We start from the raw sequence: 72089 nt of genomic DNA on the forward strand, positions 1-72089 counted from the left end.
AGCACAAGCGTATAAACATAGTGTGTGAATATGTCTCCCCCTAAGATTAACAATCTCCCCCTGAAATAAATACTGGAAAAATTTATAACTAAAAGACTTCTCTGAGTATTTTCCATTTCAGTCGAGACGTTCACATTTGCCTAGAACTTCAGAATATTCAGAGTTTCTGCTTCTTGCTTCCTTAGGACAGCTTCAGAGCTTTGAATTTCTTCTTGAATCATTGCATGCTTGATTGTATCAGAACATTCTTGAATGTACCAGAGCATCATCAGAGCATCTTTACATCCTGAAATGTTTCAGAATAAACTAGACGACAAAAGTCAGAGCATGAATGAATCAGAACATTCTTTTAAGAAAGAACGTATATCAGAGCAATGCTAAACAATATCAGAGCACACTTTGATAAGTTCTTAAAATAAATATGTATCAGAACATATAAGGGATAAGAATGTGTTAGAGCATATTCTGCCACGAGAATATCAGACATTCTTCCTTCTTGCTTCTGATCTTGAAGCTTCACAGCACTAAGCTTGCTTCAATTCCAAAAGCATGTTTCTTTATAGAATTGATTTTCCCCATGTATTTGCTTCTCATGTTGAGCTTTTTCAGAATATCTTCAATCCTGCAAAAAATCTCAAAGACATAGAACTTGCAAATATTGTTAGGAATGTTGAGACTTACTCCTAGCAACTGATATAATAAATCAAATCAATTATCACGTTTTCTCCCCCTTTTTGTCATAACATCAAAAAGCATGTAAAAGATTCAGATGAAAAACAAACAATATGAGAGAAGATAATGTTTCATTGATTCATCAAAACATATCAGAAGAGACAGAAGGAGAGAAGCAGATGCAAGAAACAGATGCAAGAAACAAGAAACAACTAAGACCAAAGTACTACGACTAGCCTAGCTTAGAAACTAACTTGGCCAGAAGGTTTTGAATCTCAGAAGTGCTTTCAATTTGCTTCTTCATAAAGGATCTGAATTCTTCGTGAGTTTCCTCATGCTTATCCAGACGAGAGGCAAGATCAGCTTGGTTCTGTTGAAGAGCCTTTATAGTGTTCACCAGAACAGAAGGTTCAGAAGAAGAAGCTTCACAGCTATCGTTCAAAGGAACAGCATGCTCAACAGCAGCATCTATCATGAGAACATCATCTTGATTTTCCTGAACAGGAAGTTTCTTAGCAGGATGATTCTCAGCACTTTGCTTCTCAGCATCAGCTTCTGACATAGAAGCATCTTCAGCATAATCTGGAACAGGAAGATCCGTTTCTTCATTCTCAAGAGCCTGAAGAATCTCAGCCAGATTCCTTGGAGGTGTAAGAGCAGCAACTTCTGATGGATATTCAACAGCAGGATATACCATATCTTGTGCTTTCTTAGAGGGATTCTCCCTTAGCCAGTTGAAGAACGACTGAAAATCTCCAGTCAGAATGAGAAATTTAGGCTTCCATACAATCATTGTTAGGCATGGTTCATCTTCCAGCTCATCTACAAACTTCTTCTCCTCAAGAGATCTCCAATTTTTGATAGGATGATAGTACTTACCATCATCAAGCTCTAAGCAGTAACCAGAAGAACCAGATGCCTCAACAACACATCTCTTCTGGATGTTCATAGCATCAAACTGAAAATCCTTCCCAAAGATTCTCCATAAGCCTCGAATAGCAGCATGATCCAACTTGGAGTCATGAGCAGCTCTCAAAGTTTCCATCCTTGTTCTGAACTTAAGCATGAAAAGGTCAAAACAGACATCAATAGATGGTTCAGGAGGGTTAAAGGTGAATTGATAATCAGGGTCCATAAGGCAGTAGGGTTTGGATTTTCTGGAAGGTAAAGAATGGGTTAGAGAAGGTGTAGAATCTGTGGTGAAAGTGGATGAAGATGAAATTGCTGAAGGTGTTGGGGGAATGGCATTTAGTGGTTCAGGGTTCAGAATATAAGTAGAAGGAGGTGGTTGGAAACTGTTTGGAATGGTGAAAGAATTTTGGGGTTCAGAAGGAGGAGGCTTTTTCTGAGAGGAACATGCAGCAGCATCTGCACGAAAAGCTTTCTTGATGCGCTTCTCACGGTATTCATCAGATTGTACTTTGAGAGGATCATAGGTTTGCTTCTGCTTCTTAGCTGGCTTAGGTCCTGCTTCTGAGAACTTTCTCTTTAATCTCTTTTCTTTCTTCTTATGCTCTTTCTTCTTCAACTCAGCCAGAGATGGAAGAATTCTTCCTCGAATCCACGCAGGATCAACAGAAGATTGAGCTTTGACACAAGACTTCAAATAACGCTTAACAGATTTGTCAAGCTCTTCTTTGAACAATTGAGAGAAACTTTCAACAGGGATTCTTCTAGTCATAATATCTAGAAATATTCTTGGAGTAGAAGTTACCTTCTCAATCAGAAGCATCCTTTGTAGATCAAAGGCATTCAAAATGTGTCCTTGAATGACAGTTAAGAACTTGGGCGTACCAACAGTTCTCAGAATATCCAACAAGTTACTTTCTATCAGAATGTCTGAGATCATTCTGGCAAGAGGAATGGTGTTCTTCTTGAAATCTGGATACTTCTTGCGTTCTTCATCTCGTGATTCTTCAATATTTGTCTTCAAATGTTGAAATAGAATGTTTGAGAGATTAACCTTAGTACCTTTTCCAATGCAGAAAAGTACATACTTCTGATCCTGATTTACATACGTAGAGGCAAGAGATCGCTTTCTATGATAAAGAGATCCCAGAATAATCTCAGCCCAAACTCTGTAGAAAGGCTTCAACGAAGTAGTTTGATGAGATGCAGATCCAGAAGAAGTAGACAATTCTTTATCAACTTTTTCCCAATCAACTCTACCAGGAAGAGCACCTGTGATTCCTTCAGAGTCATCAAGACTATAAAGCTTCCTTATCATCTTCTCAGTCACAACAACTTCATGCCCTAATATGAAGGAGATGATAGCAGTTGGAGTAACTGTTGCATGAGTCCAGAAATCCATCACCAAGAGGGGATAAACTGGTCCAACCAATCTTTCAAAGTAGTTTGACCACCCTTGTACCAGCATTGTAGCCTTGGTTTTGAAATCATGTTCCAACAGATTGTCAAAATCCACCATAGTTTCACAAAGAACTTCCAGTTCCTCATTAGGAATAGAACAGGTCTTCAGGGGATGATAGCCATATTTGTGTTGAACAAGATGTGCTGAAGACATTTTTTGTTGAGTACTTGAGGATGAAAGCATGAATTCACTCTGAGATTCGGTTTAGAAACTAGGGTTTATGCAACAATGAGAAAGAGAGATGAACGAAAGAGACAATGAATGAAGAAAGAGAATGTAAAGAGATAAATTGTTATGGAGATGAGTTTATATAGAGACGGATTTGAAATGAAATGCAATATGCGTTTGAATGAATATGATTACACAAAAATATAGAATCAAATGCATTTAATGAGAAATGACGTTAGGAGAGATAACGTAGTATTTGAAAAGATTTGCACAGTTACCTAGGGCGGCGTCTCCTCAACTGTACGCGTGTCTGTCCAAATAGAGTGAACACGTGTTCATCTTCTGGAACAGTTGGTGACAACTGTTTTGCTTTAACTTTGATTCTGACAGAGTTAGAACTTCTTATCTTCTCATTCTGATCATAAGTTCTTACTGACATCCTTTAGAAAAGATCTTGTTCTAATAGGATCTTCTTTCTTTCCAAGAATGACATCTTCTGAGTGAGCAGAGGTGAGTCTGGAAGATCTTCTGATAGTTGGTTCTTCAAAAATTCTGACATTCTCTAAAGAAGCAGCAACTTGATCTTCTGATCCATTGCTTCTGGGTTCTCCAGCTTCTGAGTCACAGACTTCAATATCTGCAAAATTCTCAAACTGCTTTGGCTTTTCAAGACCAAGCTTATCATCAAATCTGATATTGATTGATTCTTCAACAATCAATGTTTCAGTATTGTATACTCTGTAGCCTTTTGAGCATTCAGAATATCCAAGAAGGAAACACTTCTGTGCCTTAGAATCAAACTTACCTAGATGATCTTTAGTATTCAGAATAAAACAAACACATCCAAAAGGATGAAAATATGAAATGTTGGGCTTTCTGTTCTTCCATAATTCATAAGGAGTCTTATTAAGAATAGGTCTTATAGAGATTCTATTCTGAATATAACATGCAGTATTTATTGCTTCTGCCCAGAAATGCTTAGCCATATTGGTTTCGTTGATCATGGTTCTGGCCATTTCTTGTAGACTCCTATTCTTTAGCTCTACAACTCCATTTTGCTGTGGAGTTCTAGGGCAAGAGAAATCATGGGAAATACAATTTTCTTTGAAGTACATCTCAAAGAATCTGTTCTCAAATTCGCCACCATGATCACTTCTGACCTTTATGATTTTACACTCTTTCTCAGATTGAATTTGAGTGGAGAATTCAAAGAACACTGAATGAGACTCATCCTTGTGTTTCAAGAACTTTACCCATGTCCAGCGACTATAATCATCTACGATGACTAATCCATATTTCTTCCCTCTGACAGAAGCTATTTTGACTGGGCCAAACAGATCAATGTGCAGAAGTTCTAGCGGCCTAGAGGAAGAAACCACATTCTTAGAGTTGAATGCAGGTTTGGAGAACTTTCCCTTCTGACATGCTTCGCAAAGAGCATCTGATTTATATTTCAGATTTAGGAGTCCTCTGACCAGATTTAGTTTGTTAATCTGAGAAATCTTTCTCAAATTAGCATGGCCTAATCTTCTGTGCCAGACCCATTGCTTTTCGCTAACAGACATAAGACAAGTTACCTTCTGATTCTTAAGATCTTGAAGATCAATCTTGTAAATGTTGTTCTTTCTATTGCCTGTAAATAGGATTGAGCCATCCTTCTAACTTACAGCCTTGCAAAACTTTTGATTGAAGATTATGTCATAACCATTGTCACTTAATTGACTTATGGATAATAAGTTATGAGCTAATCCTTCTACAAGAAATACATTAGATATGGAAGGAGAGTTACCAGTATTTATGGTTCCAGAGCCAATAATCTTGCCCTTCTGATCTCCTCCAAACTTTACTTCTCCAGCGGACTTAAGCACCAGGTCTTGGAACATAGACCTTCTTCCCGTCATGTGCCACGAGCACCCAGAGTCCAGGTACCATGACATGCTTTGCTTTTTCTTCTTTGCTGCCAAGGATATTTGCAACAGAAATTATCTTCTCCTTAGGTACCCACAACTTCTTAGGTCCTTTCTTGTTAGTTTTCCTCAAGTTCTGATTGAACTTGGGTTTAGCATGATAAACAACAAGAGGTACATCATGATATTCCTTAGGTTTAGCAACATGATATTTTTTAGGTTGTGTCACATGCTTCTTAGTGTGTGTAACATGAAAGCTTTTGGCATGTGAGGTGAACTTAATATCATGGGAGTGGTCATACTTGAACTGATCATACAACGGCTTGTATGTGATTTTCATATCATCTATAGGTTCAAGTTTGTATGGGGTATCACCCTCATAGCCAATGCCAACTCTCTTGTTTCCAGAAACACCATATATCATAGAAGCAAGATGACTTCTACCAATACTTCTAGATAAGAATTTCCTGAAACTCAAGTCATATTCTTTAAGAATATGGTTCAGACTAGGAATAGAATTTTCTGAGTCAGAAGGAAATCCAACATTTTTGGATAATTTTAAAACTTTTTCCTTCAGTTCAGAATTTTCTAATTCCAGCTTCTTAGTTTCAGAATCAAATAGCCTTTTCAGCTTTTTGTATTTGATACTAAGATGAGCCTTGAGTTCCAGAAGTTCTGTTAAGCTGGAAACTAACTCTTCTCTAGATAGTTCAAAAAATACCTCTTCAGAATCTGATTCTGATGTAGATTCTGATCCATCATCAACTGTGGCCATTAGCGTAATGTTTGCCTGCTCGGCTTCAGAGTCTGATTCTGATGAATCTGAATCATCCCAAGTTGCCATAAGACCTTTCTTCTTATGAAACTTCTTCTTGGGCTTCTCCTTATGAAGCTTTGGACACTCACTCTTGAAGTGGCCTGGCTCATTGCATTCAAAACACGTGACCTTTTTCTTGTCATTTCTTCTGCTTCCAGAAGATTCTCCTCTTTCAGGCTTTTTAGAACTTCTGAAGTTCTTGAATTTCCTTTGCTTACTCTTCCAGAGTTGGTTTACCCTTCTGGAGATCATGGACAATTCATCTTCTTCTTCTTCTTCTTCTGATTCTGATTCTGATTCTTCAGAACATTCTTCTTCTGCCTGAAATGCGTTAGTACATTTTTTAAAATTAGATTTTAACGCAATAGACTTACCTTTCTTCTGAGGCTCATTAACATCTAGCTCAATTTCATGACTCCTCAGAGCACTGATCAACTCTTCAAGAGAGACTTCATTCAGGTTCTTGGCAATTTTGAATGCAGTCACCATAGGACCCCATCTTCTTGGCAAGCTTCTGATGATCTTCTTGACGTGATCAACCTTTGTATATCCCTTGTCAAGAACTCTTAATCCAGCAGTTAGAGTTTGAAATCTTGAGAACATTGTTTCAATGTTTTCATCATCCTCCATCTTGAAAGCTTCGTATTTCTGGATCACGGCAAGAGCTTTGGTCTCTTTGACTTGGGCGTTTCCTTCATGAGTCATTTTCAATGATTCATATATGTCATGGGCAGTTTCCCTGTTAGATATCTTCTCATATTCAGAATGAGAGATAGCATTCAGCAAAACAGTCCTAGACTTGTGATGATTTTTGAATTGCTTCTTTTGATCATCACTCATTTCTTGTCTTGTGAGCTTTGCTCCACTAGCTTTCACAGGATGTTTGTAACCATCCACCAGAAGATCCCGTAAGTCACCATCTAAGCCAAGAAAGTAACTTTCGAGTCTATCTTTCCAATATTAAAAGTTTTCACCATCGAATACTGGTGGTCTCGTGTAGCCATTGTTTCCATTTCCATTGTGTTGCTCAGTAGAGCCAGATGTCGTAGGAGTAGGAGTACCATCAGCCATATTGACTTAGCGTTTTTCTCTTCCTGAATCTTTTCTAAACACGGTTAAGTGCTTGCACCTTAGAACCGGCGCTCTGATGCCAATTGAAGGATAGAAAAACACTTAGAAAGGGGGGGGTTGAATAAGTGTAGCTTTAAAAACTCTTAAGATAAAAACAATTTGCACAATGATTTTTATCCTGGTTCGTTGTTGGCTAAACTACTCCAGTCCACCCCCTTGGAGTGATTTACCTCACCTGAGGATTTAATCCGCTAATCAACCTTGATTACAATGGTTTTCCACTTAGATACCTTCTAAGTCTTCTAGAGTATTCTGATCACAACTTGATCACTCTAGGAAATCAATGCTTAGATACCTTCTAAGACTTCTAGAGAATCCTATCACAACTTGATCTTCTCTAGTTCCTTTTACAAATGAATGTAAACAAATTCTTACAAGAGTATTACAATTCTTCTCAATATGCTATAATCACAACTGTGATATTTCTCTTAAGTTCTAAGCTTAATCTCACTAAGATATTACAAAAGTAATGTGAGGTTGAAGATGAAGTTTGATAGCTTTTGATTCAGCAGCGTTTCAGCAAGATTGAAAAGTTGTTCGTAAATTGGTAACCTTGCTTCTGATCAGAACTTCACTATTTATAGGCGTTTTGAGAAGATGACCGTTGGGAGCATTTAATGCGTTGCGTGATCCGTACAGCATTGCATTTAATGTTTCACTCTTTTGTCAACTACCTCGAGCCTTGCTTTTCCTGCTTTAACTGACTTTGCCTTTAATAGCTTCTAACGTTCCTTTTGTCAGTCAGCGTAGCCTGCCATCTTGTACTTGCTTCTGATTTGATCTTTGTAGATACAACGTTTGAATTAATCAGAGTCAAACAGCTTGGTGCAGAGCATCTTCTTGTCTTCTGACTTTGAAGTGCTTCTAGCGTGATACCATAAGAACTTCAGTGCTTCTGCTTCTGAACTCAAGTTCTTCTGATGCTTCAATAGACCATGTTCTGATTCTGCTTGACCATCTTCTGATGTCTTGCGAGAGCATGTTCTGATGTTGCATACTGAACCTTCTAAGTCATAGCTTCTTAGCGATGAATTGTGCATACTCTTTATATATTTCCTGAAATGGAAAATGCATAGGATTAGAGTACCACATTGCCTTATACAAAATTCATATACATTGTTATCATCAAAACTAAGAATATTGATCAGAACAATTCTTGTTCTAACATTATGAATAAGTATATATAGTTTTTTTAGACTTAATAAAATGCGGGGGATTAAAACTTTTTTCTCAAATTTAGTTATCCTTACACGAATTCCATTAAGGATTGTGGTAGGCAGTCTTTTTTCCGAATAAGTCTTTTGATGTGTCTATTTTGCCTACGTGTCGAGTAGGTGATCATCTCGATGTCTCTCATTTAAGACCCAACGTCTATCCCCTATGTGACTACATTTTACTGCATCGAGATTTTTTATATGGTGTGAGATATTGACTATAATATTTATGATTGTCCACAACCTCTCAAACACATGGCATGTAATGACAAAGTGGTTGAAGAGAAACATGATGGTCCACAACCCCCATGCACGAGGCCTATAGGGCCGAAGTGGTTGAGGGAAAGACATTGCCTAATGATGATACTACACATGATGGTTAATACTCTAGGTTCAAATAAATTAGGTCGTATGATCGGAAACACTTCACATTTCCCTTCGTGCAATGCTTATTTATTGACGACTATTAGTATTTATTTTGGGTCGACGAAAGGCCCAAAAACCAAGACTCAAATCAATGTCAACCCACACTAAATGATCCAAAATATAAAAGTCTTCACACAAGATATTCAAGGTACATTATTTTGATCTCCCACTTTTACTACACTCATCTTGAATCCTAAACTAACTTGGGCTTTGGAGTGCTAACCTTGCAAGTCCACTCCGCACCATCGTATTGGAGGTCAACACCACTATTTCAATATCATTCATCATTGATCCTCACTAATTTTGGTTCTAGATCAGAATAATGGCTCCGTCTGTGAGAATTGACTCCTAATTTTTGCGAAATTCTACAAGTATATCATTGTCGATCTAAAGTCAAATTTCTTTCAAAATCGAGAGAGAAGACAATCAACCAACACATCACTATGAAGTGATCGGTTAGATTCTCTAATTTCATTCAGTTGTAACCGATGAGATCCACGACATCGCAAAATCTGTTAACGATCCATTATGAGAACATCTCTCATAAACAACAAGTGATTCCAAGCCACAAAATGAAGATCGAGTTAAACTGGACTGTTCAAGAAAAGAGAAGACAATGGAAGCCTCGAGTGTAGAGGTACTAGAGGTTTTCGTTATCTTCATCATTTACGAAACGCCTACGAGATACATCATTGACGGTGCATCACCATAACAACTTCCATCTGGCGCATTCGAGCCATCAAACCTCTAGCAATCATATCTAAACACATACGATGGTAGAGATCCACAGACCATAAATAATTAGATAGCATGTACCCTCAATCGAAAGTAGTGTGCATTAATATATATATATATATATATATATATATATATATATATATATGAAAGGAGGATTGGTCATACTTACCACTAAGAAAAGAACATAGAAACGAGAATCGACGTTTAAAGTTGCTCGCAGGTCTCTAGTACGCTTGTGCAGAGACATCATCTAATATAGCTATGAGGCTCGACACAACAAGATAAAAACCTGACTGTAACAATTAGCATGAAGATAGTACGTCTAAGGAGAAACTAGAGTCAACCCGCGCTCACTAGAAAGAAACATATGGAAGAAGCTCTTTAAAAATCTAATGCCTTGTCCAATAGTGATTTCAAAGTAAATTAGATTGAGGCTAGTTTGATCAGATCCATGAATCTACTTGTCCATATGATTTATTGGTCCCTAGGTGCTTGGTCGATCTCAATCCGGTATAATAGTAGAACATAACCACTTTATGATACCAAAGTTATAAGTCATATATGGATATCGATGCCCTCAATTGTCTTGGAGGACCCTTTGATAGATCCAACAACCATGTATAAATGTATGGACAAAGTGTTATTTCAACCCCAATACTTAGTATTGTAACGCTAAATTGAGTGGACTTTAACCTAGTCTGAATCAATAGTAAAATAGGATAAAAGAAAGTGAATGTTTATGTATGAAAGATGGTCACATGATCTACTTTTCTTGTTATAAAAAAAATAAATTTTGTTAAACTATAATATCATAAATTTAAGAAAAAATGAAAATAAACGCAGAGGCCAAAATAGTTTGATTGAAATTACGAATCCAAAATTACAAAATTAAAAATAAAAGTAAAAAAGCCAACAAACATAAAAACATTAAAAAATCGAGTATGAACTAAATGCAAGTTTGATTATGTAATGACTCGTCAGGTCTAGATTCGCTCTGGACTCACTTTATCGACTATTTGTTAAAGAGATGAAGGCTTGATACTCTTTTTAGTCTCGTTTATGCCTTGGGGTCCATTTTGGTCCTCTTCCTTTTAAAAGTTCCAAGTTTGTCCCTTACGTTATTAAAATGGTACCACGTTTGTCCTGACTGTTAGAAATGTTAGATTATTATTAAAAACATGGATGGCGTGTTAAGTTATTGGTGAGGTGTAATGAATGGTTTGGTTATATGGCATGATGAGTATTGGCCTTGTTGAGGTGTCATTTGAAGTAGCATAGTATTAGTTGATTTGTCATTTTAATTGATTGATTAATACATATGTTGAAATAGCAAGCCCTAGCATATAAAGAAGTGAGAAGAAGTAAGTGAGAACGATAAAGAGTACGAAGAGATAACGAAGGATGTGTTGAGGAAGATTAAGACGCATCATAGACTATGGTTATTTTACATGTCCTTGTCTACTATGAATGTCTGTAAATGTTGCATTTTCTTGATTTGATTAGGTGTGTATGTTTTTTTGCCTCTTTTGAAATATGCTATTATGTTACATTTTCTTGTATGTAATGTTGTGTTTTCTTGTATTAGGTAGAAATGGAAGAAATTTTGTGTTTGAAAATTCATCATAGTGGTGAGTTTGTGAACTCTGAAAAAACTGAGTGGGGGGGGGGGGGGGGGGGGGGGTAAATGTAATGATTTAGAGATAGATGTAGATATATGGTCATACTTTGAATTGGTTGGTGTTCTGAAAGATCTAGGTTACACTGAGGTAGACACTACTATATATTACCATGACCTCACTTTTGGATGAATGTTCTTAAGAATGATATGGGTGCGTTAGAGGTGGTTAACCTCTGTAGGGTATATTTGAAAGTTGACATTTACATAGAACGTCTGTTATCCCAACCAGAATATGTTGAAAATCTTATAAACATGATGGAGAAAGAATGCATAGATAAATAACCTATAAATTTGGAGGAAGAAGCCATAGATGAAGAACCTATAAATATGGTTAATTTGGATTTAGAATCCATCCTTGAAGATCTTTATGAAAAAGTCATGAAGGATATGAATGTAGGTACTGACGGCGAGTGTGTAAACAATAATGTGTTGAGGGTATGAATATAGGAAAGGGTGTGAACAATGATGGTGAGGTTCATGATGGTATGAATATTAATGCTGTTTTGTTGAATGTTGTTACAAGCTCCGATGACAGTGAGAATGAGAGTTACAATTATGATAGTGCTTTGGAAGTTTCACTTAGTAATTTTGATATGAGTGTGGATAATTCTGATGAACACTTATACACTCTTGTTGAATATGATGGAAACCATGAAAGAACAGGTAAAAAAAGAAAAATAAATGCGAAGAGATAGATGGAGAGGAGAATGGAAGTATATATGAGAGTGAGGAGTTAGATAATGGATATGATAGTGAGGGGAGTGATGCACCAAGAAAAAAACATTTTTTTAAGTTAATGAAAGATATGGCTCATTATAAATGGGAGTTGGGAACTTATTTTAACTCAAAAAGTGACTTTAAGGAAGCAATTCAAATGCTCTTAGTCCGGTGGTGGGTCCCTTTGAAACAGAAGCCATTGATTCTCCATCAGGGTTTGCTTCTTTTCACCTCTAACTTCTTCATAGAACCATTCAAAAATCCAAATCAGCATTGCCATATCCCTGTAGAGATTGAGAATGCAAATTGCAATGAATTATTACATAGACATTTCAACAATATTCAACTTATTTTATTCAGGCTAAAGATTACCTTAAAATGTTGATAATCCAAAAATAGCTTTCCATAATTGTTGACAATTCTTGCCTTACAAATTATAGCAATGTCTCTACAATGACATAGATGCTTCCATGGAAGATTAGAGCAGCTAAAGACCTGCAAATCACTTCAGTTTCTAGATGATGACGACGAACCGCACATAAAACTTATGATTAGAAGATGATTTAGGTTTCAATTAGGGGATTTTGAGAAGCATTTTGTGTTAGGGCAGAATTTGGGGGAAAATATAAAAGTGTTTCAGCAACAAAGAAGAAGATGATGAATAGACATTCCGCCAATCCACCTCAGCTTCCATGTCATCTAAAGTAACGCCGTTAGCCCGTTTTTGACAAAAAGGACCACTTTGATTTTGTTATAAAACGTAAGGGACCAACTTGGAACTTTTAAAAGGAAGATACCAAAATGGACCCCAAGACATAGGTACGAGACCAAAAAGGTATTACATCTAAGATAAAATGATACATGGAATTCATTTTAATAAATAATCTCTTCAAATCAATTTTTTTGTTGTTGGAAAAATCAGGTATTTCTGTCCTCGAATCGGGTAAGAGCTCAATGAATGACAAAACTCTCTCTCTCTCTCTCTCAAGAGAATTTAACACTACTAAATTTTCAGACTTGAGCTCAAACCCAAAATCTTTTATTAAAATGAAAGAAATCTCTTATCATCTCATTCAATTCCTCTTGTTTCTTTAAAACAATTCTAATCTCTTATCATCTCATTCAATTCCTCTTGTTTCTTTAAAACAATTCTAATCTCTTATCATCTCATTCAATTCCTCTTGTTTCTTTAAAACAATTCTCCTCATGTATTATCTCTATCATAAATAAAACATAAACAAATTGAGCAAATTTATACTAAGGGCATTCCCATGCATGATACTAAGATATTATAAACTGCTATGACGATTTCCGGCGAGTCTCTTCTTCTCTCCGTCGCGTCCGGTTAGGGTTCGGTTTAGGGGCTGTTAATTAGGATTTCTTTAACTCTTCGTCTTCGGTTTAAATTCCTGTTCTTAGGAGCAGGGACCTTGTCGAGGGGTTATTTTCGAAATCTTAGTTTTCGCTTTCTTCTCCGGATTTCTGTCGGGAGTATGACGACCATGGCTGGTAACGATTCTTCATTGGAGGGGAAATGGCACAACGTAAGGAAGAAACATTTTAGATCTTGGGTTCCTACTTGGGACGTATTCACAAAGGGAAAGGCGAAGCAAGGAGCTAAACTGGAATCGATTTTTGTGTCTCATTTTCCTGTTAGATGTGAGGCAAAGGATCTGTTTCAGGTGTTTGGATGCATTGGGGAGATTGTAGAGGTGGCTATTTCACCTAGGAGGAACAAGGCAGGCAAAAGGTTTGGTTTCGCTAGGTTTGCAGAAGTTTCGGATGCGCGTTTGTTGGCGGTGAAAGTCGACAATGTGATGTTCGACGGGGTCAAGATTCATGCTAATGTGCCGAGGTTTTCGAGGAACAGTGCCGGGGTTTTACCGCGAGGCAAGTGGAGGAATGAGGAGGATCATTTGCATAACCAGGGAGGTCAGGGTCATCTGAGACAGGGGTTCTCAAGGGGGTTTGTTCATCCGACCAGGGACTATCGCTCGTTCGCGGCCGTTGTGGCAGAGGAGAGTGCCGGTGTGGGCAAGGCGGCGAATACGAAAACTCTTTTAGCTTTCTCCTCTAAAGCTGAAGACAGAGATAGGCTGTCAAAGTCTTTGGTGGGGACGTTGCGAATTCCGGGTTCAGGCAGGGGGATTGAACAGAGGATTGAAAGATCTGGGTTTTTTGCTATAAAAGCTATTCCGCTTGGGGCTACAAAATGCTTGTTGGAAGAGAGGGAGGAGGGAGCTTTGGGGGATTTTATAAAGGAGGGTAAGGAATGGTGGCAGGATTGGTTTTCTGATGTGTCTGTTTGGAAGGAAGATAGTTTCGACCATTTCAGAACGGTGTGGATTCGGATATGGGGTGTTCCGGTGGTGGCTTGGAATTCTGAATTTTTTCAATCTCTGGCCAAAGAATGGGGCACGCTGGTTTGTGTGGACGAAGCAACTGCGAACCGTTCTTCTATGGAGATGGCAAGGTTACAAGTGTTGGTGAAAGTTGGCGTGGTTTTTCCGGAGCTTGTGGAAGTTTCAATTGATAACAGAGTGACTATCCTGGCAGTCCAATTGGAATCATTTTTATCCCTCAAAAGTTCAGGTAATCACAGCAATATATCTAATATTTCCGCTTCTTCGGACTCTATTAGTTCCGATGGCTTGTGGTCGGAAGAGTTTGTAGATGTGGAGGAGGAGTCAGTTGATAGCATAGAAACTTTCTCAACTGTGTTGAGGGAGGTTGAACCGGTTTTGGTCAGGAAAACTGTCGCGGTTGTGGGAGGGATTGATGGGTCGGAAGAGGTTTCGGGGGCAGGAGATTCTGGGGGCTCTTTTGTTCCAAACTCTGCAGGAAAGTCTCCGATAGGTTGTTTTGATGAAGCCGTGAGATCTGTCGATCAATCGGCAAAGGGTGTCATAGGCATTTCTGATTTACCTCAGGCTGAGGCAGAGGCACTTAAAGGGGCGGATTTGAGTAAGGAGTCTGGCGAGGCGGAAACACCAGGGCCTCCTACCGGTGGGGTGGCAGCTGTTAGAAAGTCTTTTACAGGGGCTGGTATAGTTTCAAAGAACTTTGTGACCTGTCCCAAAAGTGTGAAATTTAAAAAACTTTTGGAGTTAGGGGCTGGCAGTTGCATGAAGAAAAGAAAGAATGTTAAAAATAGGGAGTCCAAGAAATCGGCTGGGGCCTGTTCTAAGAAGAATAGGGGAGGGGTTTCTTTGGTGTCGGAAGATTTTTCTCAAGTTGGGGCGGAATCTAATCAAGATGAAGCCGAGGGGATTTGTTACGAAAACCTAGCGGAGGGTGATTTGATTGGAAAAAACAATTCTAAACAATGGGATTTGGTTAGTAAAGGAATGGAGGGCAATTTGAAGGTGGCATTCGAAGACTTGGGGTTGAGTAATCTGAAAGACCGTTTTTGCATCACCAAGAGGAGAGGGATATTGGATCTTGATGAAAACTTAGTTAATGATTCAAGGAAGGAGTTTTCTACACCGTTTTAATGATAATCGGAACTTTTAATATTAGGGGAGGAGGGAATTCTCTAAAGAGGAGAAGGATTAGTAATATTATCAAGAAGGGCGACGCGGGCATTTTCATGATTCAAGAAACTAAAATTACGGTCATGGAGGATTACATGGCGAGGGATATGTGGAGTAATACGGATGTCGATTTTTCTTTCTCTAATTCAATAGGGAGATCGGGAGGGATCATTACCTTTTGGAGGAAGGATAGGATGGAGGTGATTCATAGTTTTAAAGGAGAGGGGTATTTAGGGATAAAGGTCCTTTCGAAGGAGAAATTTTTTTATGTTGTGAACATTTATTCTTCTTGTGCTCTCCATAAGAAGAAGGAGCTATGGGAAAAATTACTTTCTTTGAAGAACACCTTCTCGGATGGTGAATGGATTTTGGGAGGAGATTTCAATGCAACAAAAAACTCTCATGAAAGGAAAGGTAGGAGGGTAAGGGAGATGGATTCGGGCTCGGATCTCTTTTCCAAGTTCATTGACGATAGTGGCTTGGTGGACGTCCCTTGCAAAGGTAAAAAATTCTCTTGGTATAGCGGTGATGGTAGATCCATGAGTAGGATCGATCGTTTTCTTTTGTCTTTTAATGCTATTAATTGTTGGGGTGTGGTTGGTCAATTAATTGGAAATCGAGATATTTCGGATCATAGTCCGGTGTGGCTTGTGGCGGACAAATTTAATTGGGGTCCTAAACCTTTTAAATTCAATAATGAATGGTTTTCGTTGAGTTCTTTTCTTCCCTTTGTTGAAAAAGAATGGAATGAATTAGAGGTGGAAGGAAGAGGGGATTATGTTTTAAAAGAAAAACTCTCTAGGCTTAAAGATAGATTAAAGTGGTGGAACAAGTCGGTTTTTGGTAGAATTGATTTGGAAGTGGAGGAGGGGGTGAGAGGAATAAATGAGGGGGATGTTAGGTTGGAAGATTCAACGGAGGAGTTAATTGGGGAGTCTCTTTTAGAAAGGCAAGAAGCTAACAAGAGATTTTGGTTGAATTTGAGGATTAAGGAGAATATGCTTGTTCAAAAATCGAGACTTAAATGGCTAAATGATGGAGACTCGAATAGTAAGTTCTTTCATAAAGTGGTTAAAGAAAGAAGGAGATTCAATCATTTAGGTACGATTGCTACTCAAGGAGGGATGGTGGAGAAGGTGGAAGAAGTGAGGGAGGAAGTTTGGAAGCATTTTTCTAATAAATTTGTGGAAGAAGATTCGGATAGAATCCTCTTGGATGGTATCCCTTTTAATAGTTTATGTTCTAATGATGCTTCTTTACTTGAAAGACCTTTTCAAGAGGAGGAGATTAAAGAGGCTATTGATGGTAGTGGTAATGATAAAAGTCCGGGCCCGGATGGTTTCTCTTTCTTGTTTATTAAGAAATGTTGGAGTTTCATCAAGGTGGACTTCATCAACTTTCTTAATTATTTCCATTCCGGCGGTTTTATTTCCAAGGCGATTACTTCTTCTTTTTTGGCATTGATTCCTAAGACTAATAATCCTATCTCATTGGATGAGTATAGACCTATTTGTCTTGTTGGATGTATGTATAAGGTGATATCGAAGATTTTAGCGGGAAGATTGAAAAAAGTTCTTAGTACCATTGTTTCTCCTAACCAAAGTGCTTTTGTTCCAAATAGAAATCTTCTGGATGGGGTGTTAATTGCCAACGAAGTGGTGGATTATGCAAAGAAGGAGGGTAGAGGTTGTTTGTTATTCAAGGTGGATTTCGAGAAGGCTTACGATAAGGTGTCATGGAATTTCCTTAGATACATGCTTAAAAGAATGGGTTTTGGCGAAAACTGGAGGATGTGGATGGAAATGTTGGTTTTTCATAGCAACATGTCTATTTTGGTTAATGGTAGTCCGACGAAGGAATTCGGGGTGGAGAAAGGGTTAAGACAAGGCGATCCATTATCTCCTTTTCTTTTCACTCTTGTGGCCGAAGGTCTCTCGGGCCTAGTGCGTAAATCGGTAGATATTGGCCGCTTTAAGGGTATGGAGATTAATGGGAGGTGTACGGTGGAAATTCTTCAATTTGCGGATGACACTTTAATTGTTGGTGAAGGGAATTGGAACCAAGTAGGGGCTATTAAAATAGTTTTGAAGGCTTTTGAGATGGCTTCGGGTCTTGGCATCAATTACCATAAAAGCAAGTTGATAGGGATAAATGTGACGAATAATTTTTTAGAAGCGGCCGCTTTTGTGCTTTCTTGTAAAGTGGAAGATACTCCGTTTTCTTTTCTTGGAATTATTGTCGGGTGTAATCCAAGGAAGTACGAGGCTTGGTTACCTCTCTTGGTGAAGATGAAAAAGCGTCTTGCGGGTTGGAAGAATCGTTTCCTTAGTTTGGGGGGAAGATTGACTTTATTGAGATCCATTCTTGGATCCCTTGCGATTTTCACTATGTCTTTTTACAAGATGCCTTCTAGGGTGGCGAAGGAGATTACTAGTATGCAAAGTAATTTTCTTTGGAGAGGGGCGGTGGAGGATAACAAAAGAGGAATTCATTGGGTTAGTTGGAAGAATGTGTGTCTCCCGTATGAGTGGGGTGGTCTCGGATTGAAGAATATCTCGGAGTTTAATATGGCACTTCTCAACAAATGGAGGTGGAAAATTTTAAAGGGAGAAGATTCGCTTTGGATTGATTTGTTGAAAGCTCGTTACGGGGACATCGCTTTGTCTTGTTTTTGTGGAGGTATGTCTTTATCTCAATCTCCTCTTCATCTTTCTTCTTTAAATTCTTCTACTTCTTCTTCTTCTTTTTGGTGGAAAGATGTTATTTCTATTGGTAGTTTAGAGAGAGATGATTCTTTTTCTGATCAATGTGTTTTTAAAGTGGGTAATGGTTTTTCTACACCCTTTTGGGAATCAAAGTGGAGGAATAATAGGTGTTTGAGAGAGGAGTTTCCGGATTTATACTCCTTGTCGGCTTTGAAAAAAGTGTCGGTGGCGGGTATGGGGGGTTGGATAAACGGTAAGTGGGAATGGGGAAATTGCGGTATTTTGGATAATCTCATAGATAGCCATCATATGAGAATGAATGTGGATCTTTTTCGGAGCTTTATTGTGGGAGACGGTCCTACTTGTGAAGAAAATGACGAAGTAAGGTGGAGGGCTTCGGGGGAAGGAATTTTTTCCGTGGCTTCTTGCTATAATCTTATGGCTAGGAAACGGATTCCGTGTGGTCCTTTTGAGAAGTTCAATGAGGTTTTATCTTTATGTTGGAAGATGGATGTTCCTTTCAAAATCAAGACGTTTGGATGGAGGTTTTTTGTGAATAGACTTCCTTTCAAGGATTTACTATCGGTTAGAGGTATAGTGTTACCACCGGATAATTTAAGGTGTGTTTTTTGTGATATTGTTCCGGAAAACCGCGATCACTCTTTTTTAAAATGTAAAGGTGTGGAGGTGGTGTGGAGAGAAATTTCTTCTTGGATTGGGAAGCCTTGGAGGGTAATGGATGAAGAGTGCAAAGCAAGTTTTATGGATTGGTATTCTTTTTGTAAAAAGAAAAAAGTTAAAGTGAACAAATTAGGTGTAGTGTGGATAGGTACCATGTGGATTCTTTGGATTAGTAGGAACGGTATATGCTTCCGGAACGAAGTTTGGGATGTCAATAATACATTGTGGAAGATTAAATCTTTGTTGTGGAAATGGTCGTTTTTTGGAGAAATTACTCACCCCATTAGTAGTTTTTACGAGTTTAACAAGGATCCGTTGTTATTCCTATCGTAATTCTAATTGGTTTTGTAATTCCTTTTGGCGGGTTTTTGCCCGCTTTTCTGTGTAATCGGATATTGAGAACGTTTAGTTCTCCGTTATATTGAATCTTGCTTACACAAAAAAAAACTAAGGGCATTCCCTCAAACCAATTGTTTCTTTTCTTTTCTTTTTTTATAATTTTTGTTGTTGTTATTGTTGAGGTTTCTAATTACCAAAATTATTACAAGGTATATAAGGGCAAGGTGAGAGCTAAAAAAATACTCGAGTTCAGAGCAACTAGCGTCACTCTCCCGCCCCTCCCTGGTTGAACTTCAAAGCTGCTGCTCATTTTCCGCCGCCGCCATGAAGCTCGTCAGGTCTCTCTTTCTCCCTTCCCTCAACTTCTCATTTCTTACTATCTCTCTCTTTTTGTCGAAAATTTCTTAAACTGAAATCGTTTTCTTGAAAATCGACACAGGTTTCTGATGAAATTGAACAACGAAACCGTGTCAATCGAGCTCAAGAACGGCACAATTGTTCATGGCACCATCACAGGTTCCCACTAACCCTTCCTTGTTCCTCTTCACTGTTATTACATATCAATACTCTTCACGCCGTTAAACCCTAGGTTCCCACTAACCCTTCCTTGTTGCATATAATTTTCTATGTTCGCGTTGTTATTCCCGCTGGTAGAGTCGTGAATGTGATAATTTTCGTTTTGTAAATGTAGTGATTTTCTTGTTTCTACTCAAGATTCCGATAAACCCTAGTGAATTCTTGAAAACTTTTTTTTTTTTTTGGTTTAAAATTAGGCTTAATTGTTTGTTGTTGTTGATTTATGGCTGTAGTAGTGAAAAATTAGGATAGAGAGAACATGGAAGGCAAGTTAGGAAGAATGCATTTTCAAAAAGAATGCATTTCTGAAAATGTTAGATCAGGTTTCAATAATTGTAAAAGTAAATGGCGAGGGAAATATTAGTTTTGTATTATCTTATGTTTAGTAATTGAAGTGAAAATGCAAATTGAAACATGTGGAGTAAACAGGCCCTTGTGTTTCTCTTTTCCTTATTCAGGCCCTTAGTTACATCATTTTGTTTAGATAAATATATGATGTTTGAAGTATACCTGTTCTCCTTGCACCTTAACTTGCTACCATATGTTAAGATTGTATTTAAGGGTTCTCTTCAACTTTCTGCTCAAGTTTTTTGCTTTGTTTTCTTTTGGATAAAATTTTTCTTTTCCAACAGAATAATGATAATAATGTTTTGAAGATGTTTATTTCCATTGCATATTTGAAGATGTTTGACTTTTATTTTAATCACCTCTAAAGTAACACATGAATTGTTCGTGACGCACTACTTTTTTCATTGATAGTGCATGTCAATTAAACTATTTATTTTATGTTATAGAGAAGTAATCAGCATTGGACTGAAGGAGAAGTTATTGTTTAGTATCAATTAAACTCTTTATTTTATATGTTATAGAGAAGTATGCTTTATAATCTTAACATTTATAATTACCACCCTCCAACTCAATCATTTGGAAATGAGAAGTTCCATTTGTACTAAATCATGTGCTGTGAAAAGCAAAAAAGAAATCATGGTCTGTCAAGAGTAATGATTTATTGACATTTCTTATATAAGGTTTGACATTATCAATCATTTTGATTTATAAACTGATTCTCTTATTTTTTTGTGCCTTTTCTTTTCTGTTGTACTGTAATCGTGTTGTTGAACATCGGTCATGGCGAGTTGCAGTGGTGGGATTTCTACAAACCACCATTGAAAAGCGGCTGTGTGGCGGTTTTCATGTAGAGGGGTCACGGCGGTCACCCCGAAGGCATTGGACATGGCCGAAAAAACATATTTTTTGTTAAAAAATTGAAAAAACATGGGTTGGGTTGTGTGATCTGACCCGAGCTCAGACCCAAAGTGGGTTATAATTCTAATAAACCCTAAAAATGGATACTTTGAAGTTTTACCCTCTTATCTATCTACCGTGGGTTATAATTCTAATAAACCCTAAAAACTGATACTTTGCCATTTTATTACCCTCTACTCTACCCTGTTCTTTTCCTCTACTGGTGTGCGACCACCACCACCACTCAATTGCATGCAACCCTATGTTGTTAATCTCGGAACGCGGCGCGGCGCGGTCAACCCAAAAATGGGAGCGGCGCGGATGCGGGGAGCGGCGCGGGCGCTATTTTAGCGGCGCGGGCGCTATTTTTATGGCATTTTCATGCTAAAAACATACTAGAAAATACCAAAAAAAAAACATACTTCCAATAATTCCAAACATACTTCCAATTCTAAACTTCATAATGAATTAAGCAAAACATACTTCCAATTCCAAATACCATTAAAAAACATAATTCTTAAGGAAACATACTTCCAAATAGTTATAAACTTCAAGAAAACAAACACTTAAGGATATAAGTCTTAAAATAACTAAACACAGTAACTATAATAAAAATTCAAGAATCATTAAATTCCATGTCTTCATCATCACTTCCACCATCCTCTTCATTTTCTTCATCCTCTTCATCCTCTTCACCTTCTCCAAGATAGTCTTGATCACCAAATTCATCATCTACTACTACCACTTCCTTTGCTTTTCCCTTAGATCTAGAGGAAGAAGGTGCAGCTGTAGTTGCCTTTTTCTGCAATGCTGCTTGACTTCTAGTGCTGATTATTGGCTCAACAGCACCACTTGCAATTTCAACATCTAGCCAAGACAAATCATCACCATCAAACACCATATCATCATCAGGTTGAACCTCATCTTCACCTCCCAACAACCATAGGTTAGTTGTATCAATATCATCCTCCATAACCACAGGATCAATCATATCATCACTATCAAAGCGCTCCTTCAAAGTTTGGTTATACTTGATAAAAACTAAGTCTTGCAACATTTGATGTTCAAGTCTATTTCTTTTCTTGGAATGAATCTATATTATAATTTTAAAGTTAGTATAAACTTTAAATAATAAATATACTTACTAAACTATTAATTTGAAAGTATGGCCTAATATCAACTACTTACATGCTCAAAAGCACTCCAATTCCGCTCACAACCCGATGAGCTACAAGTCAAACTCAATATTTTGATTGCAAGGAGCTGCAAATCTGGTGTTTTTGCTCCATACCTCTTCCACCACTCAGCTGCAATGCAAAATTTATTTGCATTAGCATATATACACAAAAATTGTTATGAAATTTAATTATTGTGTAATAGACTTAGTTACTTACCAGGAGATATAGTGTCTCTTTGCCTTACCGCTTCTGTCAATCCAAAGTGGTCCACACCCATCTTATATTTCGCCAAGTCTCCATGGATGGCATCAACAACTTTAGCATTTGCAGAAAGCTTGTTAATGCATGCATAAAGGCCATCCAACAACGTAGCGTCATTCTCAATCATTGGATTGGTATAAAAGTACTTCGGATTAAGATAATACCCAGCTGCGTGTAACGGATGATGAAGTTGTATACTCCATCTTCTATCAACAATATCAATGATGTCTTTGTACTTGTTTTCATTGTTGTTGAAGTTTCTTTGAATAAACTCTTTGGCTTCCAACATTGCATGATAGATGCTACCCATTGCCGGCCTTTTTTCATTATCAACAAGCCTAAGCACTTTTACAAGAGGTCCCATAGCTTTAAGAGTGTACACAATATCCTCCCAAAATGATACTTGAAGTACAATAGCAGCCGCCTTCTTTCCTTTCACCTCCTTACTTGCATTCAAGTTCAACCATTCTTCAGAAGTGAACATGGTTCTAATTTTTGCCTTTAGAATGTGCAATCTGTGCAAAGTAAGAAAGTTTGTGGCAAACCTTGTGACTCCACTTCTAACCAACTCACTTTCTAACTTCTCCCTCATTAAATTTAAAACCAAAGAATGGTTGTAAATGAAGCCCACGAGTGTCATTCCTTTTTGTATAACCTTCTTGACTTTAGGAATTTTTCCGATGTCTTCTAGCATCAAGTCTAGACAATGAGCAGCACATGGAGTCCAAAATATTTTTGGTCTTGATACTTGAATATGTCTACCAGCCAAGACATAATTGCTTCCATTATCAGTAACTAACTGCACAACATTACTTTCACCAATCTCTTCAACAAAGCTATCCAAAAGTTGAAACAACTTTTGTCCAGTTTTCATGTCGGCAGAAGCATCAACACTTTTAACAAACATTGTTCCTGCAGGAGAATTAACCAAAAAGTTTATCAATGTTCTTCCCCTTGTATCGGTCCAACCATCAGACATTATGGAACAACCATACTTTTCTTGTTCTTTCTTATTAGTACTCAACATCTCATGTGTAAGTCTCAACTCATCTTGAAGCAAAGGAACTCGCAACTCATGGTAGCTTGGAGGCTTCAAATGTGCACCATACATACCAATTGCTTCAACCATCAATTTGAAACTCTTTGATTTTGCAACATTGAAAGCAATTCCATTCCGATAAAAGAAACGGGCTATGTATTGACAACAACTCGCTCTTGCCTTCTTATCACAAGCATCATTCAAGCTTGTTTGCTTTCCTTTTTTCAAATTTTCCTCCGGTTTCCTATAGTAAATTACATCCAACGGCCCTTTTGTATTCTTCTTGGCAGTTGGCATACTCCCTTCTTCAGCCGGCCTTTTCCCACTTCGGATCCTAGATATCTCTAACAGCCGTGAAGCCTCATCATCATCTTCATGGACTTCACCTGAAATAGATTTTTTGGCAGCCAATTTCTTATCTTCATGCTCTTGTAAAATCAGCTTAACGTCTTCCGGTGTTTGAGTGCAAGCCTTCACATTTCCTTTTATTCCTAATTGATGTTGCTTAGCTCTTGAAATTCCTCCGGTCGACGTTTCGTTACAAAAATTACAAGTAACCCTCCTCCTATTATTCAAGTCTTTCAAGTGATTGAATTTCCAGCCTATATCACCGACTGGTTGGTGTATCTTAGCAGCAGCCGAAGAAGCCACAGATGGAACATCGGATGATGATGGTTGAGTAGAACTATTTGGAGGATTAGTTGCCATAGCTGTTATGCAGAACAGAACAAATAAATAATAGAGGAAGAGGAACATTATGAAGAAAGAATATACAGAACCATTGAGAAGAATATTATGAAGAAAGAAGAGCAGAAGAACCCATGATGAACAAAGAGGAGCAGAAGGAAGAAGTTCAGAAAAGAAAAAGGAAACATACCTGAAGGACTCTCCACACGAAGAAGGAAGAGACGGCGGAAGTGTGGAGAAGATGAAGAAGAAACGTGAAGAGGACCGATGCTTGAGAGAGAGAGAAACGATGCTTGAAAGAGAGAAACGGCTAGTTTTAGGGTTAGGAAGTGTAAAATACGTGAAAAATTTTGAGGTTTTGGGCCGACCCGACCCGGATCTAACTAAAGTGAAACGCGGCGCTTTTGGACCGCACCCGCACCGCTCCCGAACCGGACACGTCAGCCGAACCGGCCGCTACTCCCAATCGCGCTGCACCGGTATGCTCTGAAGCGGCTGCACCAGATTTTCCGCGCCGCGCCGCGATATCGGCCGCGCCAGCCGCTTTTGACAACATAGATGCAACCGCAACCAAATTCTCTGTTCTCCCTTCTCTGCTGAGGAGCACAACCAGCTCTCTCTTCTTTCTTCTCGCTTTCTATCTTCTGTACTCTGAAAAGTATTCCGTTTCTTCTTTCTTTCCCCTCTTATATTTATTCTTTATTTGCCTTTTGTTTTCATTTTCTGATTGTTTCCCCTCTATTTCATTCTTTATTTGCTCTGTTAAACTTCTTTTCTGTTTTTAAATTATCTCAAATCTTTCTTTAGTTATTTATAGACATTAGACATCCATTCTTAAAATTGTCTTAAATTAACTTAATTCGGTTTTTAATTCTGTTTTTTTAATTGGTGTTTATTTATTTCTGCTAAGTTTTTTAATTTGTCTGTCATGCTTCCTCCATTTGCCATCCGCACATGTTTATGAGAGATTTGTGGCTTGCCGTCATAAACCGCCAACGATAACACTGACTGTAATATAAAGATCCCCATATCAGCCTATGCATTTTACCTAAGAGAAGTACTATAGACTCCTTATGAAGCAATCTCACGAATTGCAAGAAAAGGAATGTGTTGTTGTTTTAGTGATGCAGGAATGTGTTGTTCTTTGAGAGATGCAGCGTGTAGTTCTACTTTGACTGCAATCATGCGTAGAAAATTTATAAACGAGCTAATCAAACATTGTTATGCTTTCGTTTTTCTGATTTTGGTTTTCTTAATATTCAGCAATTTCCTTTTACCTAATTTAAGCCATTTTTTCAGAAACACAAACCCACAGCATCTGATTAAACTTCATACAGCCTGTACTGGGGAATTTTCTGTTCAACATGCCTGGGTTTAGTTTTACTTTGTTAGGTAAATAGAAAGCTTACATGTTACATGTTACATCTGTTATCTTATCTCCACTTGTGCTAAAGCTTGTGATGTTTGAGGCTCAAGTGTAACCATTATCTTTTATGAAGGTTTATAATAATTGAGTCCTGTATTATAATTTTGCATGTCATACTGCTTGCTTAATATACTATTAGTCAAGCACCAGATATTTTCCTTGACACTTATTAGTAAAAACATATTGGCAGATATTGCAATGTTTCTAAATAAATAGCTTGCTACTTATTGTATTTGAGTCTTTTGTTTTTGGGTTGAAATCATTAGTGTTTTGAAGCTTTAGTTATGCTGATTCTGACTTGTTGCTATTCTACAGGTGTTGATATTAGTATGAACACGCATTTGAAAACAGTTAAACTAACACTGAAGGGGAAAAACCCAGTGACTCTGGATCACCTCAGTGTGAGGGGTAACAACATTCGTTATTATATCCTTCCCGACAGCTTGAATCTTGAGACTTTGCTGGTTGAAGAGGCACCTAGGGTCAAGCCAAAGAAGCCAACTGCTGGTATTTTACATAATCTGATTGGCTGCAATTTTTATTCATGTTGGCTTCTATCCGGTTGTTTTTGGTTCTCAACGATTACATTTTATTTACAGGGAAGCCTTTGGGGCGTGGACGCGGTCGAGGGCGTGGACGCGGTCGTGGCCGTGGTCGTTAAATTGCAATTTTTGTGCCATATGGTTATATTGTAGGAAGAATTTCTAAGTGGTCTTGTGGAGACATCAAAAGAGTGTTCTTGCTGATTAGTTGTGTTGGCTTTGGCCAATTGTCATATTTTGAAAAAGTACTTTCAAGTTCTTATGTATAATTCTTTCCCTTTCAGCTGATTGATATTTTGTTGACTTCTAAAAGACACCTAACACCATTTAAGTCTTCTGGATTTTATATCTGAATTGCCAAAAAATTATAGAATTTTATGTTTCATCGGCAATGTGTGAAAGCATACATCTCTAAAAAACAAACTTTTGATGGAAAAATAAACTATGTATAGTATAGTGGCAAAAATCTACCACCAGTTGCCCCCAATTTTTATCTTTTTTATGTCAAAACAGAGGAACCAAATTTGATTTTCACTCGGGAAGTGCTATAGAGGAACCAAATTTGATTTTCACTCAGGAAGTGTATAGCAGCAATCTACTTTCAACCCCTCTTAGTCACCGATATAATAATTCATTAATATAAAAGTCATGGCTGTCTCTTAAATTGTTCAAATATAAAGAGAGCTAACTTCCAAGAGAAGGGTTTAATAATATAAAGTATTCAAAAAAGTTGATAAGAGTAATTGAAAGTCACAAGAAAGATGATAATAATTGATATTAGTTGTTATCCTCTTTGATGGTAATGGTAAGTAGTGGTTGTGTTGATATAATACCACTCTTATCACTCAAATTTTTATGCCAGTTGGATTGGATTGACAAAGTGACAATTGAGCTTTAACGCCCCTAGTTTCATTGAAATTTATTTTGTAAGTATATTTTTGACTAACTTCTAAATATATTTGTTAGTAGTTTTTTTTTTTTAAATAAAAAGATAATCGTATTAAACAAACTTAAAATAAAACTGTTTGGTGTTAAGTCTTGTTATATTTGAATGATTAGAACTAGATTATGTTTGACGTGCTGGTTTTACTCCTATGAAATTAAGTTGAGAAGAACAATATAAACTACACCATCCATTCTCTTTTATAAGCAAATTTGACTTTTTACATTTATTCAATAAATGATGTATTTAGACTATATATAGACTGGATACATCATTTATTCAATGAATCTAAAAAATTAAATTTTGCTTATAATAAGAAATAGAGGGAGTATTTCTTTTTTGGGTCGTAAGAAAAAAACGGCAAAAAGAAGAAACAAAGAAAATGAGCATGTTTGTTGGCATGGCCAGCGGCGAATTTTAATTCTCTTTGTTCATAAATCTTACAATCACACTTAGTGTATTTTGAAGGACATTTTTGTCATTGCCTTCTTTAATTTTATTTGGGAATTTACCCCTCTACGAATCAAATATTAGACATTTGCCTTCTTTGACCCAACACTATGTAATCACATGGACACATGAGAGATCCTAATATGAGAAAAAAACGAGTTGATGGGCGAGGTATACACGTTATAAGACATCTTTGAAAAAAACTATATGACGCGATCTCTAAAGGAAGAAGATAAGGTTTATTATTGCATTCGAGGAGGAATCTGAAGGTAGTTTCATTTTTTGCTAGGTCTAAAAAACTACAAATACATACCTAGAGAATTATGTCGATCATGACATTGACAAATCAAATACTTAAAAATGTTGGAAATAAATCGAAAACTTTGGGTAATTCCTTATCGCTACATAATGACAATGAAAGAAACAAGAAAGAAAATTTGGGAAGAAAGATGAATTAGGGTTTGAAAAAATAAAAGGAAGAAGAAGAATATTTTCTGCAGAGTTTCTCTTTGTCCACAAACTGTGGAAAATCTTATTCACTTTGCTACTGTAAAATTCTGGGAGTGTAAGTGTATATAAAATAGGGGTTACTCCCTCTATTTATAGTTTTAGGTTGCTTTCTCCCTAAGTTAAAGTCCAAAACATAAAAGTCTAAAATACCTAATTCTACTAACACTACAAAATTAGGCCTAAGTTGAAATATTTGTCGAGACAACTCCTTCGACATTTCGACACACACTAGGCTAGACTATTTCGACACAACCTTGCTTCTATCGAGCAACCTGCTTTGACACAAGGAATTACAATCTCAACACACTACCTAATTCATTGTGTATAAGTTATTTACATTCGTCATAGCTCTTAGTCTTCTAAACACTTTGACCTGCACACCCTTAGTCATGATATCTGCAATTTGATTCCCAGTTCTGCAGTGTTCCAGATTCATCTTCCCTTTAGCTAGCTGCTCTCGAAGATAATGGAACCTTATTTCGATGTGCTTGCTTCTGCCATGTGCTATCAGATTCTTCGCCTGATTGATAGCTGACATGCTGCCGATCTTCATGGTAATTGCTCCATGATCTTCTGATATAATCTCTTTGACCAAATTCACCATCCATGTTGATTGACATGCACAAAGAGAAGAGCTATGTACTCTGCTTCACATGACGAGAGTGTCACTACTGGTTCTTTTCACGAGCTTCAAGCATGTGGTGCATCACCTAACATAAACACATAATCAATTGTGTATTTTCGATCCTCAACATCACTATACCAACTTGAGTCAGTGTAACCTACTAACTTGCATTATTTTCCTTTATCAGCTACAAGAAACAAAATGACATATAGTCGAGAGTTCCTTTCAGATACCTTAGTATCCTCTTCGTTGCTTCATGAATCTACTCACCATACCTAAACTATATGCTAGATCAAGCCTTGTGAGACAAATGTATTGTAATGACCCAATAAGTCTTCTCTACTGGGTTGGTTCGACATCATCTTCATCTGATTCTTTCGACAGTTGTAGTATTGGTTCTGCAGGTGTCGAAGTCGAGTTGCATTATTCCATCTTAAATCTCTTGAGAATTTCGTTTGCATATCTTCTTTGATGTATCATTAACCTTATACTGCTCTTGTAGAATTCGATGGCAAGGAAATATGAAATATCTCCTAGATTAGCCATTTTGAACTCCTTGCTAAGATCACTTTTGAAATCTTCGATCTTTCTTACAACTACCTGCTATCAACAAGTCATCGACATAGATACATAGTATAAGAAATTCACTCTTGCTTCTTCTTACATATACTCCATGCTCAATTCCACACTTCAAAAATTCCTTCTCCCTTAGGAAACTGTCAATCTTATTATTCTAAGATCTTGGAGCTTGCTTAAGTCCATACAAGGATTTATGCAGCTTGTAAACCTTTCTGTCTTCTCCATATTTCACAAACCCAATTGGTTGTGCAACATAAAATTCTTCGTCTAAGGGGCCATTTAGGAATGCACATTTAACATCCATCTGACACATGTGCCAATTGTTTACGTTTTCCAGACCAACAACCAACCTGATTGTTTCAATCCTGGAAACATCTGCAAAAACTTCATCGAAGTCGATTCCTTCCTTCTTGGGGAAATCCTTTAGCTACAAGCCTTGCCCTGTACCGAGTCACTTCCACTTTGGGATTACACTTCACCTTGTATACCCACTTCACATCAATTGCCTTCTTGCCTTGAGGCAATTTAACAAGTGACCAAGTGGTGTTGTCTTCGATGGACTTCAGTTCCTCATTCATTGCTTTCATTCACTTTGAATCCTTCAGTATCTCAGCTGCATTGACGGGTTTGACATCTGCGTAGAAAGCAAAGTGTACCAGCTCACCATCATCATCGACCACATCATCTGATGTAATCACACATTCTTGCAACCTTGCAGGCATGTGTCTAGTTCTTTGATGTCTGCTTATACCTTCCTTACCTCTGGCTTCTTCTTGTCGAACTTATTCTCTTCCGGCTTCAGTTGCTGGTTCTTCACAAAAGATTTTCACTAAATACTTCTTAACATTCTTAGTCCAATCCCATTCTTTAAGCTCATCTATGATCACGTCCCTGCTGATCACGACTTGCTTGTTCATTGGGTCGAACAAATTGTATCCTTCAGTCAAATGATGTCCTATTAGGATCATTTGACTCGGCTTGTCATCAAGTTTTCTTCTCAACTGATCTGACACATATCTATGTGCTATCAATCCAAATACCATCAGATGACTCAAGCTAGGCTTGACACCATATCAACATTCTTCTAGTGTAATTCCTTCTAGCTTCTCTGTCGGATATCTGCTCAATATGTATGTCGCAGTTGAAACAACTTCACCTCAAAATTCTTTAGGTAAATGCTTGCCTTTCAACATACTTCTCACCATATTCATGATGGTTAGATTCTTCCTTTATGCAGTTCCATTCTGATGTGGAGTATAGGGTGGCGCCACCTCATGCATAATCCCTTCTTTCTTACATAGCATGTCGAAGTCTTTCGACACATATTCTACACCACCACCAATCCCTAGAAACCTTGAGCTTTCGCCCATTTTGCCTTTCGACGATAGATTTTAACTTGGAAAATACCTCGATCACTTCACTTTTCTTCTTAATTAGGTAAGTCCATAATTTTTTACTAAAATCATCTATAAATGTGACAAAGTATTTGTTACCTCCATTTGAATCCACCTAGATTAGACCACATACATCAAAGTATATGACTTCAAGGACAACCTTCGAATTTCTTCTTGCATCCTTGTTAAAGTTGTTCTTGTGTTGCTTCGCCTGCACACATTCCCCACACACTTCTCTTTTGGAATGTCAATTTATGGTCATCCTAAAACCATATTTCTTATTTTCAACTCTTTGATGTCATTGAATTTGAGATGGGCTGGTCGATAGTCCCATATCTATTCATCTCTGCTAGCTACAGTTGCAAGGAACTTGTGCTTCATCACATTAAGTTTAATCTTGAAGGTTCAATTCTAAGACATGGGAGCCTTCAAGATTAACCTTAATCTTGGTCGACGACTCTCATAATCTTGTCTTTGATCGAAACTTTGTAATTCTTTTCGACCAACTGCCCTATACTCATCTTGTCTTCGATCGACACTTTGTAATTCTTTTCGACCAACTGTGTTATATTGAGCGAATTGCTCTTCATGTCTGGTATGTACAACACATTGGAAATTACTAACCTTTTTCCATCTTTCCTCATAATCAGAACGTCTTCAATACCTTTAGCTGCTAAAGTATTGTCATTTGCAAATTTCACAATGTTCTTCATCGAGGGTTTTATGTTGACAAATCAATCTTTCCTTCCAGACATGTGTGATGAGCATCCCGAATCTAAGTACCATTGGTCCTTTAATCTCTCTTCATATCTTGTTGTGACCATCAACATCATCTCTTCTTCTTCTTCTTCTTCTTCATGTTTTGCAAACTTTGCATCACTTTCTTGATTCTTATGTGTTTCTGGATAATCATAAGAATAATGACCATACTTCTTACAATTGAAACACTGAATGTGACTTTTGTCACGCTTTCAACCACCACCTCTTCCTCTACCTACAACATCACCTCTTTGGTTGCTTTGGCACGAGGGTTTTCTTTGATTCGACCAACTTCCTTCTTGCTTATTTCGACTAGTTGAATTGTTGTAGTCTCCTCTACCTTTGTTGCCATTCCAACTTCCTTTGCTCTTTTTTTTTTGCTGACTAAGCTTGCAAAGCCACACCGCTCTTCGACTTGCCTGCACCACTTTCAACCATTATTTGTTCATGAGATTCAAGCGTCCCTTGAAGCTCTTCTTTTGTCAATGTCGACAAATCATTCGACTGTTCTATGGATACCACCATATGGTCGAACTTCGGAGCCAATGACCTCAAGATCTTTGTAATAAATGATCTTCATGTCGACACTTATTCACATAACCTAATTTGATTCACCAGTTTCGTAACCCTAGTGAAGAAATCAGTTATGCTTTCACTTTCTTCCATCTGAAGCAATTCATACATTCTTTTGTAAGTTTGTAACCTCACCTCTTTCACCTTTTCTGCACCTCCAAAAGACTCTTCAAGAATCTCATAGACTTCTTTTATAGATTCTACATCACTCATCTTCTCAAAATTATCTGGATCAACACATTGATTAATTATAAAGAGTGCTCCATAATTCTTCTTCTTCTTCAATTCTTTGTGTTCAACATTTTCTTCATCTGTTGCATTTTTTTGCAAGGAGTGTTATTCCTTCTTTCACAAGATCTCAAAGATCTTGATAACAAAAAACCACCTTCATCTGCTTGCACTAATTCTCATAATTCGGACCCTTCATAGTTGGGAGACTCGCCAGAAAATGCCCATTCGAATGATTCATTGCCATTGTGATTTTCTCCCAATAATCGCTTAGCCAGTGCTCTAGATACCAGATGTTAGAATTAAACTAAAAAATTTGAGTAATTCCTTATCGCTACACAATGACAATGAAAGAAACAAGAAAGAAAATTTGGGAAGAAAGGTGAATTAGGGTTTGGAAAAACCAGAGGAGGAAGAAGAATATTTTCTACAAAGTTTCTCTCTGCCCACAAACTGTGAAAAAACTTATTCCTTTTGCAACTGCAAAATTTTGTGAATGTAAGTGTATACAAAATAGGAGTTACTCCCTCTATTTATAGCTTTAGATTGCTTTCTCCCAAAGTCAAAGCGCAAAACATAAAAGTCCAAGATACCTAATTCCGTTAACACTACAAAATTAGGCTTAAGTCAAAATATCAGTCGAGACAACTCCTTCGACATTTCGACACACACTAAGCTAGACTATCTCGACACAACATTCCTTCTGTCGAGCAACCTGCTTCGACACAATTACAATCTAAAAAAAACTCTTGATGTATTACCATCATAATTTATAGTATTGTATTCACCACAAGTACTCATTGTATGCATTTATATCTATTTTTATTTGTATTTGATAAGTGAATTCTACTTGATAAATATATTTGATGTACTGTAATAAGTTATAACTCTTATATTGAACTAAATACATTTTTCGTCGACCAAAATATCTCTTATAAAAAATCTAATAAAGTAGAATTAATTTATTATTAAGATTAACATAATTAATAATTATTTTTAAAAATTATGGATAATTGAAATGAGACATTTATTTACATAATGAGATAAAAGCATTACTTTTTTTTTACAAAGATAAAAGCATTACTTAGAATCATGAATTTGGTCATATGTACAATAAATATATTCAGACAATTCACGAGCAGTTGTTTGCTCCATATTCAATGGCTGTCTGCCTGCCTGTACTCGTGATTCTAGAAGCCGTCACATTATGCAACCGTATTTAGGTTTGGTCGACTTATAGACAATTTGTTGTAAATTTGAGCGATTTATGGAACTTATACAATATTCTTATAAGAATATTTATAAGAATATTGTCATCTTACCCATTCCTTTAAGTTTAACATATTTTTAAGATAATAAAGTAAGTTCTATTCATTAAAAATACTTATTAATGGTAATTAATAAAATAGACAGGTGAATTATTTAAAAATTAGACGAGTCTTTATACTATCTATAAAATATAGGAAAATGTTAATCAGTATTCTGAGGGCAATGGTTAAAATTTTAAAATAGTAAATTTATCTCGGTAATCTGCGTATTTAATGTTTCGGAAATTGAAATATTAAATTTTTTTATAAAATATTATCTTTTTTAGGAAAATATTTTCTCGGTAACCCTAAAATATATTAATTGTTGGAACACGATTTCTCATGCTTGACCACTTTACTTGAAACGATTTTAAAATTTGTTTGAGTGAGAACAATAGAGATAACAATAGACTATATTGAGTGAGAATACGAGAATACAACGGTCTAGAGGGGGATAACAATACATGTTTCTCTTCAATCAAGTCTACACATACATGTTTCTCTTCTATTAGGGATAACAATAGACTATATTGAGTGAGAATACGAGAATGCAACGGTTTAGAGGGGGAGGAGAATATACCTCCTAAATAAATTTACCGATTTAGAAAATAGTTTTGAAAAGTTTATTAGAGTTAGAAAACAAAAACAATTTGCATGGTGGAAGCAAATTGTGTTTAAAATTGATTATGCTTATTGGACGTGCATACATATATATATATATATATATATATATATATATATATATATATATATATATATATATATATATATATATATATATATATATATATATATATATATATATATATATATATATATATATATATATATATATATATATATATATATGACACCATATTGAATCAAACAGTTAGTAAAAAATAATCAAGCAATGTATTGAATTAATATAAACTTTACACAAGGCATGTAAATGTACAAAATCAATACAATGGAGAATCCTATGATCATAGTTTTCAGTTTCAATCAACCACATGATGATTCGAAGTGCCGATTCTAACAAAACCTACACTTAATCATGTACCGCTACCAAGACAAAAACCTAATATCATACGGTTTTAGGAAAGCGATAAAAGCAACCTAAACAAGCAATTCTACGAAATTAAAATAGAGAGACAAAGATAGAAAGGTGTACGCCGAATTTATGGTGGTCCGACTATCGTTCTTGCTAAGCCTACTCTACTCTCTAATGGTTTCCCATTGAAAATTTTGGTCTTCCACTATAGTTTGTGACAAATTACACGATGTTTAGTACAACCACAATATTCAAATAATGCTGAAAATATAAAAATATTATATCTGCATACCATTGACTTGAACATAGTATCCAAACGGAATCCTTGCAAAATCATTTCTTGAAATCATCTTGAGTCTTCTAGCTCCAACAGTGCTTCTTCAAAGTCTCTGTTCAGCAACAATCTTTCCTCGATCTTACCGATATCATGTGCTTTAGTATGTCTGAAGATTGAGAAGAACTCATACTTTGTCCGTAGGCTTTTATACAACACTACCAAAGTAATTCTGGAGAGAATAACATCCTTCTTTTACGTTGGCTTGAGAAAACTAGCAACAAAACCACACACCTTGCAAACCTTTGAAATATCAAAAAAAAATATTCAAAGAGTCGTTAAACAGAATAACATAATCTCCTCAACAATCGTAAATCTCCAAAGATGAAATTTAGATCCATACGAAAATGGAGTTAGAATGAGATAGAAGATGAAATAAATCGTTTGCAAGCACTCTAGAAAGATTCAAAAATCCTTTTGAAAATGATGCAACAAGTGAGTTGTGAGTTTTCCAATCAATAGTGAAAGTGTATATTTTTCAACATTGTTAGAGATTTTGAGTGAATAAACTTTTATATACGCTGGAGATCAAACACAAAAATGAGTGAAAAATGGTGTATGATTCGAGTCATACGCAAAATGTAAGATTCGAGTCAGAAATTAAGTGATTTGAATAAAGAAACAAAAATATATGAGAACCCATTTGTGTGATTCGAGTCATGAGGTTTGGTGATTCGAATCAGATTTCTAGAAACAAAACAAGGAAATTATAGTTTAATGTGATTCGAATCAAACACTCTTGTCATTCGAATCAAGTGTTATGATTCAAATCATGAAGCTTGTGATTTGAATCATGAAAATATGAAAAAGATCCCTGAGCTCCATGTAATCTTGATTTGAGTCATATGAACAATGTGATTTCAGTCACACTACCAAAATCTCATCTTTCCAAAATTTAAAGTGATTTTTGAGATTCTAATATTGTCATGACTTGAACAATTCTCAAATATATTTCTTGATTCAAAAACTCAATATATTGACTTGAAGCATTTTGCTTAAACTATAACCAAACACTTTAATTTTTGTATGCACAAAAAAGGATTTAAAAATCAACTTTGAGATGCTCAATCAGTGAGTGGACTCAATAACTATATAAATAAAACCAAAAGCTTAAAAGACAAGCAGTAAAAACATTTAACTCATGAGGCATAAACGTGCAACATCAGCTTCTTCAAGTCAGACCGAACTATAGGGACCTATAGCCTGGTTTATTTAAGTTTGACCCGACTTGGTCTATTTAATAAAGTAGTTATACTTAGAATTTTTTAAAGCCTATTCAATTAAATAAGTCAGATCTAGGCTATTAAAAGATTATGAAGCTTTATAGGTCTATTTGTATATGTATATCTATTAAAAAATAATTTAAATAGTATATAAAAGACCTTGTTGTCTATGTAAAAAAATAAAATAAAATGGACTATTTAAAAATTTTCATGTGAAAAATACTTTTAAATAGACTTTTAGATCAAGCCATATTTTAAAAAAAGGCAATGTCAGGCAAAAAAAAAAAGCTTATAATAGTCATAGACCAGACTCAGACCTTAACAATTTATCGTAAGTCAGACTCTAACATTCTAATGTCTGACCTGACCTACTTCCACCCCTATCTCATATCCACTCGTATACCAGAATATCTGTTGGCATTACTACAAAAAGCACTTCTAACTAGAGCTGTCAAAATGGGCCGAAGCCCATGGGCCGGCCCATTTGGCCCGGAAAATTTTAGGGCCTGGGCCTTATTTTTCGAGCCCATTTACATCCGGGCCTTTTTTAGCCCGGCCCTAAAAAGCCCTAAAAAATATGGGCCGGCCCGTATGGGCCTTGGGTAGCCCACCGGCCCGAAAAAATTAAATATTTTTAATATAATTAAAATTTATCCTTTCCTAATTATAATTATTATAAAAATTTATAACATTTTCTTGTTATAATTATCATAAAATTATAATTGTCATGAATATTTATAACTTAAAATTTGTTGGAACAAGTTATTTAATTATTTGTGCTACATTATATAATTTGTGATGTATTTTGGATAGTTTAAATTAAGTTAATGTGTTGTTTTACATTTTAATTATTAACTTATATGGATTATTTAGAAATTATAATTTTGGATATAAAATTTAATTTATATATATATATATATATATATATATATATATATATATATATATATATATAAATAATGTAATCTTGCATGCAATTATATGGTTACTTACAAAAATAAGGAGAAAATTTTAATTTTTTAATAGAAATGAGTCCGTTTAGGGCCGAAGCCCATTTAGGGTCGGGTAGCCCAGACAGGGCCGGGGCTGGGTAGTAAAATTATAGCCCATTTAAAAATAGGTTTTTTGGGCCCGGCCCTAAAAAGCCCGAAGCCCATATGGGCCGGGTAGCCCATATTGACAGCTCTACTTCTAACGTCCGACGCGAAATGCATTTTACCTCGGCAAAAGAATTGAGGTAACGAAGGGCGTCATGAAAAGTAATGACTTAACACCTCGGTTTTTAAAACACCGAGGTAAAGGTTTATTATGGCATGGGTTCGAACCAAAGTTTTTGCACTTTTATTATTTTCAAAAACTACTGCTTTTTATCTCATTTATTATAAAAATCGAGGGGTCATTAGTTTTTTTTATAATAAAACTCATTACAGTGTTTACAAATGATATTACATTAATTGTCCATGAAGATCATATGTTGGATCTTCAATTCCTTGATATTCTAGGCAAGATCAAATATTGGAAACCTCTTTTCTCAAAACAAAACAAAAGGTTTTGTTAAAGGATATTCTCTACGGATCATCTTGCATGAATTTGTTTATGTTAAAAAAATGGGTAAGATAATTAATGTCAATAATCAAAAATATTTTCGGTATAAATAAAAATTTAATAGAACAAATCTTGAACCTAGTTGATTTTCTGCTCTTGCAATCCACCGAAGAGAACTTTTCCAAGTTATCTTATGTTTCATGTAGATTTCCAATATCGTAAGAGAACTTATAAAATGGAAGTCCCTTAGGTTTCACGTGAATCACTAATGGTGGATTCTTGAGCATTGATAACCTTTATATGTACGACAATATTTGTTTAAGGTTGTTGAATGAAAATAGTGAAAGAAACACTTAACTATCATCTCGGTTTTTAATATAACGATGGGTTAGAGTAAAATATGATTTTTTTTTTAAAAATGGTTACATTGCTTACCCATAATATTAAAAATACATTGTATGAAATAAATCTTTGCAGAATATTGTTAGAAAATTCCGTATGATAATCCTGGATATCTTCGAAGAATCGTGTTCGTTCACTTTCCGAACAAAGTATTTCGACTCTATTCTTGTCTGGGTTCACGAAATCTTTGCGGGGATAATTCTCGAAGAGCAATCTGTTTTCTGACAATAGAGAACAAATCAGAATGTAGAGAGGAAGTATATTTCGTATGCCAAAATCGAGGCCAAATGACTCCTTATATAGGAGACCAATAACAGAAAACGAACAGACACACCTTTTCGGAAAAAAACGGTCATGTCTGTTGGGAAAGGGTACAACTATTCAAACGAATTTTTCGAACGGGGCGCTGCCTCTTGGACCCCGGCAGGGCGCTGCCCCGCACCCCGCCAGGGGATACGCCCCTTGGAACCCCGTTTCTATTATTCGTATTTAGTTACACGTTTGGCTCGACGAGCGTGCACTCCGCACTACCCTAACTCGTTTCAAACTTAACGCATAATTGCATTGGCCTATAGTAAATCACATTACTACCAAAATACATTGATGATACTAAAATCACCAACAAATATCAGATTATTTACCCAGAATATTTAAATTATAGCATGAGCAGGTCGCATACAATATTTGTTGCATACAATGTATTTTTAATATTCTAAGTAAACAATATAACCATTTTTGGAACAAAAACTATTTTATTCTAACCCCTCGGTTTTAAAACAAAATCAAGGGGTTAGAGTAATTTTTTTTTAAAATGCTTACATTGTTTACCTAGAATATCAAAAATACATTGTATGCAACAAATTTTCGCTAAATAGCAAGATTGTTTACCTAAAATATCAAAAATGCAGCATGTCCAGGTATCATACGAGATGATAGAGATCCGTCTTGAATGTCAGACATGCCTTCAACAAGATTGATTGTTGATGCTATGATTATCATTGCTTTCGCTAGCGTATACAATTTGCATGCTTGGAATGCCTCCAACTTTTAATTTAGTGTGTGCATCATAAAAGGGGAAGTATTTTTTCAGCACTTGCAATCCATCAGTGAAGACTTTTAGAAATAAATCATAGTTGTTCTAAACCTTAAATAACAACAACAACACCAACACCATTGTTTGAGATGGATTGCAAAAGCTAAAAAAAATATTTTGTTCTAGGTAGAAGAACATTTTTTTTCCAGTTTTGCAATTCATCCTAAAAAATGATGCATTCGACGGTGGGGCGGCTACAAATAAGATAGTATTAGGGTAAAATCTGTTGAGCGAGTGTTTTATAGTAAAATCTGATTATTTTATCCCTCGGTTTATCAAAGAAACTGAGGTGTTAATTCATTTACTTTATAGTTGTTAACAAATAAGAATATAAAGTGCATTAGTTAGGATTCGAAGCATGTCCTAAATGATATATCACCTCGGTGTTTATAAAAATCAAGGTAACAAGTTGCTTTTTTTAATATATATATATATATATATATATATATATATATATATATATATATATATATATATATATATATATAACGCGCCTTGGAATAAAATCTTAATTTTTTTCTGGATGACGTGAAAGTTTCGTCATGAAAAGCGTTATTTGCAGTAGTGTGGCCTATGTGTCGATCTTCACTCTGGTGGATCAGTCAAGAAATTTACAAATGACTCTTTTCAAAAATACTCCTACACACCAAAATATATCAAATAAGATATTCATAATAAAGTCATGTTGATATTTAAATTCTAAAAGCTACTTATGATAAATGGCATGTTCCCCAAATATATCCAAGCACGCCTTGCGGTAAATAGGAAAAACCTTATTAATAGGAAATAAGGGAATCATAAGATGATATTTAAGAATGATACAATAATCTAACAAGGACATATGTTAGCCCTGGCCATCAATAGAGACAGCAAGGAGAAAATCTTAGGCATGTGTTACTTGCAAACAACAAAAAACCGCTTTTTGTCTTGTGGTCATGTCAAACTTTACATCCATGTCCTGAACACTTTTATTAAAAAGGTCACTCACCAAAACATATTATGCTTTAGGAGGGACAATGTCCTTGTTAGTATATCTGCTAAGGTGAAATTTGGAATCGCAACACTATGATCTTTCAAAACTCTGTTGAAATCAACGTCCATACCACGTATCCTATAAACTCTCAATATATGATTATGTAACACCCAAGATTGGGCCTTAGAAGTCACAAACGCATATGAGGCATACTCTACTATAGAGTACAAACCCAAACTCCCAACTCTAATATGTAAAGAAGCCACCCTCCATTGAAGGCCCCCGAAGGAAGGACCTTCACCAACCATGATATCTTCAATCACCCTTAACAACTCTTTATAAAACCAAATAGCTGCTTTTTCCAAATGATTAGGTTGATACATTCTTAGGTCAAAAAATAGTTTGACAATTGACAATAGCCATGCAAGATTAAAGTAGAAGAAACTCACTTTGAGAATCCTTTAGTTGTGGCAAAAGACGCATTCACTCAACAAACCTAACTACTCTCTTCATGAACAATCCCTTGATAAATTTTTTATCTCGACTAACACCCCCTCCAAACAACTTCATTCCCTACATTGACCTCTCAATATTCGAAGAACAATAACTTTTACCGATGTTTACTATCATCACCTGAAAGCCAAAAATTTCAATTTTAGAAATATTTAATTCAAGACATAACTGATTTCTCAAAATGATATCAAAGACTTTAACCACATCAATTAATTTTCATATGATGGTCCCGTCATATAAGACATGAAACTTGTTATTAGTCTCTTTTCTAACTAACACTAGTAAAAAGCGTAACAAAATTAAACTCTTTTATAATATTATTTTAACGTGGGAGTATTATTTCCTCGAATTTAAATAAAATGAAATGAGATTATTTGTCTCTTTCTATGTCGATACCGTACATACATAAAAAGAAAATATCTAAAGATAAAGAGAGGCTGCTTTGGTCGTGGCAAAATTTGATGAGTGGACATCAGAAATAGAAAAACTCGACTTCCGAAACTGCCTCCTATTCGTTATTCGTGTCTTTCAAAGACCTTACTTCCCAAACTAAATAAATCGATTGTGACCCTTAACCCAATCCTTTTAAACTATTGCTTTTGCTTAAATACTCTCCTCCACTGCCTCTTATATTCATTCCTGTTTTCGCTTATTATATTTCAGACAGCTTTCTCGTATTGTTGATCATTAAGCAGGTCTTGTTTTTAAGGTGAGTAAACTACAACTTACAACTTTTTCTGTCTTTTCTTGTGATTTTGACTAATTTTACTTTATATCTGTTTATGTTCTATATATGTTTGTCATTTATCAATTTTGTTTAGGTTTTGTTGGTCAATTTGTGATGTTTCTGTAAAAGGGTATTCCTCTGCTAGTTACTATTCAATTAAAGTTGACTTTTATTTTGATTGGAGAAACAGCTGTTTTTGTAAGTCATCCTGTAGAGCTTATCAAAATAGCTAAAAGCAATTTATGGACATGCCCTATGCTTTTTCTTTGAGCTCTTTGAAATCGTAGTGTTTATGGTGGTAAATAAGCTCAAATAAGTCCATTCAAATTGGTTTTGTTCCGTTGTAAAACGAGAGTTGTTTGATGAACGGTGAAGCAAGTGCTTCGTTACAGTGGTCTTGAGCTTCTGGTGCGGCGGAGAGGGGCCGACCTGTAAGATTAGCACTTCAACGTCCAAGTCAGTGAGAGAATCAAAAGTGATGTCAGAGTGGAATGAATTTGAATACTCGAGAATGACACGCTTTCTTTCTTTTATAGTGGGGGTGGATCGTGGATCGTGGTCAGCCGTCTGTTTGATCCGGATGGTAATGCTTCAGAGGTTGAATTGTGTGCTTTAGGCGAGGATATAGGAGGAACACCTGTTTCTCGCATGTACTTCCTTGCTTCACCTCTGGCCTTTCCTCCTGGGGCCTTGTGAGCGGCCCTGAGCTTATTTTTATGTTGAGCTATAAGTTGTAAGCCTCACATATGCTAACTTGATACCTTTTTTTAATGTACAACAATTTGATGAATTTGAAAAATTCAGAGAAACTGAAAACCAGTGTTGAGTTTTCTTTGAATCCAAGTGCTGAAATAAATTGAACTTCGATATCTTGAGTAGGATCTGTCATCAATTAAATATTGTAAATGCATATACGTGAACATGGAATTGTTGCAACTGCTTGTCGATCTTGCTGTTAACATGTGGATTGACTATCTTATATTATTCGAACACTTAGCTTGTACTATCTATTTGGGATATCTAAATTAATAGAAGATCATTATGAAAGTTTCCTCTTCTCATTTAAATTGCTTTATATGTTATTTCTACTTTCTGGTATCCTGTCACGACACCAAACATCTTTTCAACCGGTGTGTGCATGTGTTTCTGTTAATCAATGGTTTCTAAGTAGCTTACTATATTTGGATGATGATAAGTTGATATTTGGGTGCTGATAAGTTGTTATTGCCACTTTGACACGGTTTCCACCTAAGTTCAATATTAAAAAAATCATATTATGCTATCAGAGTTTGATTCCAATCTAGGGATCTGTGGTATCTATCACTGATTTACCTTCACCTGATCTACGGTGTTGCAGTGTCTGCTTGATATATTATTTGGCATGGGCAATAACAACATTTTGGTTCTTTCGATTAAGAATTCCACATTAGATGAGATAAGGCCAAAACATGAGTATATAAGTGGAGTCACTGTTCACTTTATAAAGATGATTTTGTAAGAGTTGAGTTAGGTCTAACTCAGATTCTAAGATTTTCTTTATTACACTTTCATGCCAAATCATGTATTACTCCTTTTAAATCATAGATTTTAGAAAGCTCACATTTATGCAACAGATTTGTTTTGATTACCAAAATTTTATGAATTTTTATTACAATTAAAATAATGTACTATTTATTATTGTTTTCTTGTATTAGAAAAAAATGTATATTCTAATTTTTGTCTTCTTTGTTTAATTTGAATTTTGTTTTTTTGACAGAAAGGACTGTTGCTATGTCAATTGCACCAATTGATAGCATAGCTTCATTGAATAGTGATCTCTTCTATGACATATTACGACGACTTGATGGCTCCACATTAGCTAGTTTAGCTTGTACTTGTGAAGCTTTTTGTTCCATCTCAAAAGAAGAGAGTTTATGGGAAAACGTATGTGCATCTGTGTGGCCTTCAACCAATAGGGAGGATGTCAAAAGTTTAATCTCCTTTATCGGCGGTTTCAGAAAATTCTACGCCGATTGTTTTCCTCTTATCATAAACAAGGAGGTCGGAGAGTATCACTGGAACAACTACCTTGAGTATCTTGATGATTGGACCGAAGCCGAATACTACGGGGATACAAATGAATTCGAAAGCATCACACCATCGGATTTCATTTCCATTGTAGACATTAGGTTTAAGGGAAAACCAATCTGCTCCAAAGTTCTATCCGGAATTCCAAATGCGAACGATAACGCTGGTTGGTTCTACAACTGTCCTTTTCGTATCGATCTCCTCACGTACGCTGATAGAGATGACAACAATGACGGGGAGGAGGAGGTGACTATTTCCGTAACCGACGGTCTTCCACCAATTACATCAATGGAAAGAGAAAGGAAAGACGGGAAACTATGGCACGAGCTTCGTGACGGTCTCCTTCTTAGTTGGATATTAGTAAACAAGAAAATAAAGCAAGCTGCTAATCTTGCTAGCTGGAGTCCTCTAGACGGTCAAAGACATTGGCCGACGGAGAAAGACTTTGTCATCCGATTCGGATCGGTTCTGCCCGCGAAGGACATTCTACCTTCGCAAGTAGTGCAATGTATCCTTGTTATGAAGTTTAGAGTGGTTCACATTGAAGAAGAAGGGTTTGAAACTAGTCTTAAGTTAACAGAACTTAGCATGCAGTTAGAAGACATGGAAGGCTCCCATGTTAATGGAAAAAACAGTTTGCATATTCTTAAGGAAGCACTTAGTTGCAGAAGGAGCAAGAATTATAGTGAAGCTATTGAATCCTGTCATATGTATTCAAAAGTGCAAAATGAGTTGAAAGAGGAGAAGATGAGAAGTGAAAGTAGGTTGGATACATTTTGTATTGTAACTGGGATTGCTGCTTTTATGACATTCTGGTACTATGTTTTGTGAAAAAATTGTTGGATTTTGGAGACTCGTTTTTGTAAGATAAAATCCTTATAAAGTAGTAATTAATTGATCAAGGTTTCACTGGTTTGAGATTTGAGATTCTCACAGTATGAAGCTTTTGTAAATTGACTTTTCAGCTGCTGGTATTACAAATATGTTTGACCGTTGTAAGGTGTGATGAAATAAAGAAATTTAAGTTTAATTTCGAAAGAAACTTCGAATGGGTTGCTTTATCCGACCATCCCATTATATTCGACAATCTTAAAGCCAGAGGGTGGAAAGCCTTTCAATAAAAATTTGGAAAAAACCTCCAACCTGTCCTCACCTTAGGCCTAGAGTTCTATGCAAACGAACCTGGTTCCTCTATAGAGCACAAATCTTTTGTGCCAAGGAAATGCGACTGATTACAATGATGGCACTATTAATCGAATCATTTTCATTAATGTTTCCAATTTGTGTGGTATTCATAAAAGGAGACATGAAGACCCTTCACCACAAGGGGAGGAATGGGTTCGATATCTTGCAGCATCTGAAACTTCATGGCTTGAATTCAAATTGCACCAGTGTTCTCTGACCTTATAATACCGATATGACAATTTTTTTTATAGACTCCTATTCTTTTTGTTCACTCGCGGCGAAATTTTTAAATTGTCCATATATTTCGGAAATGCATCTCCGAAGTCACATTTTTATAAAAAAAAGCTAGTTTGGGAGATGCATCTCCGAAAACACCACAAAAAATGTGATTTCGGAGATGTACATCCAAAATAAAGTTTTTTTCCAGAAAAAATGTGACTTCGGAGATGCACTTCCAAATTCACCCCCCTTGGAATAATTCGGAGATATATTTCCGAAATCTTGTATGATTCATAATTCATAAAACAAACGAACAACGCTTAGATTTATTATAAAGCATCAGAATTACAAACATCACGTAACATGAAATTAAAGTTACATATTGTAAAACACGGGTAATTGAGGATGAGTCAACATTTTGATAACGTCGGCTCCCGATCTTTGAAGTTTCGCATCCAACTCGATCGGACCCTTCGAAGAAAATTGGTCGAATGTTATCCACAAAACGCTAAATCTTCGTCGTTCTTGACTTCAAATGGGGTGAACTGAACGTCTCCCTCGTCGTTAAGCGAAGGCGAGCGGTACTCAAGCTTGACAACCTTCCGATTTTCCGGGTATTGCAAAAGAGTGTTAAGCGACGTTATCAATTCCACGAATAACGAGCCGCGCGAGAAGCGAAATTGGAACGACATCGGGTAACCACTGGTGAAGTAGACAAAAGTTAGGTGGGGGTAGGTTTGTGTCATTGCTGATTGTGGGTTGTGGTTGATGAAAATGCATTGTCTATTATTTATAGACTTATAGGAGCAATAATGACCCAACAAACCTTATCTTGCTTTCAGTGGATGTTTCGGAAATGCACTTCCGAAAACAGCCCTGAAGCATTAAATTTTCGGAAATGTACTTCCGAATTTAGCAGAGACAGAAGAGAAAATTGATTTTTTTTATGTGTGTAGTTGTTTACGGTGATTTCCGGTAAACGACCGCTAGTCTTCCAAACTATAAGTAAATATGATTTGGTTACTCGCAGGATCGACTAGATTGATCCTAGGACACATAGTCAAAAAGATTGTTATTAATGGTCGTTCGAACCATATTTATGATTTATCTTTGTCAATAAGAGTTTCTTCGAATAAAACAAGTGAACTTGATAGTGACTTTGTTATATGCAAGTATAACTTCAACAAAAGGGTAAGTAAAAATAAGACATGAAACGAAAACTGTTTAAAGTGCGAAGAATCTAAAATTGCAGAAATATTAAATACTTCAAAAGTAAATGACATGAAAATAACAGTACAAGAATGTAAATGGCAAGAAGTAAATGAAATGCAATAATACTGAAAAGATATCTGAAAACGAAAAGGGAATACACATGTATTAAAATGGTGGTGTCATACGTACATTTCTCAGCGAACTCTTTCTCTTTAACACTTGATACTTGAGTAATATGTGAGTGATTTGTACAAAATGAACACACAGAATCCTAACATTAAGACTCCTATTTATACTAATTTCGACCTTAACGGCCCTACGCTAATCTAATGCCACGTTTCTCATAAGAACTCCAGGGATGCCATCTGTTGTTAGACAGTTACGAAACCGTCTTCGAATTTCAAATCTTCCCGCCTAAGTCCTTCTTCGACGCGTGGCAGTGTATTTAACATTAAAACACTACGAAAACACGCTAACTAGTAATACTTTAACATATTTCATGAAATTTTCCTAAGTCTTCGAAGACATGCACTCCTATGAGCTTCAGTGTTCATCATCTCCGCTGTGACTTAGAAATCTTCACTCTCGAAGCATGGCCATCAGGAGCCATTTTCTTATCTTCAAACGATGGTCATTAGTAACCATCTCTTCTTCGAATTTTTATTCTTCGAAGAACCATATATTTGCAAAACGAAATCTTCAGCTAACAAATTGCCCCCAATAAATGCCTGTTTCGAAAAAACAAGAGAAATAGGCGTTTCTTGTCATTGTAAGATTTCGTTCCTTGCTACTCTTTGAAAGTTCCAAGATTGCTGACTAACGTCATAATCATTGATGACCCTGTTTTCAAAACGTCTTGTCATTTTCAAAGATGTTTTCTCATAACTTACATTCCCATGTTTTTGACCTTACTTCTTGATCATTATTCCTACATACTAGGAGTAAAGCTAATTTATTTGACCGCCGTTGGATTAAATCAAAACCCGCCGCGTGTCCTTTTGTTTTACCCAAAAGATTTAAAAAGGTTCCCGTTAAACCTTTAAATACCTGGTCTTCACTTTTATACAACTTTTCATTCCTATTTCTTCATCTTCTTCAACAGAATACTTTCTCAATCAAACTTCTCTATGGCTTCATCTTCAAATGTTCTTCAACCTGTTCTAAAGCTCCAAACAACAACGCGGTCTGGGGAACGAGAACACATTCCAAACCCTAACACCGCAGAGGTGCGCGCAATTTACGCTTCTCAGGTACTCATCCCCTTTGAACTTTCTGGAAAACCTCTTGCTTTTATGGGTCCATTGCCAGGTGAAAGTAATCCATCTATAAACAAATTCTTCCCTTCTTATTACAAAACTAGACCCTTGGTTAGTAAGATTAAGATTGATGAAGATGGTCATTCCTCTTTAGGAGAACCTGATAATGCTGAAGAAACTTCAACTGCACCCCCTTTGGCTCTGGCACAAATTAGGATAAACTATATGACCAACTTTGTAAAAGTATTTAGGTCAATCCCTTTAGCCAAAGATCCTGATCTATACTATGCCTGGTTAGAAAAAGTAGAGAAAAAGAAAGAATCTTTCTGGAAATCATTAGGAATATATGATTTGATTCAATTATCAAAGACAGGCTTAGAATATAACCAACCCAAGTTAGTAGCAGCGGTTCATTTCTGGGATGCTTCCCACAACACCTTCCATCTTCCATGTGGGATGGTTACCCCCACTCTCTTTGATATAGCTGCTATTACAGGACTTCGACCAACTGGGGAGACCTTCGACCCCAATGATATGGATATTGATACTATTAGCTTTAATGAATCAACAGTTACTTATACTGCATTCATCCAGAAGTACCACAACACAACACAAGCAGAAGTTTCTGATGAAGAACATATTGCTTTTTTAGCACTATGGCTCTCGCGATGCGCTTTCTGCTCAAGATCCATACAAGTTGCAAAGAGGTATCTTTGCATGGCTAATCAGCTACATGCTGGAAAAAAGCTCAACCTAAGCCAATTACTCTTAGGATTTCTTTATGAAAACCTCAGCGAAGCCGCGAATCTTACCAAAAACTACCAAACTGGCACTCTACTTTTTGCTGGTCCTTTTTGGCTACTGCAACTGTGGCTTAACGCTACATTTGAAACTCACCTTCCCTTTCGAAGCAACGTCAATGAAGAAGATAATAAAATTAAGAATCGAACTATAGAAGGAACTAGGTTGGCTTACCTAACGCCAAAAGAAGAAACTGGGAAACTTCGTGAACATTTTCTAGCATATACAATGATGTTCGCCCAGCGTAATCAGTTCGATCCTTCCATGGCTCCGTTTGTACACAGAACAATCGGTCCTGAATGGTTCACCCGAAGGTTCCCATCAACATCTCAGGATCAACAAACTGAGTCTATGGAAATTTGGGAAGCCTTTCTGACCCCAAGGTTGTTTTATCATCGTCTTCGACCATCAAAAAGTCAATGCGTTCTCGTATGCTACCAACCAAATCTGGTCTCGAGACAGTTTGGGCTGGTGCAGGTAAAACCCAAGTGTTTATATGATAAAAGGAACCATCTGTGCTTCCATACCTTGCACCTGACTGAAAAGGAGTGTGAATCAAAGATCAACAAATATGTTGGCGTCACCAATCTTTCTCCTATTTCCTTCGAACCTGCCTTTTACTCCACACCAGACTTTCACCAATGGTGGACGGATTACTATACTTCACAAATCTTTGACGCCGATAGTCTCACTCAAGAACTAACTACAGCTTTTGATGATGTGCAGGAGAATTTCCACAAAGGTACCTCGACTCATATTAAAGAAATCCAAGCTTTTCAAAAATTCTTTGAAACTATCTATCGGCCTGATGATCTTAGTCGGACCGTTCGTGAAGCTGCAGTTATTTTACGCGAAAAGTTTTCTGCCAAATTGGATAAGTTAAAATTGCCCTCGCATGTTCGACCAGAACTACGCTATGAAGTGGCTTTCAAACTTAATCCTCCAAAATTCCCTCCACTACCAAGTGCGGATTTTGGTGTGGCTCTGAGCCCTCCTTTTCCAAATTGGTTTGTGTGTGGCAACGTTTTAAAAGATCTTCAAGAAAGTACTAAAAAACGTGCTGATCGAATGGTTCCGACTAAGCATACCCTAGATACTTTCAAAGGGCATCTTCATATAGATCTTGAACATGTTCGTGTCTTGACCCCAATACCTGAAGGTTTGGACTCAGACAATCTTTCGACTGACTTTTCCTACACAGAAGGACTTTGGGGCATCTAAAAGTAACAAGCCAAGTGAGAGTGATTCTATTGCCACTAGCAAGAAACCCACGATACATACCCATTTTATATCATTAATCTCATATAATCTGTGAGTAGTGCTTATTTTACTCAATTTTATATTTCCCAGAATTCGAAACCCCCGGTAGGTTCGAAACGACAAGCCTCTTCAACAGTTGTCTCAGATGATGAAGACAAATCTCCTCCTCGTACCAGGCAAGGCCATAGAAAGAGACAGAAAGCTATTACTCCTTCGGGAAAAGAGAACGGGCTAGGTTCCTCCAAAGTTGCTTCTCCTAGCGACAAGGCGTCTTCTGAGGAATCACCTTTAAAAACTGCCAGTAATGCCTTCGTTGTCGAAAGTCATAACTCAAGTCCAGACAATATTCCACCCAAGGTATTTGGGTTTCAACCCAAAATCATCTCATAATTTTAACTACATGATTAAGTTAACATCTTACCTTGTCATTGCAGGATGATACTGACACTGCTACTTCAGGTCTTAAGACTTACAATTTCACCATTAATGTCGATAAACCTCAAGGTAATCATAACTCTTTCACTTTCATCGATAAACTTCTCAAGGCCTTATCGTTCTGACCAAGTCTGGTTTGTTTAATGCAGATATTTCCCAAAATAAATCCCATGTTCTCTCACCAGTTTTTGAAGATGCCAGGCCTCTTACGACCACCTTACCTAATGAGCCAGTCGAAGAAAGCCAATCCACTGACGAATCCCCAGCTACTCATCAAGATAAAAACCTGGAAGAAAATCATCCATTCTCAGGTAGTGACAACGTGTATCCACAACCACATGGTAGTGAAGATACTGTATCCGAACAAGATGCTATGGAGGAAATTTCTAAACCAGATAAACACAATCCTCCAGTAACTTCAACTCTTGACACAGAAACTACTCCTGGGGCAACTTCGATGCCTGCCCCTGCGAAGCCCACTCCTTCGGAACTGGAACAACTTAAGCAAACTGATCCTCTCAGCTTTCTAAAAGCTATGATGAATGTGAATACTACTTCGCCTTCAGAACTTGACATCTCTCCAGCTGTCCTTGTAGAATCTGGTGACAAGGAAGACATTCCTGACCTCCTTCGACAGATAAAAGAAAGATTCTTTGGGGTCAATCTTGTGGATGTTCTTAGTCAAGATCCTATTAAAAGTCATAACTTGAATCAACTCTTGAAAAAAGTGGATTTGTTTTGAGTCTCGAAAGAAGTTTCAGAGGTGATTGTTTTGCTAGGTTCTCTAGTTGAACAACTTCAAGATAATATTCTTCGAAAACAAAATATCGAAAAGCAACTATCTGAAAAAATAGCCTCTCATGACTCTTCATGGAACTCTGCTGTGGATGCAACGAAACAAGGTGAGGCCCTCAAGCTTAAACATTCAGAAAATCAGAAGGCATATGATAATTATGAGAAGGATATCAACTCTTGGAAACAAGAGATAAAAGCTCTCGTAGAAAAGATAAAGGAAGCTGAGAATTGTCAGGCAACCATACAAAAGGCCAATCAACAAGATCTGCTTGTAGTGGCGCAATTGGGGATTAAACACTTCGAAACCGCACAAAATTTAGTTCCAGAGATTGAAGGATTGAAGAAACACCGGGCGTTACTCGAACTTCGTATGTCTTCATGGGAAACTCAGTATTTGAAGATCAAAAATAGTCTCCCTGAGGATTTCAACTAGCTGCTTCGAACTCTGTATTTTGTTGCACTTTTGTTTTATAATCGAACCTTTTATAAAAATATCTATCTGTATGCTTGACCTCTATTTTTTGTCTATGTTTTCCATATTCGCAAGCACTATTTTTAGCAAATCTTTCATATTCTGCCAAAATATATATCTTCAGATTTTCCACAGTGATTCTAATCAATGCAACACATAACCCCGACCACTCTTCGCAGTATCTTTATTCTTAGACCCGACGTTTCTACTTCTCCAGCCGTAATAATTATTAAACAGTGACGTCACTTTCTTCAAAACGCTCATTTGAGACGTGCGTGCATCAGTTTCATGATTACTTTTTAACTTCCAAGGGCGGGAAACGGCGGAAGCCTTAACTCCCTTTTTGGAATACCAAACCGCAGTCCAATCAATCATTAAAACTTTAAACCACCCTTCATTACCTCAGGTCTATATAAAGGCCTAAGATCGTTTTCATTTCTCCATTCTTGCATTTCCTCAAACACTAACAACAGAAGAGAGAAACCTTTTCTTCAAACTTTCTTTTCAAAAAAAAAAAATGGCTGCACCTCTCTCTTACAACAACATAAAGGCTGTTATCAAGAAGGAGTTCAAACTTTGTGAGGATGAACTTGATAGCAATTTCATCACTCTTGGCAATCTCTTTGCTAACTAAGAACTGGATTTCTATTTTGGAGACATCCTGGAAGGTCCTGTTTACCCCAACATGCTTGCAGATTTCTGGATGTTTGCGTCTCTACGCATAGATCCTGAAGGGAGGACCACCATAGTTTCTGAGGTTCGACACGCTCATCTCAGCATCACTCCCACCACCATTGCTAACCTAACGAGATGCACCAATTCTGGGGAAACATTTGATGACAACAACTTCAACATGACTACTCATCTTATGTTGAGGACTCTTATGGACAACGATCCTTTCAGTGCCAAGGTTATCAGGATCTGGCATCAAATGCTTGTGGGTAATTTCCGTCCTCGGAGGCTTGACGAAAACAACATCATGGTCGATGACTTGGAGTTTATTCTCTGTGGTCTTCGAGGGAAGAAGGTTAACTTCCCTTTGATGATTTTCAAAGGGCTTGTTGAGGCCGTTTCTGTGGCTACTGCCGGTCAGGGAAACATAACCTGTCTTCCGTATGGTAGACTCCTCTCTTATATATTCCTTAAGAAGGGTGTCGTGAGGCGGATGCACACTTCTGGATCCATGGACATGTTCGAGGCTGAAAGCTTGCCTGTGCTGTCCTTAGAAGGATTGGATCAGAGGATTAATTAGCCAATATTTGCCCTAGGTTTTTATGCTTTCCCTTTTTTTTTTTCAGGAGTTCCTGGGTCATGTCCCCGGATCTCTTTTTGTAATGCTTGTACTTCTATGTTTCAATGACAAAATATTTGGTGCTTCTCTGACTCTTTTTCTTAATTTACCATCTATTTTGATCGTAAAGCCATTTTGATCCATGCAACACATATACTTTGGTACATGTCTGACCATTTTGGCTTTCGTAGTCCCCTGAATGTCTACGTTTTTGCAATCTTTACTTTGTACATGCTTGGTTTATATCTCTTTAGATATTTTCCGTTTACTCTCAAGATCCTACGATCTTCTGCTAACTCTTCAATTTCGTAAGCATTATTCGAAAATACCTTTAAGATTCGAAAGGGTCCTTCCCAGTGCGGGGACCATTTACCAAGTGCTTGATTCTTTCGATCTATAGGTAAAATAACTTTCCAAACTAGGTCATTACTAATAAACGTTTTACCTTTCACCTTTTTGTTGTATGCTCTGGATACTCTTTCCTTTTGCCTTTTTATCATTTCCAGCGCTCGAAGTGTGTCTTCATCCAAATCTACTAACTCATTCATCATTAACTCCCAGTATACGTTGGGAGGAATATCTGCTTGTCTTTGTACCCTTACTGACTGTAGATATATCTCGATTGGGAGTACTGCATCATGCCCAAACGTCAACTGGAAAGGAGTTGTGTTTGTAGCTTCTTTTGGAGATGTTCGACAAGCCCAAAGTGCTTGGTCCAAAGTTTTATGTCAATTCTTGGGTTTCTTTCCCACATGTTTTTTGATAAGGCCAATTATTATTTTGTTTGCCGCTTCAACTTGTCCATTTGCTTGAGCATAGTAAGGTGTATAAGTAAATAACTTGAAACCTATTTCTTTGGCAAAGTCTTGCATTTTTCGTCCAGTAAAGACCGAACCTTGATCAGTTGTTATACTTTCTGGGATTCTAAACCTATATATAATATGTTTCTGAATAAACTCAATCACGGTCTCTTGATCCACATTTGCTAGTGGTATTGCTTTGACCCATTTTGTGAAATAGTCTATTCCTACTAATATGTATCTTTGGCCTTTAGACGACTTAGGGTGAATTTCTCCGATCAAATCTAACGCCCATCCCCTGAAAGGCCAAGGTTTCACTATTGTACTTAATTCGTTTGTTGGGGCGTGCTGGATACCTGCATGTTCTTGACATTCTTGACACCCTTTTGCAAACTCTATGCAATCTTTTAACATGGAAGGCCAATACATTCCATAACGAAATAAAATCCATTTCATTTTGTGTCCTGCTTGATGTGCACCACATGCCCCACTGTGTACGTTCGACAGAGCCAAGTATGCTTCTGCTTCACCTAAGCATTTCAACAATACCCCTTCAGGAGTCTTCTTGAATAATTCGTTTCCCATCAGGAAATATGACAGGGCTCTATATTTTATCTTCCTGTCTGCATCTGTCGAAGGGCTTTTTAGATAGTTTATTATTGGACTCCTCCAATCTGTATCTGCTAATGAGTCTATGTTTAGCACTTCGAATTCTCCTTTGTTGGCGTAACCCAACTGTGAATTCTCCAGATCACTTGGGAAAAGTTTAGTAGACATTGCTCTCCCTCTTACTTCAATCAATTCTTCTAACTTTTCTTTTGATACCTTGTATCCTGAAGCTAACTGCGCCAAGTCGTTTGCCTCTTAGTTATTCATCCTTGATACGTGTTTTAATTCCACATATTCGAATTTCTTGAGTAGCCTATTTGCTATGATAAAGTACATGATCAAATTTTCTTTGATGCACTTGTATTCCTTTGTCAGTTGTTTAATGACTAATTCAGAGTCCCCTTTAATTTCGACTCTGGTTGCCCCCAATTCTAACAAAGCTTCAAGTCCAGCTATTAATGCTTCGTACTCAGCTTCGTTGTTGGAGCATAGCGGACCCTCGATTTTATACTTGAGCTTTGTTGGAATTCCATCAGGAGAAATTATCAACAAACCAACTCCGGTTCCCTCTCTGTGCGTTGAACCGTCGAAGTATAACTTCCAAGGTTTTAAACCCACATACTGTTGATGACTCTCAGCTACTGCATGGTCGACAATGAAGTCTGACACAATTTGACCTTTCATTGCCTTGAGAGGCTGAAATATTAGTGAATATTCAGTTAGGGAAAAAGCCCATTTACCGATTCGACTATGCAGTATAGGCTTGGATAACATATGCTTAATCACATCACAATGAGATGAAACATAAACATCAACTGGCTTTATATAATACTTAAGTTTGATACAAGAGAAATACAAGCAAAGGCAGAGTTTTTCTATAGCGGTATATCTAGTCTCTGCATCATTGAGTACTCTACTTAAGTAATAAATGGCTCTTTCGATGCCGTTCTCATCTTCTTGCGCCAGCATGCTGCCTATTGTTTTATCTGAAGCTGAAATATATAGGCGCATGTGCTTCTTCCCATTTGGGGGAGATAGAATTGGTGGACAAGTCAAGTATTGCTTGATTTTATCAAAAGCTTCTTGATGTTCAGCATTCCATTCGAATTTTCCTTGCTTAAGCCGCAGTAGAGGTGAGAAGGCTTGTGTGCGTCCACTTAAATTAGAGATAAATCTCCTTAAGAAGTTTATCTTTCCCAATAAAGATTGTAGTTCTTTCTTCGTTGATGGAGACTTGGTTTCCATTATGGCTTTCGTTTTATTCTGGTTAATTTCTATTCCCTTTTTGTGGACTACGAAACCCAAGAAATCACCTGCCTGCACAAAGAAAGCACATTTGAGGGGGTTCATCTTCAAGCCATGTTTCCTCATCCTTTTGAATGATTGGCTCAGATGATTGAGATGAGTTACATCTGAGGTGGATTTTACCACAATGTCATCTATATATACTTGCATGAATGTTTCTATGAAGTCATGGAATATAGAATTCATTGCTCTTTGATAGGTTGCCCCAGCATTTTTTAAACCAAACGGCATTACAATCCATTCGTAAGTACCTATTGCCCATGGGCAACGAAACGCCGTTTTGGATACATCATCTTCTGCAATAAAGATCTGATTGTATCCAGAATATCCATCTAACATGCTCAAATACTCGAAGCCTGCGGCTGAGTCTACTAGCATTTCTGCCACAAGCATGGGATACTCATCTTTAGGGGTGGCTGCATTAAGATCACGAAAGTCTATGCATACTCTTAATGAACCATTCTTTTTAATTACAGGCACTATATTAGCAATCCATTCAACATACCTTGTAGTTTGGATGAACTTGCAGCGTAGAAGCCTTTCGACCTCTGCTTTAATCTTCGAATGAATCTCTGGCGTGAATCTCATGGGAGTCTGCTTTATAGGCTTCTTTCCTTCCTTTATTGGTAGTTTTAATTCGACCAAATCTCTTCCTAGACCAGGCATCTCGTCATAATCCCAAGCAAAACAATCTTTGTTTTCCTTCAACAGTTTGATGATCGTTGCCTTTAATTCTGGTTCTAGTTTCGCGCTGATATATGTTATTCTTTTTTGATCTTCGTCTCCAAGATTTACTTCTTCGAGTGGATCTTGAGCTAACATCTTTATATTTGGTGCCATTGGATCTTTTTCGAATCCCAAAGGCTCTTCATCGTAAATTGCATCTAACCTTTGACTCGATTCTTCTCTTATGGTTCTTTCAACTTGAAACGAATCTTCAGAAGATTTGGAATTCATATGTATCTCTAAATCTGTGACTTCCTTCTTGGTTAGACCTGTGTCAATCTTCGCATTTGATAGTTCGGCCTCGAGAGCCGCCTTTCTTTTATTTTCGGCCACGTAAGCCGAAATCTTTTCAAAGAAAGAAAACTCTGACATTATTAATGTCATCGTCCCAGCCTGTCGGCCGTTCTGTTGGATAATTCTCCAATGGTGTTGGATCTGCTGGGCCATCCATGATCTCTCTATCCCACTGGAATCCATTTGGGTGTAGAGTTAAATAGTACAACGCATTCTTATTTGGGGTGTACATCTCTTCTGCCGCATGACAAGGACTTATGTTTGCCAAATTCCTATCGAAGTTAGTTTTATTAACCTGGTTAACTTCAGCCATATAGTAGCTCTGATCTCCTTCGATATTCTCTACTATACCGTCTTCCCTCCAAATTGTCACCCTTTGATGCATTGTTGAGGGCACAGCTGCCACTCCATGAATCCATTCTCTACCAAGCAAAAGGTTGTAGTTTGCTTTTGCTGGTATAACCATAAACATAGTTGGCCTCGTGACTGAGCCTACTGTCAAATTGACCTGAACAACTCCTAGTGTTTGTCCTATCTTGCCTTCGTAGTTAGATAAAACCATGTTATGTGGCCTTATATCAGTATCGAACATACCGATTCTTTTTAGCATGTATTGAGGCATTAGGTTCACTGCTGCTCCCCCATCGACTAGGACTTTATTGATGCCAACGTTCTCAATTTTGGCCCTGATATAGAGTGGCTTCAAATGATTTCGTATACCTTCATTAGGCCTTTCGAAGAAAGCGTTATGTTCTTCAACTGCACCGTTATTCAGCACATAATAACACACAGGTCTGTGTTTTGCCATTTCTTCGATGTCAGCCTCCTCGCAGTCTTCAATTTCCGTTTCCTGATTGAACTCATGAGGAAGCACGGACACAACATTGCAGTTGAGGTTTATGGATGACACTCCATCAGAATCAAAGTCATTTGTCATTCGATCTTCTTCTTTCCAAGAACTAGAATGCATCTTTTCTTCTTCATCCAAGATCTTTTCAGCTTCGAATAGCCTGCGTTCCACTGGAGGTTTGTCTGACTTTGCCCCCTGGCGTGGGACTTGGTTGCTACTAGACTCTCCAGCTTCTCTGGGCCTGCATTCCTTTTGAGCCTTTTTTATTCTCTGATGCCTTCTCCACTGGGATCGGGACATAGGATTTTTTCCTTTGTAATTCTCCAATCGATACACCTCTCGATTTGGTTTTTTAAATTGCTTCCTGTATGCCATTGCAGTTCTTCCTCCTTGGTCCCAACTCCGCCATTTGTTTTCTCTTGCACCAGCTTGCACCCATCTATCCCTGGGTGCATCTGCAGGGACTTTGAATGTTACCTTTCGAACTCTGGGGTGTGGACTATCAGGTCTTTTCGTAGGAGTCCATATGTCGAAACCGTATAGGTTAGGACGCAACCCCTGAGTTTCTCGACCCATGTAGCAGTACACACGTTCGAAGGATCGTGCCAGCATTTCATCATAGACTGCCCCACATCTGGGACATAGTGCAACTTCAGTATTGCCTTTGTGACATCTGACCAAAAATCCTACTAAGCTCTCCTCCATCCCTGGGTACACTTGTAGTAGGGGATTTGGTTCTCTTCCTGGGTGTTCCCATCTTTCGCGTCGAGCCCTTTCGAAGTTAGCTTCGACCCTTCGATTCAGCATGATCGAACACCTTGGACACATCCATTGTTTTCCACCGTTCTTCTCATGACAACCCCAAAGGTAGTCCTTGAAGCTTTCTCCTCTTAAAGGAACTTCAATACCCCTTTTTTGCCTTGTTAGCCATGTCTCTAACTCACCAAATTCAGAAACTGGACGTCTGGCGCTGACCATGTTAACGACTGCTGGAGGAACTTCAGAGATCTGGATTTTCTGGAGTTTCATTCTGAGATCTTCAGTGGCCTCACTGTTCTCTCCCCCTCGAAATTTCAGTTATCTCTGTCCTTGGAGATTCTTCGACATCAGTATCGAAGATTATATGGTTATTCAGACTCTCAGTAGCCTGCTCTCCATCGAACACTGCCTTAGCTTCTGCACCTTCGACTTCAGATGCCTCCACCATGTTGACATCCACTGGCTCACAGAGGCTAGCATCAGCGATGTTCAGAGGATTGGTATCGACCTTCATGTGACTCTTGGTCTTGTCAGCAAACTTCAACCTCCCATCTTTGATAGCATTTTGAATTAGATCTCTGAAAAGAAAACATTGTGAAGTTTTATGGCCTAAAAACCATGATATTTGCAAAAACCTCTCTTCTTTCGTTGTTCTAATGGAGGAATTTTGGAATTTGGAGGCAGTATCATTTGGCCATCTTTTACTAGTAAACCAAATATCTCGTCACATTTGGTGATGTCGAATGTGTAAGTTTTCTTAGGGAACCTATCATTCTTATCGTTTTCTACTGGGTTTTTTCCATTCGCAGGGTTGAGTAATTTGCAGGCATAAGGTGGCGCTTCTCTTAATTCAGCCACATCTATTTCGACTTCTTCAGGGTTGTATGAGTCGCTAAGAGACTCATCACCAGCGTCCTCTGCTTCGACATACGCTACCCTTTCCTTCTTATAGTTTTTATTTGCCCTAACCTTTTCCGCCTTCAAGCGTTCGACTTGTCGAACCCTATCTGCTAACTGGGCCATATCCCTAAGATACTGAGTATCTAATTTCTTTCTAATTGAATAATCTAAACCCCCTGCAGCCATTTCGACTAATTCATGTTCTGGGACAGTTGTGAAACATCTAGATTTCAACAGACGGAACCTATTCAAGTAGTCATCAATTGGTTCTATAAACTTCCTCTTAATACTAGCCAATTCCTTCAAACTTATCTTGGTTTGACCCATATAGAATTGTTCATGGAATAACCTTTCCAAGTATGCCCATGCATCTATCGAGTTTGGTGGCAAAGTGGTGAACCAAATGAACGCATTCTTTGTTAGCGAACTAGGGAAGTATTTGATCCGTAAATCCTCGTTCCCTGCTAAATCCCCTGCTTCTGTCAAATATCTGGCAATATGTTCCACAGTTGACTCGCTAGTTTCGCCTAAAAACTTTGTAAACTTAGGTACCTTAGTGCCCCTAGGCAATTCTGTCTGCATAATGTAATCTGATATGGGGGACGTATAATTTGGACGTCAAAGTCCAGTACTAAGGCCATTATTGGCCATAACCCTTTCTATCAGGGCAGTTAGGTTATTTTCCGTAGCCAGATTTTCCCTTCTGACTCTCTGGACAATCTCATCTGGATGTTCGTTCCTACCCACAATCCTTAATCTGGGTCGCTCTTCTTCTTCCGTTTCCTGTCGAATGGGAACAGTTCTTTGATTCGAAGCCTCTAAATTAATCACTTGAGTTCCTTCGATCGTTTCTGTTCTTCGTGAGGGGCCTACATCCCTAGTGGCTGTCCTAGATGGGGGATCCACATCTTGTATACGCTCCAAAACAGGCCTCACTTCTTGATTCGAAGGCTGTTTGTCTTTTCTTCTAGGTGGTGGCACTCCCATGAAATCTGCCATTCGATTCATTTGAGATGATATCTTTTGGAAAGTCTCCACGTTTTCCCGATTTGTACTAGCAATATTCGTCGCTAGTGGGTTCAAAATTGAAGCCAACTCTTTGGCCAAAGCCCCTAACATATCATGGTTGCTTGCATCCATTTCTTGCCGGAATGCTGCTTGGTTATTTGTGGTAAACATGGGTATCTGGGTAGAAAAACTAGTGTTGTGTGCACTTCGACCCACTGAACCAACATTTGGCGAAAACGTCGCATTATTAGTTGTAGCATATGTAGGCCCAACCCCTCGTACGCCTGTTCCATATGGGTATGGCATTCCGTATGGGTTATTTGGCCTCCATTCGAAAGCAGAGTTTGTGCCTTGATTAAACAAGTTATTTGCAGCATTTGTCGAGGAAAACGGTATATCCTCTGCGCTTGTGGATGAAGGTGCAGTGGTCGACACTGAAACTGGAACAGTCCCTAATGGTCCTGTATTATTCTCAGGGATGGCCTGGGAATTATCTGCAGGTCTTGACCCATTTGGACCTGGTATATCCTGTGCTCCTTGAGTGGAAGTCGAATTTGCTGCGCCTGATCCTGAACCTTGTGGGGGATCTTGATCTCCCCCTGCACTGGTCGTGACGACCATTTTCTTGTTGTACCTTCGTTTGGGAATCGGTTGTGCACTGTTCGTTAACTTACCGTTCCTAAGGTTCATACAAGGTCTTGATATTTTCTAGACAAAAATAAAACAATTGATTAAAAACAATCTGGTTGACACAGTCCCACTGGGCGTGCCAATTTGTTTACGGTGATTTCCGGTAAACAACCGCTAGTCTTCCAAACTATAAGTAAATATGATTTGGTTACTCGCAGGATCGACTAGATTGATCCTAGGACACACAGTCAAAAAGATTGTTATTAATGGTCGTTTGAACCATATTTATGATTTATCTTTGTCAATAAGAGTTTCTTCGAATAAAACAAGTGAACTTGATAGTGACTTTGTTATATGCAAGTATAACTTCAACAAAAGGGTAAGTAAAAATAAGACATGAAACGAAAACTGTTTAAAGTGCGAAGAATCTAAAATTGCAGAAATATTAAATACTTCAAAAGTAAATGACATGAAAATAACAGTACAAGAATGTAAATGGCAAGAAGTAAATGAAATGCAATAATACTGAAAAGATATCTGAAAACGAAAAGGGAATACACATGTATTAAAATGGTGGTGTCATACGTACATTTCTCAGCGAACTCTTTCTCTTTAACACTTGATACTTGAGTAATATGTGAGTGATTTGTACAAAATGAACACACAGAATCCTAACAATAAGACTCCTATTTATACTAATTTCGACCTTAACGGCCCTACGCTAATATAATGCCACGTTTCTCATAAGAACTCCAGGGATGCCATCTGTTGTTAGACAGTTACGAAACCGTCTTCGAATTTCAAATTTTCCCGCCTAAGTCCTTCTTCGACGCGTGGCAGTGTATTTAACATTAAAAATTACGAAAACACGCTAAATAGTAATACTTTAACATATTTCATGAAATTTGCCTAAGTCTTCGAAGACATGCACTCCTATGAGCTTCAGTGTTCATCATCTCCGCTGTGACTTAGAAATCTTCACTCTCGAAGCATAGCCATCAGGAGCCATTTTCTTATCTTCAAACGATGGTCATCAGTAACCATCTCTTCTTCGAATTTTTATTCTTCGAAGAACCATATATTTGCAAAACGAAATCTTCAGCTAACAGCAGTCTGTTTTGACATTTTACACCAATTGAAGCAATACAAGCACATGTAATGAGCATAACATAAATAATGACAACATTTAATATAGGTATATTATATATGCATTGAATCAGTTTGATTTTACATTCTAAACGACAATACATACAAAAAATGACACACATCTGGTCATTACAAAAAATATTCAGTAAATCTAAAATGCTTCGAACCAATCCTCACCGCTTAGTTCTAAAACCGGTAACTTCTTAGACCGCTCTCTATTTTCCTCACGCTCTTGCTTCATCATATCTTCAAACTCCGCCATTCTTTCAATAAAAGGATCCGACCAAGTTTCCGCGTCTTGTGTATGATGTGCCATCCACTGACAAGAGATAGTCGGAATAGGACACCCCGGTTTTAGAAAAACTTGCACAAAGGGGCGCGATCTTAGATACCCAATACAAATGATACGGTTCGACGCGTTCAAAGGCGGTTGACTATGAAGTGGAAAAGATGTCTCACATAATCCAAATCTCGTCAAATCGATGCACACCCGGTCGTACGCACTTGCTATAAGATGGCCCATTTTGGGGAATGACATCCACTTCGAAACCGGGGCGTGACCGCTTAGTGATGGAACAAGGGAATCATGAATTTTATCAAAGTTTTCTTGATTTTCATAAAGTCAGCCGTAGATGTTCCTATGCGAAGTCAACTCCGAAATAAGTGCCCGTCGAATAAGTGTGTGATTTTCATCTCCTCTTCCAAGCAAACCGGCAACGACTCGATACCCATAATTACCGTCCGTGCCAACATCAACTATGTTATTAATAAATTTGTGCATAAAAAGCGGCATCTCGTCAATGTAGATCATCAGAGGTTTCTTGATCGGAGGTGTGCGCGACGACTTCGAAATACGAGCTCCTTTGTTAGCACTACACTTGGACTTTGGTGTTGGTGAATCCGAGATCAATGCATCAACATGTTCAAAGTAAGAAGGATCTCGTTTAGTTGATGTGTCCTCTTGTGTACTTTTCGGCTTTTTAGGCGCACCTTTGGTTTTAATCGGTTGAGATGGCAGTTTCAAACCGGTGGTCTCCGGAAATGCAATTTTTCGCAATTGTTCTTTTATGTGAAATTTCATGATGTCACCCGCTTTTGAAAACTTATCTATTATCTCTTCCAACTCGTCGGAGATGGTAATTTTGGATTCACCCTCTTTTGCCAGCTCGAAATCATCAAAGCAGAGCTTTTTCCAATGATCAATTACTTCATCCATGCGTATCGGGGAATTTAACTTCAACTTTTTAGAAAGTATACAAGCACATGGAAGCCCGTAGATTTTTCTAATTGTGCACCTGCATTTGGAACTATCCGGACCCGTTGTCTCCGCCTGCTTCGCCTCATGAAAAATAAAATTCAAACCCGAACGGGATATGTTGTAAATCAATTGCAAGTATAGATTTTTTTCCCTTAAACCGGTGTTCCATAACCGTCTTGCTCCAACCAAACGATGTTTGTATTTCACTATGTTGATTTTGGAGCATTTGGTTCATGGTGTCCCATCCCCTACACAAATCTCCTTTGCTATCACCCAACCATTTCTTCAACGCCGCATGTGCGGATTCAACTCGGTTAGTTGTAGTGCAACCAAGATGTCTCACTCGGTCCGTCCATACACAAACTACTTTTTCTTTTACTTTTTCAAGGATGGTACTTCAACGTAATGACAAAAAGTGTTAATTCCGACACACAATGTCCGGAATTGTACCACTTTCTCCGTATACAATTCTTCGGAACGTGCATCTAAAATCTTCCTCCATGCGGCCATAATCTACTCCACCACAACACCGGCTTTGATGATGTTACCGTTGTCATCCTTTATTTCTTTCGCGTCGATCGCAAATTTGAGCTTACTTCTCATATTGCACGTTATGTGATACCGACAAAGTAACGCGATCGATGTCGGGAAGACGGTATCGACCGCATTCATCAAAGCATTATCTCGGTCTGTAATAATGGCACTTGGCATATTCTTTTGATCAACCAACAAATACTTACATATTCCTAAAGCCCATGTAAAGTTATCTTCTTTCTCACATTCCAAAAAAGCAAATCCAACCGAGTATGTCTTGTCCGTGGAGGTCACACCGACAATTTCTAGAAGCGGAAGCCTATACTTGTTGGTTTTGTACGTCGAATCCATTACAAGAACGGTTAGAAATATGTTGAACAACTTGATACTTTCGGAATGAGTCCAAAATATGTCACGCACCGTAACTTTGTCCTCACACGTTCGGAAGCTTGAAATGCATTGGTTATCGCCCAAAAGTTTCAAAAGGTGTTGCATTTCCGACCTCGGGCCCATTTTCAGGACTTTAATATTGTGTCGTTCATTGTATACTTGCTTGATATTTGAAACACTATCCGGTTTTTTTCGCTTCAAATCGGCAAGTATGTTTCTCGGTGCCACTTTAATTGTCGATAATTCGGAAATAACTACCTTCTCTTTGCGGGACAACCGACAAGCAATTGGATGTCCGTGTAACTTTCTTTCTGAGGCATGATTATGAACTCCACAAATGACGCTAAAACGCCACAAATCATCAATCCTACGAGTCACGCACAACTTAAACCGACACACACACACTTTCTCGATCCCGTGTCATCGTGCTTTAACACTCGATTAGTTGGTACATACTTCCCACCCCTCTCGCAATTCAACACGACAAAAGCTTTCCGTCTACTACTTCCATTGTTGGACCTTAATATAACAATGCCAAATCAGAGTCTACTAGCTTCACTTTGAACCCAATCAAGCAATTTTTCATGACAAGCGAAGCTCATATCATTTGTAAATTATTGTCGAACATCCTCCGCAACGACAACGGTTTTAACATTGTTTACCGGCTCTTTATCAACTTTGACCTCTTCTGGAACTTCTAGCTCATCAGCGACAATGTTGTCCGGATGCACTATACCTAACATATGCAAAAATACATAAAAGCTGTTAAAACCTTTTTTTTAATTATGGCAGACCTTATTTCGGAAGTACATTTCTGAAATTTGTTAGGTGGTTTATTTCGGAAATATTTTTCCGAATTGACGCAATTTTCTTCATCCTAAATCAGCAACAATGTAGTGGAATAAAATATTAAATGATTGATGTTTACCTCAAATTATAGCTTTGGAGACTTGATGTTCACCTCAAATTATAGCTTTGGAGACTTGAAACTTGATTTGGAGACGAAAATTTGATTGAGAATGGTGGAGGTTTTGGGGAGGGTTTATGTTTTGTTTTGGATGAAAATGATGAAATAGTGAAGGAGGGAAAATGTATATGAAAAGATTTTTTTGGAGATGCATCTCTGAAAAAATACCTGGCAGTTAAAAATCAAAGTTAAATTTGAAATTTAAGTGCTCCGAAAACACCACAAAAAGGGTGTTTTCAGAGATGCATCTCCGAATATTGGGAAAATTTGAAGAAAAAAATACTTCGGAGATGCATCTCCGAAGCAGGGGTATTTTGGGGTTTTCAGTAGGGGTTCTTCCCATAGGGGGTCTACAAAGAAATTGTCTACCGATATTCATAGTGTTTGGATCAAAGATAACATAATCTTTTATATTTATAGTTTGGTCAATGCCAATGATATCCTGATGCGCCATGTCCTCTTCTTGCTCTTGTTAATTGTATTCAATTTTGATTTCAACTTGTTCAGGAATAGGAACATGAGTTCCAAATAATTGGTGAGAGTGTTGTGTCACCCTAATTTTGCCCCTAAGTTTTTTCTAATAGAAGGGTATTATAGGATTTATATTATTATTGTTATTGATGGGGGTAATAATAGAACTTATATTATTAGTATTGTTATTCGGCTTTTTTTTGAAAATCCCTTATGGGAACTATATATGTAGTGTCTTTGACACAATTAAGAGTATCAAAGAAATCAAAGTTATCTTTATCTTTTATTTTAATTCTCTTAATTTTTAGTGTTCTTCCTCTTTTAGTGTAGAAAACCCTAATTTCATAGTTTTGATAGGAAACTTCCTATCAATCGGTACTTTCATCCATATACTCAACTTGTAACACCCCAAATCTACCCAACGAATATTTAATAAATTCAGAGTGCGGAAATTCAACATACAATTGGGATGTCACATTCAACGTAAAACAACAAACAACTTAATCACATATATCATAGATACATAGCACATAACTCGGGTGAATCGATAAAACCTGTTTACTCTTTTAAAAAATAAAAACAACTTTTATTAATAATAATAATATCAATTATTCAACTTCACTTCGCATAATATTTTTATTAAACTAAAACAACTTCACCAACATCATATTACTTCATAAATTCCACTTAAAAGTTAACAACTTATAGTTATAACAACAATTAAAAGACAATCGTTCATCCCCCCGAGTGCTACGTATCAGAGCAAGACCCAACTCGAACTAACAGCAACTAAAGACTTCATAAAATCACTTCAAACTCCCACCGCTATCTTGAGTACCTGTCCATTTCCCATGATAGGGAAACATCATTCAGAAGGGGTGAGATATCCAACAATATAAACAAGCGTATGATAAATAATATATTAGGATTAAATCATACAAAATTATCACTTCACAGTCATAAAACTATAAATCACTTCACATCGCAAAAATCAACTCATGTCACTTCAAATGAGACACAACTGTGCATATGCATGTGGTACCCAGGGCTTCAGCCCCCATCGCCAATTGCCAGTTAAACAGAGGCATCAAGGCATAAGCCTTCGTCGCTAATTTGCCATTCCAGGCCGTCGCAAAAATATGCAATGTATGCAACTCGATAATGCACATCACACAACATACAACATAAAAAAAACAAATCCTCGTCGCCAGGCATAAACCTATATCACCAATTCATTTACCAATAATTAGTGGTAAATATCGTCACTGAAACATCCTGCAACTTCGCATAAAACAACAAAATATAGCAACATACACATCACTGATAAATCCCAAAGAAAATAGCAGCCCATCGTATTCAACATAATGCACGAAACAACTAATATACAACAACGTCATAATAATTTCATACTCATTCAACACTCTAACAAAATATTTTTATTAACTTATTCTATACTCTTAACTCGCGAAAATTTATAATAATTAATAATTATAACTCGACAGAGTTTCCAAGAACTCTAAATAATTCTATAATAATCTCTACAACTCTAAAGTGCCAAAAAAAATACTCTACTGACAACATCTAGCAATTTTCTGCAACTAATTCCTCAATAATAATAATTATAAACCCTAGGTTAATTTTCCACCACCATTGATTGAACTTTTATAACCTTATTCACCGACGTCAATCAATTTCAACATTGAACAATACAATCACAACACACGAAACAGAGGCAATCATACAACCATAACCCCCACATATCATTCATCATAATCCTGTTTATAGAGCTAGAACCCCACCCTTACCTTGGATATGAGATTTCTCTACTCTCCCGGTTGCCATAGCTTATGCCGCCGCTTCCATCTTTTCTCCGAAAATCTTTTCTAACAACGTGCAGAGACGCAACAAAAACCTGTTCGGAAATCGCTTTGTCAGACGGACTTAAAATCATCAAAACGGAAATCGCTCCGGTCAGAAGTTACCTCTACGAATCTGGAACGTTGTGTCCAAGAACCGCAACGATCCAACGGTTGGATTGGAAGAAACGTCCGTTTTACTAAGGTGTCTCACTGCAGAAACTTCCTGCGAAAATTGGACTTCCTCTAGTTTTTCTCTTCCGCCATGGCTCTCTTCTTCACCTCTCCTCCAAACCCTATTCCTCTTTGTGTTATGATAGTTCTTCCTTCTTCCAATTCTAAATCCAACATAATTGGGCCTAAGTTACATACCCCCTCCTTACTTCACAACAACTCAAATTAAATCCAAAGTTATTTTTAAGCTCATTAATAAAATAACACTTCAACTTTATTTCACCAAATTAATCCGATTAATTACCATGCCAACTTAATAAAATAATTCCGACTTCGTCAATAAAATTCGAATTAAATACAAATAGTCCAATATTAATAATAATATTATTTCTTCAACGAAATCAACTTTATTAATTCTCCGACTAACCGAATAAAATCCAACTTTAACTTAATAATCCAAATACGCTTCCCAAAATAATACCGACAATTCCGATTGATTCTCGAACTTCGATTAAATCCAATGATTAAATTCTTAAATAATTTAATTAACTAATTAATTAAATTCGGGGCGTTACACAACTCCTCCTATGGATTATCCTTATCATAGTCATTACTCATATCCATGGAATATTCCTCCTACTTATCCCACAAACCTCTCTTTTACATCTCCTACCTGTTAGCTGAAGATTTCGTTTTGCAAATATGATCCTTCGAAGGGTGAAGATTCGAAGGAGGATGGTTCCTGATGACCGTCTTTGAAGATAAAATGGCTCCTGATGGCCATGTTTCGAGGATGAGGAATTTTTAAGTCATAACGGAGATAGTGAATGCTGAAGCTAGTAGGAGTGTATATCTTCGAGACTTAGACAAATTTTACGAAATATGTTAAGTACTGATGCTTAGTGTATTTCCGTGGTATTTTAATGTTAAGTTAAATTGCCACGCGTCGAGGGAGGATTCAGGCGGGAGGATTTGAAATTCGAAGAAGTTTTCATAACTGTCCAGAGACAGATGGCTTTCCGAGGATTCTCATGAGAAACGTGGCATTAGATTAGCGTAGGACCGTTAAGGTCGAAACTAATATAAATAAGGGTTCTAATGTTAGGATTCAGGGTGTTCATTTTGTACAAATTACTCACATATTACTCAAGTATCAAGTGTTAAGAGAAAGAGTTCGCTGAGAAATGTACGTATGACACCACCATCATTTTAATACATGTGTATTTTCCTTTACTCTTAAGTATCTTTCGATATTATTGCATTTCATTTACTTCTTGCCATTTACATTCCTGCATTCTTTTTCTTTATCTTTGAAGTATTTAACATTTCTGCACTTTAAGATTCTTGCACTTTTACAGTTTTTGTCTTATGTTTTATTTTGACTTACCTTTCGCTGAGTTATATTTACGCGTATAACTAAGTGATTGTTAACCTTTATTATTTAGATTGAGTAATTCTTATTTTCAAGACAAATCATAAACATGGATCGAATAACAATCTTTTTGACTATGTCCTAGGATCAATCTAGTCGATCCTGCGAGTAACCAAATCATATTCATTATAGTTTGGAAGACTAGCGGTTGTTTACCGGAAATCACCGTAAACACTACCACATCTTCATTTCCATCTTTTTCATGGGAACTTTTTACACCTTGTTACACTCATGTTGGATCATCATCACCAAATTTGTATCCAAATCATGGGTATTCACCACATCTTCCTAATCTTAATCCATATTCATCCTATTCATCATCTCCTTGTTCATACTACTATAATAATTATCATCAACAACTCCAACCAACAAACACCTCCTCTACAATTGGTCATACATATCAAAATCATTCTTGTTCATACTACTATAATAATTATCATCAACAACTCCAACCAACAAACACCTCCTCTACAATTGGTCATACATATCAAAATCATTCTAGTAATAGAAGAGATTTTGAGAAGTATTTGCAAGTATCTCATTCTTGTTTTAAGAAAAGATCTAAAAAAACTTCTCAAAAACCATTAGATCCATAAACCCTATCTCCACCTCTCGGAAACCCTAATCCCTTTCTTCCAATCCTTTTTCATCTTCCAAACTCGAAAAGGAAAACAACGAAAACACAATCACTACCAAAAGGAAGAGGCGTAACACAACAATGAGCGGAAGGAGAAGAATACACCTGGTACGTTTCATCTGGGATTTCACTCTCAACCTCAACAAATAAACCCTAAACCCTATCATTTTCAAAAACCCAAAACACCTTGTTTTGTTTTACTCTCAATTCTCATTCATGGAGTTTCACGGTTTCCCAAAAAAGGAGATTCAAGCTCTCTAGACACAATCAAATGGGGTTTCTCAGAACAATGATGAAGTGGAATTTTCCTCTGTAAACAAAGCTAACTCTGAATCCAAGTCACATGATTTGGGTTCAGAAGCAAAATTGATTGATGTAGAGGATGTGCCAGAAGTAGAGGGTTCAGAGAATATTAATCATATGGAGGCACGTGAGAACCTAAGTTTAAATCTGGAAGACAATTTTGAGACATGTGTTGTTTCAAAAGAAGTCAAATCTGAGCAGACTGAATTGGAGGAATTTGGTGATACTGTCGAACTAGAAAATAAGGAATGTTTTGGAGCTGGACAAGATCAAGTTATGAAGTTTTCTGCACTAAAAGAGACTCCCTTGGAAGTTACTAACCAAGCTATTGCCTCTTCAACCGACATGGTGTCTGATGATGCTTGTGTCGATAACCTTGATGAAGGTGTTGCTGACATGGTATTTGAAGAGGTAGAGAATGCAGAGGGTGTAGTTTCTGCTATTCTAGCAGGAAAAGATGAAACTTCTGGTAGAGCTAAATATGAGGGCGAAAAAGAAAGCAACAATGTTGAAAAGAAGCTGGAAGTAGACGCACAAGCTGAAGAAGCAGTGGTTCAATTTAATGATTAGAAAACTAGTGATATTGCAGTTGAGTCTGTGGCTGTTGAGCAGATAATGGAAGAACTCATTTGCTCAACTCAGTTAGAAACTAAGGAAAAGTTGATAACCATTGATGTTCAGGATATGAGTATGAGGAGTCTAAAAAAGTTACTGAAATTAGGAACCAAGGGAATTTCAAATGAAATTCACGCAGTTACTAATATTGAGAGTGACATGAACAAGTCCAATATTTGAAAAAAGCATAAGTTGATCATTCGTATCTTACATGTTTTATGCCCTTTGCTTGCTGAATCAACCAATGAAGACGAAGATGATGATCTTGCACCTGATCGAGCGGCAGCAAAAGTTATTGATACAATGGCTTTGAACATCCCAAAGCATGTTTTCCCACTTATTATTGAATTTGCTTCTGTAAGCTATCAAAATTCAAACCCACAGTTTCGGGAAACAACAATTATTACATTGGGTGTCATTTCTAAAGGTTGTTTGGAACTCATGAAACAAAATCTGGATCCTGTTCTCCATGTTGTCCTGGCAGCTTGTTGAAGCGGTAAAGCGGCAAACAAAAAGTAATAGGTATTATTTATTACCGGGTGATATAGGTTATATCGTATCGGAGTCCACAGAGATTGGTAGAGAAAAACTGTCGTTCAACCATCTTGCGTTTTAAGTTTCATGATTGGGTGCGGAAAGTAAAATGCGGGAAAAGTAAATAAAAGCACATAAACAAATCTATTGTAGCTTAAGAGAATTCAGTCTGGAATCGTATTTCTACTCAACCCATCTAATACTTAAATCTGAATATCTATCGCTCAACACTCACAATACGCATCAAAATCACCAGGCATCATTCGAGACGCCACGTCAGTGTCCATTTCTACAACACCGACGAAAGCTCAACCATACTATTCACATCAGCGATTTCTCCACCGACACAAACAAAACATAGGCATTAAAATCGATACCCATTATAGTTATTAGCTCTAAATCCATGTCTGAAACCTAGAAACTAACAGATATCATTCCTAATCAAGATCTATGATGTCCATTTCTGCAACAACACAAATGCGAAGCATTTAAGCAAAAAGATCAAAACAACAACAATGAAGATTTGTAAAGCGAATATATAAACGATCCCAAGATCAACAAATATACATACAAGAGAGGAAAAATATACATACAAACCCCACCATTGGAATGGGTCACAGGGAAGAAGAAGAACAAGCGGAAACTTCTCGTGTTTGTCGGCACAATCAGAGACCACCTCGAACTAAATCGACATGATGAGACACCCAATAGTGTTGCTTGAACCTCTAAACTACAAAGAATGGATCAGAGCTCAACTTTGTCCAAGAAGAGGTGATAAAAACCTAAAAACAAAAAGCTGAACTATTTATACAAAAACATAATTTCGCAGTGGGCGCGCCCAAAGTCGGCGCGACGCGCCCTGTACTAAATGTACCAAACTGCCCTAGTGCGTGACGCGCCCTCAGTTTTGCCAAAAATTTATTCTTTTGCTCCTATAGCGCGCGACGCGCCCTATTCCGGTGCGACGCGAGCTACACCAGAACAATAGCTTTATTTCTTCAAAACGCGTCTGCAGCCGTGTCTTCGACACTTTACTCCTTGAGGCTCCGACAACGTAGAAAGACCTACAAAAATACAACAAAACTGTCAAACGGTACATATTTACATGAAAACGTAATAAAACTCAAAGTATACGAATTTACACAAAAATGGGGAATTATTCACACGATATTAACAAAAAGTATAGATAAGTGCCACTATTTACATACACAAAATAACTACATTTTGGCACTTATCACAGCTCTGAGGGATCCCGAACAAATGGTCAGAGGAGAAGCTTCCTTTGCTTTGGGTCAATTTTCTGAGTACTTACAGCTTGAAATCGTGTCCCATTGTGAGAGTGTCTTTCCCTGCATTTTAAATGCTCTTGATGATGCCTCTGATGAAGTGAAGGAAAAGTCATACTACACTTTGGCTGCTTTTTGTGAGAACAAGGGTCATGAAATCCTTCCCTTTCCAGATTCGTTAATGGAAAGGTTTTTAGCATCTCCCCAAAACAATTCTCGCATTTTAAAAGAAACATGCATGTCTGCTATTGGTTCTATTGCTTCTGCTGCATAGTAAGCTTTCTTTCCTTATGCTGAAAGGGTTTTAGATTTGATAAAGAACTTCATGGTGCTAACTAATGATGAGGTCG

General features: G+C 37.2%; 4 protein-coding genes across 7 annotated transcripts; 3 read left to right on the top strand and 1 right to left on the bottom strand.

The window, feature by feature from the left end:
• Positions 1-13341: 13341 nt before the first annotated feature.
• LOC131656419 (uncharacterized) lies at positions 13342-15333 on the top strand. Its single transcript, XM_058926148.1, has one exon. The coding sequence runs from the start codon at positions 13342-13344 to the stop codon at positions 15331-15333; it is 1992 nt and encodes a 663-aa protein (XP_058782131.1).
• Positions 15334-19297: 3964 nt separating this feature from the next.
• On the top strand, positions 19298-26399 carry LOC131644399 (small nuclear ribonucleoprotein SmD1a). 2 transcript variants are annotated; one of them, XM_058914886.1, is made up of 5 exons: positions 19375-19435; positions 19537-19613; positions 25383-25475; positions 25825-26016; positions 26109-26399. In XM_058914886.1, the coding sequence occupies exons 3-5, from the start codon at positions 25448-25450 to the stop codon at positions 26168-26170; spliced, it is 282 nt and encodes a 93-aa protein (XP_058770869.1). In that variant the 5' UTR covers positions 19375-19435; positions 19537-19613; positions 25383-25447; the 3' UTR covers positions 26171-26399. The 2 variants fall into 2 exon arrangements, with proteins under 2 accessions (XP_058770868.1, XP_058770869.1); XM_058914885.1 differs by lacking the exon at positions 25383-25475 and having other exon boundaries at positions 19298-19435.
• LOC131644398 (uncharacterized) lies at positions 21407-24527 on the bottom strand. The gene is made up of 3 exons (XM_058914884.1): positions 22313-24527; positions 22107-22225; positions 21407-22011 (listed from the first exon to the last, which is right to left on the bottom strand). Exons 1-3 carry the CDS (start codon positions 24150-24152, stop codon positions 21535-21537), a joined length of 2436 nt encoding a protein of 811 aa, XP_058770867.1. The 5' UTR covers positions 24153-24527; the 3' UTR covers positions 21407-21534.
• A 14582-nt stretch (positions 26400-40981) lies between the features above and the next one.
• Positions 40982-44231, top strand: LOC131644400 (F-box protein At2g27310-like). 3 transcript variants are annotated; one of them, XM_058914889.1, is made up of 3 exons: positions 40982-41244; positions 41799-41995; positions 43019-44231. In XM_058914889.1, the coding sequence occupies exon 3, from the start codon at positions 43033-43035 to the stop codon at positions 44158-44160; it is 1128 nt and encodes a 375-aa protein (XP_058770872.1). In that variant the 5' UTR covers positions 40982-41244; positions 41799-41995; positions 43019-43032; the 3' UTR covers positions 44161-44231. The 3 variants fall into 3 exon arrangements, with proteins under 3 accessions (XP_058770872.1, XP_058770870.1, XP_058770871.1); XM_058914887.1 differs by lacking the exon at positions 41799-41995; XM_058914888.1 differs by lacking the exon at positions 40982-41244 and having other exon boundaries at positions 41265-41995.
• The last annotated feature ends 27858 nt before the right edge of the window (positions 44232-72089 follow it).

This window comes from Vicia villosa, linkage group LG1 (genome assembly GCF_029867415.1).
Source record: "Vicia villosa cultivar HV-30 ecotype Madison, WI linkage group LG1, Vvil1.0, whole genome shotgun sequence".
NCBI lineage: Eukaryota > Viridiplantae > Streptophyta > Magnoliopsida > Fabales > Fabaceae > Vicia > Vicia villosa.

Bases quoted from the DNA above. Each gene is read 5' to 3' on its own strand.
- LOC131644398 (XM_058914884.1), bottom strand. From the start codon at position 24,152: ATGTTCCTCTTCCTCTATTATTTATTTGTTCTGTTCTGCATAACAGCT. The intron at 22,226-22,312 runs GTAAGTAACTAA...TTTGCATTGCAG, and splicing joins AAGAGACACTATATCTCCTG to CTGAGTGGTGGAAGAGGTAT. The intron at 22,012-22,106 runs GTAAGTAGTTGA...ATTATAATATAG, and splicing joins ATTGGAGTGCTTTTGAGCAT to ATTCATTCCAAGAAAAGAAA.
- LOC131644399 (XM_058914885.1), top strand. The intron at 19,614-25,824 runs GTTCCCACTAAC...GCTATTCTACAG, and splicing joins TGTTCATGGCACCATCACAG to GTGTTGATATTAGTATGAAC. The intron at 26,017-26,108 runs GTATTTTACATA...TTTTATTTACAG, and splicing joins GCCAAAGAAGCCAACTGCTG to GGAAGCCTTTGGGGCGTGGA.
- LOC131656419 (XM_058926148.1), top strand. From the start codon at position 13,342: ATGGCTGGTAACGATTCTTCATTGGAGGGGAAATGGCACAACGTAAGG.
- LOC131644400 (XM_058914889.1), top strand. From the start codon at position 43,033: ATGTCAATTGCACCAATTGATAGCATAGCTTCATTGAATAGTGATCTC.